General features: G+C 39.4%; 2 protein-coding genes across 3 annotated transcripts; both read right to left on the bottom strand.

Moving 5' to 3' along the window:
* Positions 1-28,675: 28,675 nt before the first annotated feature.
* Positions 28,676-49,800, bottom strand: LOC113833508 (interferon-induced protein 44-like). Its single transcript, XM_035451572.1, has 9 exons — positions 49,665-49,800; positions 49,006-49,469; positions 47,581-47,617; positions 46,261-46,456; positions 45,971-46,117; positions 38,506-38,677; positions 36,500-36,600; positions 30,113-30,286; positions 28,676-28,969 (listed from the first exon to the last, which is right to left on the bottom strand). Exons 2-9 carry the CDS (start codon positions 49,457-49,459, stop codon positions 28,895-28,897), a joined length of 1,356 nt encoding a protein of 451 aa, XP_035307463.1. The 5' UTR covers positions 49,460-49,469; positions 49,665-49,800; the 3' UTR covers positions 28,676-28,894.
* Positions 49,801-55,721: 5,921 nt separating this feature from the next.
* Positions 55,722-67,887, bottom strand: Ifi44l (interferon induced protein 44 like). 2 transcript variants are annotated; one of them, XM_027395137.2, is made up of 9 exons: positions 67,733-67,887; positions 64,076-64,557; positions 63,439-63,487; positions 62,549-62,744; positions 61,669-61,821; positions 59,931-60,102; positions 57,481-57,581; positions 56,572-56,744; positions 55,722-56,314 (listed from the first exon to the last, which is right to left on the bottom strand). In XM_027395137.2, exons 2-9 carry the CDS (start codon positions 64,545-64,547, stop codon positions 56,263-56,265), a joined length of 1,368 nt encoding a protein of 455 aa, XP_027250938.1. In that variant the 5' UTR covers positions 64,548-64,557; positions 67,733-67,887; the 3' UTR covers positions 55,722-56,262. The 2 variants fall into 2 exon arrangements, with proteins under 2 accessions (XP_027250938.1, XP_027250939.1); XM_027395138.2 differs by having other exon boundaries at positions 55,722-56,310.
* Positions 67,888-72,089: the final 4,202 nt, after the last annotated feature.

Genomic DNA, 72,089 nt, shown 5'->3' with positions numbered 1-72,089 from the left:
ACAGTCATATATGCAGGAAAAACACCCGTACGCATAAAAATAAAGTTTGAAAACGCTGCATGCTTTATAAATGTCAAAGGCAGACACCAAGGAATGAGTATGGATACCTATGGGGGAGCTGAATTGAAAGGTCCAGAAAGAGGGTGAAAACAGCACAAAAAAGGAGCTTACAAGCTTGGCATATGAGATAAAGAAGGGGAGGAGGGAGGGAGGGAGGGAGGGAGGGGCAATAGAAGCAAGAATGGAAATAGGAAAATAATGGCAGCTGTGCATGCAGTGTTTGGAGTTTAGGAATACTTGAATGTGGAATAAAATCACAGATGTAGCTTGGGGTGCTGGGATCACAGAAGCAAAGAGCATGAGCTTAAGACAGAATAGACATGAAAATAGGGAACTGCCAAATTGTTCTTTTTTTTTCTTCTCCCCACCAAGCCTCTGAGTCTATCCTGACTTATTTATGCCATCTACTGGTGTTTCAGTTACTTGTCTTCCCCAAATTCACTCACTGTTTGATTTGGACAATTTTCTAGTGGTTAGAGAACAAATACAGAGAATATGTTCACTCGGGTTCTCAGCTTCTGATGGGAGTTACAGTCTCTGAAGCAAACGGCATGGTATGTGCTGAACTGTTCCTTGTTAGTGGGACCCCACAAAAGTAACTGCTTCTTCGAAGTACTCTTGGGAAAGGAGGGGTGTGACTTCTGAAAGAGAGGAAGCACTTGAGAATTCTCTTTGAAGCACGGTGTAGGGAATTGTTCTCTGGAGTTGGAAACCTAACTTAGGATGGTGGTTCCTCTCTATCTAGAACATGCTTTATGACTTCACTGTTTAAAATTCAAACATGCCAACTCATTGGTTTGTTTCTCAGCTACCTAAGCTTTCGAACCAAACCAGAATGTTTTTTCTTCCTGAACTGCACATGACACTCATATTCCATGTGTTCTTTTTAAATTCCTCATTTATCGACATATTCTCTGGCTTGGTTCATCAAGAATAATAAACATCAGAGTTTTTATGTCATCCCAGATGCCTATGGAGTTCCTGACAATGTACTTGAACAACGTGTAGAAATCCACTCTTATGTCTAAAAGTAAGCAGGAATTGCTTATTAGTAAATGTAAAGTTTCAACAGAAACAACAATCCCATCTCATTCCACAGTCCCTTCAGGACAGGACATTGAATGATGCTGACTCTTTGTTCACTCATGTTTAGAATCGATCTCTCTTGAGGAGAAAAATCAAGCAATTTATTTATAGGGCAAAAGTAACTGAGTATAATCAACAGCCATCCTTTTGTTTCTTTATTTTTTGGTAATATAGATGTTAAGCAGTTGAAGTTAATCCCAGGCATAGACTGTCTCAGGATATTTCCACTAAAGCCCACTTGACCAGAGTACTTTTACTGCACGAAAATTTATTGACTCCCTTGAGAGCCTTCAATATCAAGAAAGACTTGATTCTTTAAGTCAGAGATCAGAAAACTATAGCCATGGGCCAAATCTGTCCTCCCATCTGCTTTTGTACAGTCTACAAGTAAGGAGTGATGGAGTTTTTTGTTGTTGTTGCATTTTCAAATTCTGAAATAAGTTAAAAAATTATTTCATGAACCATGAAAATTACATAAACTTCAACTTTCAATACTCATAAGTAAAGTAAGTTCCCTTGGAACATTGCCACATTCATTTATTTGTTTTTGTTTTTGTTTTTTTGGTCTGGCTGTCAGCATACTGTAATGACACAGCTAAGCAGTTGCATCAGAGACAAAGGAAACCAAAAACATTTACACACACGCACACACACACACACACATGCACACACACACAAGCATGTTGCACACTTGCATGTACACACACAGATGCGAGCGCACACACACACACTCCCATACACACATGAGTGCATGAACACATGAGCACACACACAAATGCTGGCCTCTACTTTCATGATTAGTGGGAGCTACAGCCAGCATTGGAGCGAGTTCCGCAGGGTGATGAGGTCAGTCCTGGAAGTCCTCTGACCTTGCTCCCTCACACAGCTCATCGCAGCAGCTTGACATGAGAATCTGGAGCAGCTTTCTTGTGATCTCCAAAGTCCACCTTGAAATTTACCACCAAGAATGGAAGGGTTTGAACTAGATACTTTCTATGCATGTCTTGGCTATTTTCTTGGGATCTCTGAAGATGAATTCTAACAGAGTGGAAAGCTTTCTAGGTACATGGGCAAAAACAGAGGTTGACTCATCTCGTAGGATCCTTATTGGAATCACAATATAAAGTAAAGGCAGAAGCCTGGCAGAGACAGTTCTTGACTTCCATGTTGCTCTGGTTCCTTTGGAGCTTTTTGCATGATAGTTCTTGGTGTCTCTGAATGCCCATTTTTACATCAGTAGTCATGACCAGCTTTACTTCTCTGCCTTGTTTTATGTTGTTTACAAGAGACATGCCTTAAACATAAACATATAGAAAAGCTAACAATAAAACACTATAGGCAGTAACCAAAGTAAAAGGAATAGCTAAACTAGAAGCAGATACAGTAAATTGTAATACATTAGATATTATAGAAATATTTCCATATTCCTATTGAATATAGGAATTAGATAAAAACTAAACACAAAAAAATTAATGACAATGGACTCAAATAAGAATCCTTGTAGTCCTAAGTTTATTTCTATTTCTAAAAGTCTCGTGTTACATGAAAAATTCAGGTAGCACTATTCTATAAATCATTTGAAGTCAACTGAGTATGTGGGAATTTTGACACACTTATGTTTGTACACTGGAAACATTCAGAAACAATAATGGTGTCTCAAAGATCCTCAGGCAAAGAAGTGGCAACAATGAAAATTAGAATCCACAAAAGAAATGGAAAAATAATAAAATTGTGGCATATTAAAAATAACTGGGATGTAGGAAACATGATATAAGGGAAAGTTACATCTTTGAGTGAAAGTTCTAAAATAGCAACATTTAAAAACCAATCTAATTGCAAACTATATGAACCTGGAAAAAATAGCAAACTATCCTTTCCAAAAAGTACAATTAGAGAAACAGGAACAATAAAAGCAAAATTCAAGAGTATAGAACACAGAACTGAGTGGAAAGAATCAAAACTAAATGTCCTTAGGGATTCTTTTTTAGAAATTATTTTAAAGACCTGCATAAACAACATGCCAAGCATCTTCCTATGTATGAAATTCTCAAAAGGACAAATTTAATGGAGTAGAGCAAATCAGTCACTGTCTTGAGCTGGGAAATTGGGAGACTATGGATTTCAGCAGAACATGAGACAATGTTATGGACTAGGTCTCAAGTCTCCCCAAGACTTTTTGTGCTGCAAGTTTGGTCCCCAGGGCAATGTTAGAGGGATGCTTAAAACCCATCAGATACGGAGCTTCCTGGCATGTTCTAGTTTACATAGGATATCCTCTCTGAAGAGATTGTGGTAGCCAGCCTTTACCTCTTTCCCTTCCCTTTCTGACAAGGAGGTGAACAGGCAAGTTTGCTTCACCACAGGGAGCCAACCAGTCAGAGACTAAAGTCACCAAAACTATGAACCCAAAACAATCTTTTCTCCTTGCAAGCTGATTTATCTCAGCTATTTTCAAGCATGACACAAAGCTAACACAAGCAGTGAGACTTACTTTGGTGTAAGTTATAGAGTAGTATGCAAATACCAAAGTTCGTCAAACTATAGAACTAACACAGGTAAATACGGTGTGTGAACTATAGCCTAACAACATTGTTAAGAAGTTAAAGTGAGAAGGATCTTGCTCCGGGGCCTATCCAGATGAGTCCACCTGATCACCACTCCACCCCCAGTAACCCTCCACCTTCTAGATCTACCCCTCAGCCCACATTCAATGCCTGGCCCACCCACACTTGCCCTGCTTCCAACCTCCAGGCTTTGTCAGTGCCCACCCTGCTCAACCCAACTTACAGGCCCCTCCAGCTGTGATCCACGCTCTGTGCCCACCCAGGTCCTATACATAGGATAGGGAGAAAACGTTACTTGATTTGCCCTCTTCAATCTCCGTATTTACCCCAGGTCCCATATCTAGTGCCCCAAGTTAGCATTGGTAGCCATGCTCACACTGACCACAACCGACAAGCCCCTCACAGACCGAATCCAGCCTTTGTAAACAAACAGGTCCTGCACATCTTGTGACACAATGTAGCCAAGTGAGTCTGCCTGGTCCTCTCCTCCACACATCCTCCTCAGCCTCCAGATCAAACTCCAGGATTCACATAACGCTTGGCAGCCTAGTCCCCTGTGTACTCCTCACCTCATTCCACCTAAGCCATATCCAACCTTCCCGTTTTACCTGGCTCATACACACTGTTCTTTCCCTCAGTCTTCTGTGTCAATATCAGTCACCAAACAAAAGAAATCCACATGCCTAGATCTCATGGCAAACATACAAATAAAATGAAAGATCAAGGCAGTATTTATGCTCTTAAATCCACCAACCTTATTGAAATGTTCACTAATGAGAATTACCTAGACCAGAGGTTCTCAACCTTCCTAATACTGCAACCTTTTAATACAGTTCCTCATGTTGTGGTGACCCCTAACAACAAAACTATTTTCATTGCTATTTCATAACAGTAATTTTGCTACTGTTATAAATCATAACTTAAATATTTTCGGAGATAGAGGAGAAAGGAGTCACGACCCACAGGTTGAAAAAAACATTCACCTAGAGGAACTCCAGGACATAATCATATAAACTTCATCAAAGAATCCAAGGACTTTAAAGAAGACACAGGAAAACATCTCAAAGAATTTAGAGAAAATTAACTTAAAGAAAACAAATGCCAAGTGATGACCAAGAAAACACAAACATGAGGCTGATGAGAATGGCAAAGACTACCCAGGATTTGAAAACTAAATTCAATAAATAGGTAGAAACATTGAAGAGATCTCAGTATGACATGAAAATGGAACTGAAAATCTCAGTAACCCAACTAGAAAACTCCTGGGGAAGCCTTAACAAGTAGAATGGATGAAGCAAAAGATAGAATGGTGGGACATAAAGACAAATTGCATTGTTGTCCTTCTTAAGGACATTTTCTTATTCATAGTAGTAAATGCATGTTTGATGTAAGAAAACAAAAAACCTTTATCATTTCTATCTAATATCATGGACCTAAAGGATACACACTGGATTAAGAGAAGAACATGGAACTGAAGCTGAAAATGGGAACCTTATTCAAGTCCTGGTTTACCAGATATGAGCTAGTTGACCCTCAAAATTATCTCTACCTTTAATTTTCACTCAGCTATTTCCCACTATTTTAATGACATACCTATGCAGACAATAAAAAAAACAGTCACAGTTTTGAAGAGCAGTAGTGTCTTTCTTTGTCTTTCATGGGGGCCTAAGATTGTCATATTATATCACATAAGTTAATAAATAAAAATCAAGAGAATGAATGGATTATATTAGCCCCTGTGAGTATTTAGTCTTATAATCCTGTATATTGTTCCAAAATTCTGCAATGGACTCCTACTAACTGGTATTGAGGGACAGCAGCAGTAATAAGTGTGCTAGAAACATAGCAGAATTAATATATTGTGCGTTTATAAGCTACGGAGCTTCTGAATACAACGAATTTATTTTGTGGCTAATAGAAAACATGCAACAAATAGCTAAACAGAGCCACCTAGCCACCAAGCTTGTCATCGTTACTCATGAAACTCCACGGGCCAGGGCTAAGAGCACCCCCTAGGCAGCAACGGCCCTGTTCATCCTTCTCTTCCACCCCCACTGCTCAATCCCTCTCTCTTTAACTCTGCCCTTTCCTTCCTATTGCATCCTCCTCTCTTCTTGATCCTTCCTCTTCCTCTCCCTTCCTCTATGCCCAAATCTGATGGCCAGCTGTGACCCTCTTGCTGCTTGGTCCCCTAGGCTGAAACTGAAGAAATTCAATTCTTGTCTCTCTGCCAAACGGTCATGCCATTTGAGGCAACACATGGCAAACTGAGATACCAACTGCCTATATTTGATACATTACTCATTTTAAGTGACATATGAAAGCAGATTAAATTGTATTCTCTATTTTGATCTCGGCTACAAAATTATGGATAGGAAGCTAAAAGTTGAAATAAAAGAGAAATATGGCTCATAACTTACAGGTTGGTAATGTACTTTTAAAACATTTATTCTACCACTGGGTTATCAACGATATTTCCAAAATCCAGTTGATATTTTTGACACCATGCAAGGTGTAAAGTTTACATTAGAGATTTATACTCTATAGAGTTTTAACTGTACCTCCTATATTTGTAAAAATTAACATTGAGATTTTCACCTCATAGTATTACAGAACTTCAGACGTAGAAAATACTTTAGACCAATCTTCTGAAGTTCAAGTTCCTTATTTTAAAAATAAATAAAATTTAGAAAACTAAATCTTGAAGAAACAAAGAAAGTAATTCAAATGTCTAACTAACCAATAAAGCAAAATATCACTTGCAGGTTCTCACAACCCTGTGTTAATTCCCCCTTACTCAGCCTGGAGATTCTAGGAAGAGGGGATGCCCTACCTGGCAGAGAATCTTATAAATAGTTATTATCGGATGAAACTGATTGATTTTGTTAAATACAAGCAGAAGTTCATTCTTGCAAATTACTGTTTGGGTGATTTTTCAAGATAAGCATTTTCTATGCCTATGGAATGCAAAGAAAATATGGCCCAAATGAGCTCTGAGTGTTGTATAAATGAATCAAGACCGGAGAAAAAGTAAAAATGGCACAGTCAGGAGTAAGTCTGAGGACCTAATCCTGAGATGCTCAGGTTTAACAGAGACCACAGAGAAACTGTGGCTTTCTAGATACAGGTTTATGGTAGGATGGACAGAAATCTATGTTCAGCTAGATACATGTTGATGACAGAAGGACAGACAGAAGCCTGTGTGCTGATAGAATACAGGTTGATGGTGAAATGATGGACAGAAGCCTGTGTTCCAGCTTACATGTCTTTGGCACAGCTTTAATGTAATTAGCCTTGACTGTCTAAAACAAACTGAGCCTCTAGTAGCTCCTTAGGCTTGATCCCTGTGGTTTGCTCAGCCTGCTTTCTTATAGAAACCAGGACAATCAACCCAGGGGTGGCACCGCACACAGTGAGCCGGGCCTTCCCACATGAATCATCAAAAAAATGCACCACAGATTTGCCCACAAAGCAGTCTGGTGGGGTCATTTTCTCAAATGAGATTCTCTTTGGAAATTCTTCTGTCAAGTTGATGTAAAAGTACACAGTACAGGTAGAGAGATCTTCTGTGGATACCTGTGGGGAAAGAACACAGATGTTCCCAGAGGACTGAATGAGAATTTTTAAAGACTTCTATGGATCTGAAGAAATTCCCTATGGAGGGAAACTCTCCCGGCCTAGGTACAGCAGGGAGGCCTCAGTCCTGCCCCAAATGATGTGACTCTGACGACCCCCATGGGAGGCCTCACCCTCTCTGAGAAGTGGATGGGGGATGGGATGGGGGTCGATGGGGGAAATGGAAGGATGGGAGGGAGAGGGAACTGGGATTGGTATGTAAAATAAGGTTGGTTTTAGTTTAAATAAAAAATTAATAATAAATAATTTTTAAGGAAAGTTTCCACTTAATTGCATATAAATGTAGTCAAAGATGGCATGCGTGGATCTGTTCATGCGTGCATGTGTGTGTGTGTGCATGTTGTGTGTGTATGTGTCTATGTGCACGTGCGTGTTTGTGTGTGTGCGCATGTGTGTGAGTGTGTGTGTGTGTGCATGTGTGTGTGTGTGAGTGTGTATGCTAGAGTGTGCGCGCGTGTGTGTGCATTTGTATGTGTGTGTGACAATACTGTTCTGAAAATCCATATTGCTTGCTTCCTTACCCACCCAAGCTAGCAAAGCCTGGAGAAATACCATAATACTCAGATTAACTGAAAAAACATCTGCTAATTCATAGCATGTTGCTAACCTAGCCAATAAATCACAAATGCTTTAATAGACATTTTCTGTGTGGAGAGAACATCTTTCTTTTTTTCCATTTTTTATTTGAATTAAAAACAAGATTGTTTTACCTGTCAATCCCAGTTCCCTCTCCCACCCCTCCTCCCTTGCCCCCCCCCCCAACTAACACCCTACCTATCACATACCCTTTCTGCTCCCCAGGGAGGGTGAGGCCTTCCATAGGGGGTCTTCAGAGTCTGTCATATCCTTTGGGACAGGGCCTAGGCCCACCCCATGTGTCTAGGCTCAGGGAGTATCCCTCCATCTGGAATAGGCTCCCAAGGACCATACCTATGGTAGTGATAAGTACTGATCCCGTAGATTTCTGAGGTCTCCTCACTGCACCCAGGTCCCTGGGGTCTGGATCAGTCCCATGCTGGTTTCCCAGCTACCAGTCTGGGGACCAAGAGGAGAACATCTTTCTTATTAGTCTTGGATGGAACAAAACATCTTTTAGTTTATGTACTATATTTAGATCTACTCCCAAGGACTCCCAACCATGTTCAAAGTCCTACTGTTTTTTAAATAATCTTAATAAATATTTCTCAGATTTCATTTCAAAATCAAAGATGAAAAAGCAAGAATCCCTTAAAAGTCAGGCTGGCTCTTGTAAAGGGGACTTGGACAAACAAAACCTTTCTCCTGTAAAGTGCTGCTGTTTGGGAAGCAAATGATGCCCATGCTTCAAGCGCCTTAGTGAAGAAGAACTCAAACAACAGCAAAGCTTTTGCTTTGGGAAATGGAGCAGAGCCAAGTCCAGCTCCATTGATGTTTTCATTCGTTCTCACAATGCCCACATTTCTGTCGGTGACACAAGAGTCCACACTTGGAGGCATTAAACATAGTGTTTGATCCGTGGGAATTTCTAGTCAAAGCAATAGCCATTCCTTTTTACATCATCAGAAAGAGGACATGCCCGTAACTCACAATACTATAAAAATTATTGTCACAAGAGAAGGGTCATGCAAGAACTGGCAAGAGAAGCAGTTCAGATGGTAGTTTAAATGGTGAAGCGTGGTAAGGAGCCCGCTTTTGAAATTGCATTCGAACAATTCGGTGAGGTTTAGTAAGAATGACATCAGCCCTGCCTTTTAGGCTCCTGGAGCAATCTAGGAAATTCTTCAGAGCCACGGACATGCTTCTTGGGTTTAATGGAGAGGGTCAGGAAGGTTGGAATGAAAGACTTAGGAAAGGCAAGGATGTGTTCTCAGTGGTGAAGTGTGACTTCCTGACACAGGTCCTTCACCTTCCATCCAATGCCATCTGTACCACCAGAGTCCCCAACAGGACACTGTCCCTGTTTTATTTTCCCTGCCTTTGGTCAGAGAAGGGAGAGATGACTAGAGAGTGTGGAGAGCAGGAGGGCATATCCAGGACCCTCTCACTCCCTGGAGCATAAGGGCTGCAGCTTGAGCTGCCACAGCTGTAGTTCTGTGGGAACGAGCCCCTCTGTACACACTTCTCACCAGGAAGCAGCGTGACAGCTCCCTCCAAGGAAGTTCAAGTGACTTGTCTTGGAACACCACCTCCTCATATTGCCCACTAAACCCTAAGGTGATTGCTAATTGGCTGAGCCATGTCTTCAGTCTGTCATTTACCTTCTCACTCTTCTCCTGGTTTAGTAGTTCAATGCCTCTAGCTTCCTCGCATGAGTGACTAAGGTTGCTCCTCAGCGTCATTTTTGTTGCCTTTTCCTACATTGCTAAATGGTTGCTTTTGCTATCCTTGATTTGATTTTATTTTCTCCTCAAGGTCACATCCTATCAGCCTCATATCTTCTTCTAATCATGTTATCTCTTCAAAATATTATTGAACATCAATTTGTGTGGAAACTCCACTGATAAAACCCTGACAGTGAAAACGTTACAACACATTATGTGCCTTGTGCTAAATAGCTGACATATAATGTAATCATTTAAAGACATGGCTACTAAAGACAGCACATAGAGCACCACAAGGTGACTGAGTAAAGACACATGCCACTCATGGCGCTACAGGAAAAGCATGGTGGCAGGAGAAGAAAACTGCCTACTCACGTTGCCTATACACCCAGGAGGTTGAGAAGGAATAAGTGAGCCCAGGATAATAGAATCCTCAAAGGGCAACCCTTACAGCCTTCAGAACTGCACCTAGCACTGCCCAGTGACATACGGTAAAGCCTCAATTCCCAAGGCCACAGCCTTTCCAAATAGCACCATGAGCAAGGGACCAAGTGTTGAAACATGTAAGCCCATAGGGTCTGCAGCTTCCTGAGTTCACAGGCCTTGGCCTTCAGAATGAGAGTTACACCCAACATTTACCATTCCTGAGATGTCGAGACCACCTCGACCAGGAAGGAAGACGCAATGCTGAGACTCTTCCTTAAGCAGTTTACTCAGAAACCTTGAACAATCTTCTGACCCCGGGGAAAGCCCACCCACAGCTTAAAAGCACTCTTGCCAGCCAACCCCAGAACACCACGTGGCTAAAGCAGATAGGCTCACATTTGCTGATGCAAGTTTGAATCTTAGACCAAGCCAAATAAGGAGTTGTTTATTCCAGAGAGCGCTCACCCTCGGGATGGTGGAAGGCGGAAACCAGCGCCATCTTTAAGGCACGGTGCATTGCATCTCTCTACACTGAGACACAGGGTAAAGGCCAGTGCCCAGTCGTCTATTTTACAGAGGCCCCGTGAGGACTGCACCTTCATAATTATATGCACAATTCATATAATGTACTCTCTCAATGTCTCTCTCTCTGTCTCTCTCTCTTTCTCTCAATACATATCAATCAATCCGTCTACTTACCTGCCAATCTCTATTTTTTTTTTCTATTTATCTGAAGAACCCTGACAAGTAGCCCATTATAGGAAGTCTAGACTTAAGCCAGTATAACTGAAAAGAATCCATTACAAACCTTTATGGTTCAAGTGTTGGCAGGAAACAAGGGTATACTACCATTTTTAGAGAAAATTGTTCTGGTAGCTAATTTTCAAACTGGAGTCCTATTTTCTTTCTTAGTGTTATGTACATTTTTACAAAAACCTCAGAAACAGCTAGTCTGTATCTCTCCGCATTGCACAGCAAAGGCCACTAGGGGGCAGATATGACCAAGACATTTAATGTTTCTAACAATGCTTTAAATTTTAACCTTTTGAAATAGTGCCTTTTTGTAGTTAAATGTATATATTAAATTTCATGCCAAATAAAGCCCTGACATTTATTTGATAATTCAGCTTTTAGTCTTTCATTTTTATAAGCTATCAAATTTTATCTTTGTTCCCAATTATTATCAAGTTAAATTTACAACAAAGGAACAAAACACATTGTGAGTTTGTTATTATACAAGACTGGTGGTAGCACCTTAGCCTGTATTTTTGAGTGCAGGTATTGACAGTCTTGTGTAGTATATTTATTAATCACTTCATTTTAGAACAAATCTTTTAAAAGTACTGCCAGATGGGTGGCTTAGTTATGGTGTCTGTGGCTGTGAGGAGACTCCATGACCATGGCAACTCCTGTAGAGGAAATCATTTAATTGGGGCTGATTTACAGGCTCAGTGGTTTAGTCTGTCATGTTCATGGTGGGGAGCATGGCAGTGAGCAAGCTCTACATCTGGATTCACAAGCAGCAGGAAGAGACATTGGGCCTATCTTGATCACTTAAATCCTCAAAGCCAACCCCCCAGTGGCAAGCTTCTTCTAACAGTGCCATGCTTCCTAATAGTGCCACTCCCTGTGAGCCCACGGGGGCCATTTCCATTGAAACCACCATCATGGGGAAATTCACATTGTATAATTTTATTTACTTGTTTTCCTGCAGGGGTCCAGCCTCACCTTAGGTTTAGGTCCTGAGTTGAGGAAGGGACGTCATGCAAGGAAGAAGTCTGACCACCAGTTGGATTTCACTCAAGTGGCCCTGAATATCTCAAGCTGTCATTATTTATACTATAACAGAGGTTTTTTTTTTTTTTCTACCAGGTTTATATGAACAGCTTTATTGTTAGTTCCTATTTTTGACTTTTAAGAAATATGTCATATCTTAAGAAATGCATAGTAATCATTATTAAAGTCCCAATCGTTCCCCTTTATTCTTGCCTACATATACTTTCCCACCCCTAAGCACTCTTATACTAGACAAAGAGTTCAGAGTTTTTGCAGGCTTAGCTAAACATCAAGTCGGACCCATGCCGGTTTTGCAGCACTCATGTCAGCTAGCAGCTACTTGCGTTTACAAAAATAAAAAGTAATAGACATGTGTAGAATGCTTTAAGGACAACAAAATCCAAACTCAAACAATTCTTTAATGTCTGCAAAATTAGAGGGTCCCATGTCTCAATTTCTCTGAACTATGCAGCCTTTGATAAGGTACTCTTTCTCACCCCGCTATACCATGCTTCTTCTACCAACACAAGCTCCTGTGTGTGGTAAAGATGGATCTATCCATTGCATATTTTACATTGCATTTTTTTCCATTAGATCATACCAGATCCTACCATTGATTTTATATGTTTGTTGTCCAGAGAACTTCATCTCAACAGTAGGCATGACACATTCCTGAGGCTTTTTCCCTGTTCTGTGTCTACATGCCCTACTCTCCTTTCCAGAACTGTGATACATGGTTAATGTTCCAAGGGTTGTTTTCTTACATGTAGCTGTCGCTATTGAGTCAGAAAAGTTCCCAGGATTAGGAGTTGTTATTGATTCCAGATAAGAAATTTGAGAAGCATTAGCCTCCTGCTGAATCTTAGGGGGAAATATTCAAGAAAGAATAAAACTTCCAGGGAAAATTACATCTGTTGCATGTGTGACTGGTAAAATAAAACTAAAAACTTCCCAAACAATCAACATTATAATGAGAGAAAAAAAGAGCCTGCAAGCTGCATGAATTTTACAAACTCCTGTGCTGTCCTGTGGTTTACTGGTCTTTGCCAAGTGAGAATCCATTTGCGTTGGTGCCTTGCCATGGGTATGCCTGTTGGACAGGTAGTCATGTGTTGATCAGACTAGGCTATATGTCCTGACATGTTCCTCTGACAATTTCATAAATATATGTACTGCATTCTGAGTATGAATATCATGTTTAAATTACACTTTTTCTTTTCATACAAATCCTTCGGGAATTTCTGCTCTCCTTCTATGCTCTAAAGAGCCTCCTTGTCCAGTGACTAACTCTAATTCCTCACCCTATCCTCTTCCACAGTCTCTTATTAACCAAAAGTTTGGGACACCACCTCTCCTTCAGTGGCTTTTCATAATATACCTCTCACCAGAGGTATTACAATCTCACCAGAGACCATGCTTGTACACAAAACCACAAGTAAGCCTATGCCTGCAGATTGCCCACAATTCCTTAGAGCCAACCCAGCTTTTCCTTCAAAAGCCTCCCCTCCCCTTGTCACCATTTCCCACTCCTCAACTGGGTAGAAGCCCTCTTCTTTACCAGAGGACATGTCAGATAACTGCAGATAACCCCCACAGAAGACTGAAACACTTCCAAAGAGCCTGGACAGCCCTCCTCCAACAGTCACCCCTCCCATCATCACAATATCCTGCTCATACAAGTTCCCAGAACTCCAGAAGTCTCTCAAGCCACCAGAACCCTAGAGAAGGCCCCCTACTGGACCAGAGGATTTACTGGCCATGAGAAATGCAAGCCGCTCAGGCCAGAAGACCAGAGAGAAAACAAACCAAGGGGGGAAACGCCCATTCAACAAGGATAAACTCAGAAATCGGCACCTAAGCCTTTGATTACCTAAAACCCTAAAAACCAGATGCCTAGAGGTCGGTATAATAAAAACACAGTCAATAACAGCCAGGGCAACACATCGCCAACAGAGCCCAGCAATCTCACTACAGCAAGCCCTGAATATTCCAGTACAGCTGAAGCACAAGAAAATGACCTTAAATTCAATTTTATGAAGATGACAGAGGTCTTTAAAGAGGAAATGAGTAAGTCTCTCAAAGAAAGCTAGAAAAAGCTGGCCAGGATACCTCAGGCCCTGTCTGGCAAGACAATAGCAACCTGGAGTCCTCCATGCCCCAGCTGGTGGGAAAAAATCCAGGGCCTGGCATTTGTACCTTATTGCAATAAGAAAGTATGTAGTGGAGAATTGGTGAATACCCCAATTATTCTAACTTTTTAAATTTTATTTTATATTCCAACCAATATTCTCCTTCCCATCCCTCCACTTGCACCACCACCCCCATCCCCACTCCTCCCACTCCCCCCACCCCCCCACCCCCTTCCTTCCCTCAAGCTCACCCCCATCCACTCCTCCCAGCATGTAAGGGCTCTCACAGGAAGTAAGGCCATATCCCCAAATTATCCCACAAAATGAAAACAGAAGGAATATTGCCCAATTCCTTTATGAAGCCAGTTACCCTGATACCTAAATCACATAAAGACTCATCTAAGAAAGAGAATTACAGACCAATTTCCCACATGAACATAGTGCATGAATGCATGAATACTCAATAAAATATTTACAACCAAAACCAAGAGCGCATCATAAAAATCATCCACCATGATCAAGAAGGCTTCATCCCAGAGATGTAGAATGGTTCAATTTTAAAAATATCTGTCAATGTAGCCCACCATATAAACAAATTGTAAGAAAAATAATCGCATGGTTATCTCATTAGATGGAGAAAATAGCTTTGACAAAATCCAACATCAACTCATGTTAAAAGTCTTGGAGAGATTAGAGATACAATGAGCATACCTAAAAATAATAAAGGTAATGTACAGCTAGCCAACAACCAACATCAAATTAAATGGAGAGAAACTCAAAGAAATTTCACTAAAATTGGTAACATGAAAAGGTTGTTCATTCTCTCCATGTTTAAGCACAATATTACACTTTAGGTTTTAGCTACAGCAATAAGACAACTGAAGGAGATCATGGGATCCAAACTGGAAAGGAAGAAGTCTAAGTGTTGTTATTTGCTGATCATAGGGTACTACACATAAATGATTCTTAAATCCCAATAGCAAATTAACTGGATACAAGTTTGACTAAAAATAAATCAGTAGCTCTTTTATATACAGATGCCAAATAGACTGAGAAAGAAACCAGGGAAACAACATCTTTAAAAACAGTCTCAAATATTATAATATAGCTAAGGGAATCTATAGACAAACAAGTGAAATACTTGTATGAAAAAAAAAACGAAAGTGAAGAATATTTCAGAAGATGGAAAGATCCCCCATGCTCATGGATCAGTAGGTTTAACATAATAAAAAGTGATATCCTACCAAACGCAATCTACAGATACAACAAAATTCCAATTAAAATTCTAACACTTTTCTTTTTTACAGAAAAAGCAATTCTGAACTTCATATGGGAAAAAAATCCAGGATAGCTAAAACAATAAAAGAACATCTGGAGGTATCACCATCCCTGATTTCTAGCTCTACTATAGAACTATAGTAATAAAAACCAAATGGTTTTGCCATAAAAATAGACACACTGATCAAAGGGACTAAATTAAAGACTCAGACATAAATCTATGCATTCATGGGCACTTAATTTTTGATAAAAGGACCTCGAAATAAAACCAGATACACTGAACCTAGTAGAAGAGAAAGTGAGCAATAGCTTTGAATGTATTGCCACAGGGGATGACTTCCTGAACAGATCACTGATAACACAGGCACTAAATCAGGTCTCATGGAACTGGAAAGCTTCTGCAAGGAAAGGACACAATCAGGGGAGTGGCAGCCTACAGAATGAGAGAAGATTTTTGCCACCTCACACCCAGTAGAGGACTGATACCCAAAATAGATAAAGAACTCAAGAAACTAGATATCACAAAAGCCAAGTAATTCAGTTTAAAAATGGGGTAAGTTCTAAACAGAGAATTATCAACAGAGAAATCTCAAATGGTTGAGAAAAATTTAAAGAAATGTTCAGTATCCTTAGCCATCAGGGAGATGCAAATCAAAACTTCTTGGAGATTTATCTTAACACCTGTCAGATTGGCTAAGATCAGCAATGCAAGAGACAGCTCATGCTGGAGAGGATGTGGAGCAGGAGGAACGTTTCCCCACTGCTGGTGGGAGTGCAAACTTGTACAGCCGCTGTGGAAATCAATATGACAGTTTCTCAGAAAGGTGAAAATCAATCTACCTCAAGATCAAGCTGCACCGCTATTGGGCATATACCCAAAAGCATGTTCCATCCTACCACAAGGACTCTTGCTCAACCATGTTCACTGTAGATTTATTCATAATTTCCAGAAACTAGAAACAATCTATCTGTTCCTCAACAGAAGAATAGGTAAAGAAAATGTGATATATTCACACAATGGAGTATAAGTCAGCTGTTAAGAAAAAAATGCCATCATGATATTTGTAGGCAAATGGATGGAATTAGAAAAAATTGTCCTGAGTGAGGTAACCCAGATACAAAAAGGCAAACACGGTATGTACTCATCCACAACTGGATGTTAACTGTTGCTGTTGCTATTGCTGTTCAGTAAATGGTATCAAAGCTCCAATCCACAGACTCAGAGAGGTTGGGTAAAGAGGAGGGGTCCAGGAGGGGGTTAGATCTCCCTAGGAAGGGGAAGTAGAATAGATTTTACAGACAAACTGCGGGCGGGGGAGGATTTGGTGGAGGAAATATGGACTTGTTTGGGGGTAGTGTAGGGGAAACAACTGGAATTGGGGGACATTTGAGGGTTGTTGTGGAAACCTAGTACAGTAGAAACTTCCTGGAATTTCTCACAGGAAGACTTAACTATGACCTTGAAGAACACCTATTCCAGTCTTTAATTTAACTGCTGTTCTCTAAAAGGCATAGTAATGGTGAGCCGCAACCATCCTTGATAAACTTTAGAGTCACATGATAACTGTGCCTCTGGGCATGCCTGTGAGGGATATCTTAGTTAGGTTAATTGAGGTGGGAAGACCTGCCCATTTTCTGTGATGGCATACTAGAGTGTATAAGGAGAAAGTGAGCTGAGAACAACTTCCTTCTTACTACCAGTGTCTGGAAAAATACAGCAAATATGCACACAGACAGTGTATACATTCTGTACTATCTATTGGATGTCAGCTATGACATCACTCCAAATTTTCCCTCAACCATGAGTGAATTAAATCCCAGCATCCCTTTCTCCATTGGCTCTCTTTGCTGATGAGGGAATTACTTGTGCAGTATAATGAACTAACTTAATTTTGATAATGATTGAGCATAAGTCTTACCTTATTAGAGCCTATTAAAATGAGAGTATATAAGATACCTTTTAGAAAGTATAGAAAATGGTTTGGTTTGGTTTTTACTCTTTGCTCTTTGAGGATCTGCCCCACAGCTCCCAAATAAGTACAAGGAGACTTTTTCTTATTTATAAATGCCCAACCTTAGATTGGCTTATTTCTAGTCAGCTTTTCTTAACTTACATTACCCTGTCTAGCTTTTGCCTCTGGGCTTTTTGCTTTCTCTATTTTATATACTTTATTTACTTACTCAGGTACCTGGCTGTGTGGCTTGATGACCGGCCCCTATCATCCTCCTCCACTCCTCCTTTTTACATTGTTTTCCTTCTGTTTATTTTCTCTTCCTGGAAGTATTACCATTCCTTTCCTGCCTAGCTATTGACTATCCAGCTCTTTATTAGACCAACCAGGTGCTTTTGGTTCACAAAGTTAAACAATTGTAGCATAAAAGAATTCAATATATCTTTGCAAATTTAAATAAATATTCCACAGACTAAATGAATGTAACAGCTTAAAATAATATTCTGCAACAACAAAAAATGTATATTGCTGGATCTTGAGGTAGACTGGTTCCCATTTTCCAAAGAAACCACCATACTGATTTTCAAAGTGGCTGTACAAGTTTGCACTCCCACCACCAATGGAGGAGTGTTCCCATTTCTCTGCATTTTCTCCAGCATAAACTGTCATTGGTGTTTTTGATGGGTGTAACATGATATTTCAGAGTTGTTTTGATTTTCATTTCCATGATAGCTAAGGATGTTAAGCAATTTCTTAAGTGTCTTTCAGCCATTTTAGATTCCTCTATTGAGAATTCTCTGTTTAGTTCTGTACCCCACCTTTTAGTTGGATTATTTGGTGTTTTTGTGACTAGCTTCTAGATTTCTTTGTATATTTTGGAAATCATCCCTCTGTCAGATGTGAGGTTGGTGAATATCTTTTCCCAGTCTGTGGGCTGCCGTTTTGTCTTGTTGACTGTGCCTTACAGAAGCTTCTCAGTTTCAGGAGGTTCCATTTATTAATCATCAATCTCAGTGTCTGTGTTACTGGTGTGACGTTCAAGAAGTGGTCTCCTGTGCCAATTTGTTCAAGGGTACCTCCCACTTTCTCTTCTAAGAGGTCAGTGTGGCTGGATTTATGTTGAGGTCTTTTATTCATTTGGACTTAAGTTTTGTGCATGGCGATAGATATGAATCTTTATGCAGTTTTCTACATGCCAGCATCCAGTTATGCCAGCACCACTTGTTAAAGATGTTTTTTTTCTGTTGTATAGTTTTAGCTTCTTTGTCAAAAATCAGGTGTTCATAAGTGTGTGTGTTAATATCAGGGTCTTCAGTTCAATTCCATTGGTCTACCTGTCTGTTTTTGCCAATAACAAGCTGTTTTCATCACTATAGCTCTACAGTAGAACTTGAAGTCAGGGATGGTTATGCCTCCTGAAGTTCCTTTAGGTTGTTTTGGCTATCCTGGGTCTTTTGTTTTTCCATATGAAGTTGTGTATTGTCCTTTCAAGGTTTGGAAATAATTGTGCTGGGATGTTGATGGGGATTGCATTGAATCTGTAGATTGCTTTTTGTAAGATTGCCATTTTTACTATGTTCATCCTACCTACCCAAGAGCATGGAAGATCTTTCAATTTTTCTGGTATCTTCTTTCATTTCTTTCTTTACTGACTCAAAGTTCTTGTCATACAGCTCTTTCTCCTGCTTGGTTAGTGTTATCCCAAGATATTTTATGTTGTTTGTGGCTATTGAGGATATACATTCATACAAGGACATTTGTTCAACGATGTTCATAGCAGCATTATTTGTAACAGCCAGAACCTTGAAACAACCTAAATGCCCCTCAACTGAAGAATGGATAGAGAAAATGTGGTACATTTACACAATGGAGTACTACTCAGCAGAAAAAAAAAAAAACAATGGAATCTTGAAATTCACAGGCAAATGGATGGAAATAGAAGAAACCATCCTGAGTGAGGTAACCCAGTCACAGAAAGACAAACATGGTATCTACTCACTCATATATGGATTTTGGACATAGAGAAAAGTATTGACAGCCTACAATCCACACCTCTAGAGAAGCTAGGAAACATGGAGGACAGTAAGAGAGACATACAGGGTCCCCCAGTGAAGCAGAAGGGGACAAGAGTCCCTGAACAAATTGGTAGCATGGAGGATGGAGGGAGGCGAAAGAAAGGGGAGAAGAAGAGGGGGGAGGAGAACGTGAGGGATCAGGAAGATTGAGTGGGGAGAGGAATAGAGGAGAGCAAGAAAAGAGACATCAATAGAGGGAGCCACTGTAGGTTTAAAGAGAAACCTAACACTAGGAAATTATACAGAGATCCACAAGGATGACTCTAACTAGGACCCTAAGCAATAGTGGAGAGGCTCCCTTAAATGTCCTTCCTTTATAGTGAGAACGATAACTACCTAGAGCCTTCATCCGATAGCTGACAGAAGCAGAAGCAGAGATCCACAGCGAAGCACTGAGCCAAACGCCTGGAATCCAGTTTCAGAGAGGGAGGAGTGACAAGCAAAGGAGTCAAGACCGTGCTGGGAAAATGCACAGAAACAGATTACTTGAGCAAGTGGGAACTCATGGACCCCAGTCTGACAGCTGGGAAACCAACATAGGACCAAACCAGGCCCCCCTAAAAGTGGGTGTCTGCTAGGAGCACTGGGCATTCACTCTATGGGGCCTCTGGCAATGGAACCAGGATGTATCCCTAGTGCAGGAATGGACTCCAGGAGCCCATTGCCCATGGAGGGATACTCTCTTAGCCTAGATACACAGGGGAGGGTTAGGCCTTGCCCCAAATGACTTGACAGATTTTTATGATCCCTCATGGAAGGCCTCACCCTCCCTGGGGAGTGGGTGGGGGATGGGATGGGGGTGGTTGGTGGGGGGCATGGGAGGATGGAAGGGAGAGGGAACTGGGATTGATATGTAAAATAAGATTCTTTCTAATTTAAATAAAATTTATTAAAAATGGGGTACAGATCTAAAAGACACAAAGAAAATATATGTATTACTTTTCCCTCTGAGAAGGTAAGTTAAGTCTAAATTTTCTTTGACATTGAAAGGAAAATAAAGAATAAGAAAGGAAGTGCACAATCCCGCTCTCTATCACACACTCACATGAGCACACATAATCTAGTTTGTATGTATCCGTGTTCAAACATGCATGTGTGGGCATAATAAACATGTAAATTAACTATTGATAACTCTTTTCCTACACCCTACATTCACATACAGTTTGACCTCATTTAGAATGGATTGAATCTTTAAACTCTTGGGTTGGGTTTCACCATATGACTTACTTTTGTCTATAGCAGATCAACAGAAATAATACTTTGTTTGTGGTAAGCCTAGGATTTGAGAGGCCTTGAACATTTCTCTGTAGTTCCCTGTAATTCTTCAAGGAAAGAATTCCTTAAGAATCTACTGTCTTCAGAATGCAGACATATATACAGAGTGGCACAGTCACTCTAGACACAGTCTAAATAGGAGCTCTGTGTTGAGCCTTTGAAGAATCAACAGACCTACAGCTAATGTCCAACTCAGGTACCAATAACTTCTGACTTAACTACTACATGTCATCGTGGTTTCTTAGGCAGCAATGCTTAATAAATTCAGTGTACTAGTTATCATTTCTCTTTTGTTTTTGTATAGTAAGAAATTACCAATACGGAGTCAGGTAGAAATATAAGGGTATTTAATAGGGAAAAGCCTTACTTACAGAGCGAACCAGCCAGCCGGTGGTAGTCTGTACAGCAAGAAGCAAAGAGAAACCGAAACCGAAAACGCAGTCCCCCTACTCACTCTGACCACGCCCTCACAAGCCCTCAGGTACTCTTGTAGCCAGCCCCTAAGAAGGCGTGGCTACAGCTTCCCCTACAATTCCCCTTTTAGTCTAAAAGAGGATTAAAACTTAAGAAGATAACTATCTATTTTAACTAAACCCTAAAGTCATAAACAATAGGAAGCTATTCCTAACTAGGTATATACACTATCCTAACTGACAACAATGGGGAAAGGGGGCGTAGCATTTTCCAAGTTACTTCCTGCTGAAATGGGACGATGATAGTCATGTGGGGTCCTGTAGAAAGAAAATGTTAGTATCCAGTCCATGTTAGATGGGATTCACTTGATTGAAGATCTCGCTTGAAATCCTCAACTTGATTGAAGTCAGTACCCGAACCTCTGGCCGGAGTGTCAGCTGAAATGGAGCAAGTTGGATCCAGTGCAGTCGAGGAGATGTGGCCCATTTTCTTTCCAGGGTGTCCAGGGATTGCTGTCAGGCAGGTCTTCATTGGCTGTGTGGGACTCAAACATAAACAGTTAGCAGAGAAATGTTTGCTTGTGTATGTACACATGCTAGGGAATGCAACCATGAGAGCATAACAATTATGAAAGGGTGTACACCTTGAGAGAAAGATCCAAGAAAAGACAAAGACAGTCCCCAAATTCTTCTTTTATTCTGTATTACATCAATTGGCTTCTTGATACAATACAGAAACACTAAAGCTTAGTTAAATAATGTGCTTGGATTTTAGAGGAGGAAAGCCAAATCCACCTCTAAGTCCAGCATTGGTTTAATTGAATAGGGACTAGGAAATAAAGAGAAATAGAGTTTTTTGAGAGACAGCTGTAAAGTTTACCGTATGGCACATTCCTTCTATTTGATGGTTATAGCTACCTTTTCTTCTTAAGTATCTACCCATGCAGTGTCTTTTGCCTTCTGAAGATGAGTTTTCCTGTGAAGATAAAAGCAAAACACTTCCCTTTCCTTTGGGAGGCTTCTATTTAGTTTATAAGATATACCTTAGTAGAATACCTGTCATTTGTCCTTGTCGAGAGGTTTTTCCTTTTCCAGTCGAATCTTGATCAACTTTGATGGTATCCAAAGTGTTTCTTCTCCTGTAGAAACCAATGCAAAACCCCTACCCCAACGTAATACATGTCCTGGTTTCCATGCAGAGGTTAGTACATCTTTGAAGTATACTGGCTGATTGAGTTCAGCAGTTTTTTCCGTAGTCCAGTGTCTTTCTGCAGCTGTTTGTCCTTTTTCATTGGCATTAAGAAAGTTTAGTGTTAATAAAGCATTATGCAACCTATGTTTGGGGGGTTTAGTCTTCCAAGCTTGTTTGTTGAGCATCTCCTTAAGTGTTCTATTAGATCGCTCAACCACTGCTTGTCCTGTAGGATTGTGTGGTATACCAGTAACATGCTTTATGTTATAATATTTGAAAAATTGTTCCAATTTCGTAGAGACATATGCTGGAGCATTGTCAGTTTTTATTTGTGCAGGTATACCCATAACTGCCATCACCTCTAGCAGGTGTATAATAACAGAATCAGCTTTTTCAGAGTTAAGAGCAGTAGCCCATTGGAACCCTGAGAATGTGTCTATGGTATGATGCACATATTTCAAATTTCCAAACTCTGCAAAGTGAAAGACATCCATCTGCCAAACCTCATTTCTCCGAATGCCCTTAGGATTACAACCTGCTGGCAATGGAGTTTGATTATAAAAGGAACAAGTAGGACAGTTTTTCACTATCTCCTTGGCTTGTTGCCAAGTGATAGAGAAGTCCTTTTTCAAACCTTTGCTATTTACATGATGTTTCTTATGAAATTCTGAGGCTTCTAGCACACTTCCAATTAATAAACGATCAATCTCATCATTGCCTTGTGCTAGTGGGCCAGGCAGACCCGTATGGGATCTGATATGTGTAATATACATAGGATTACTTCTGTTTCTGATAGTTTCCTGTAATTGTAAAAACAGAGAAGTTAATTCTGTATTATCAGGAACAAATTCTGCAGTCTCAATATGTAACACGACTCTCTCTGCATACTGAGAATCAGTAACTATATTAAGAGGTTCTGTAAAATCCTTAAGTACCATGAGAATTGCATATAATTCTGCCTTCTGTACAGATGTATATGGACTTTGAACTACTTTACTTACCTCACCTGCTTTATAACCTGCCTTACCTGATTTGTTGGCATCAGTGTAGAAGGTAAGAACTCCAGAAATGGGAGTTTGTCTTACAATACGTGGAAGAATCCAGACTGTCTTTTTTATGAATTTAATTCTGTCAGTTTTGGGATAGTTGTTGCTAATTGTTCCCAAAAAGTCAGTAAGAGCTATTTGCCAATATTCATTATCTTTCCATAAGGAAGAAATTTCTTCATTAGTTAAAGGTACTATAATTTCTGCTGGATCTTTTCCAGTCAGCTGGCGAAGTCTTAATTTACCCTTTAAAATCAAATCAGAAATCTTTTCTATATATGTCTTTAACTTTTTATTCTGTTTATGTGGCAGAAATATCCATTCCAATATAGTGTCTTCCCTCTGCATCAGAATTCCAGAAGGGTATTCTCTGGATGGCAAGATAACCAGAATACAGTCTAAATTAAGGTTTATCCGATCTACATGTGCATTCAATATTCTGTTTTCTACCCATTGTAACTCTTTTTCTGCCTCATCAGATAATATTCTAGGACTGTTTAGGTCCTTATCACCTTTAAGGGCCATTTTTAAATGCTTTAAGTCATGTCCTTCTACACCAATAATTGTCTGTAATTGAGAAATTTCCCCTAATAATTTCTGAAGAGAATTAAGAGTTTGATACCGATCTCTCCTAATTTGTACCTTTTGAGGTCTGATTCTCTGTAAGTCTATCTTGTAACCTAAATAGTTAATAGAATTTCCTCTTTGTATCTTTTCTGGTGCAATCTGTAATCCCCAACGAGGCAGAACTTCCTTCACCATTTCAAACATACGTTCCAAAGTTTCCTTATTAGAATCTGATAAAAGAATATCATCCATGTAATGATAAACAAGAGATTGTGGAAATTTCTTACGAATTATTCCCAAAGGTTGCTGTACAAAGTGTTGACACAAAGTAGGGCTATTTAGCATTCCTTGTGGCAAAACCCTCCATTGATATCTCCTAACTGGCTGTGAATTATTAAGAGTTGGTACAGTAAATGCAAATTTTTCTCTATCATTTTCCTGTAACGGTATTGTGAAAAAACAGTCTTTTAGATCAATGACTATGATAGGCCATCCTTTAGGTATTAAGGAAGGTAATGGCATTCCAGGTTGCAGAGAGCCCATTGGTTGAATTACCTTATTTATAGCTCTCAGGTCTGTCAGCATTCTCCACTTACCTGACTTCTTTTTGATGACAAAGACAGGAGAATTCCAAGGACTGGTAGATTCCTCTATGTGTCCAGCATCTAGCTGTTCCTGTACTAACTTTTCTAAAGCCTCTAGCTTCTCAGAGGTCATAGGCCATTGTCCTACCCAAACTGGTTCATCTGTAAGCCACTTCAATGGCAGGGCCTTTGGCTCCTCTGAAGGTCCATCATTTGTACCTAGTTTCTGTACAGCATGGATGGTTGGTAACCGTTTTCCATAGCGTCTTACCAGATCTTTTTCATAATTTGTATCTGACACTGGAGGAATATTAATCTGAGTATTCCATTGCTGTAAGAGATCACGACCCCAGAGATTTATAGCTATATCTGCCACGTATGGTTTCAGTATCCCTTTCTGTCCTTCCGGTCCAATGCAGACCACTGAGTTAACACTCTGTCGAACTCTAGATAGAGTTCCAATTCCTAAAAATTGTACATTTGCCTCTCTAAGAGGCCATTTCTGAGGCCAAGACTTTTGAGTAATAATAGTTACATCCGCCCCAGTGTCCACTAAGCCAGAAATAACTTTATTATTAATTTTAACTTTTAACTGAGGCCTTTTATCATTAATAGAAGCTTGCCAAAATATGCGTTTCTCATTTTGTCCATTCACACTTGATTCTTCATCACTATTCAAACTACCATCTAGAGCAATATCTTTTTTCACAATATGCAAAGAACTGTCTATTGTTCCTGTGAGAGATTGTCTTCCACTGCTATTGGAAATGACCTGACCTTTCTCGATGTGGGGGACTTCTTGAGGCCCCCCTCGAGGTTTCCCGACCTTAAGGGGTTTCCTTGTATGTCCCTGGTCGATCTACATTCATTGGTCCAGTGTCTGCCCTTACCACATCTTCTACACAATCCAGAAGGCAGTGGCCTTCCATATGAGGCATTGTTAGAATTCATTTGTCTACAATTTCTCTTAGTATGTCCCATTTTACCACAGTTGAAACATCTAGGTTCCTGGAGCCTTCGTGGTCTCCAGGGGAAGGCTCTTCCTACCCAAGGTTCTGGTTCATAGTAGTAGTAACCTCTAGCCTCTTGGTACCTATGTTGACCTCTGTAAGGTGCTTCTCCTTGCCAAGCCCTTACATCCTCACCTCTAGAACTTTTAATTTCCTGTTGCCGTTTTAAACCTTTGGAGATGGCTTCTCCTACCCAAGCTCCAGTATCTTGCACATTATAGTCAATGTTGGCTGCATACAAAACCCATTCTTCTAACGGAGCTGATCTGATCTTTAAAGGCAAAAGTATTCTTTTGCATATAGGGTTTGCATTTTCATAAGCTATTGTATATATAATTGATTGTCTTGTTTCTGGATCTGTTACCTGTAATTCTACTGCCCTAGTTAACCTTTGTAAGAAGTCCTGGAACTGTTCTGTAGGTCCCTGTTCTATTCTGGTATAAGCTTCTAGACATTCTCCTGGCTCACGAACCTTATCCCAGGCATTTAATGCTGCTTTCCTGCAAAGAGACAGTATATCGTCATCATATTCAGCCTGAACCTGTGGGTCAGCATAAATACCCTGACCAAGAAGCTTATCTAGAGGCGCTTCAAAACCTTCCTTTATGCCCTGACGTTCAAGGAGCTTTGCCTCTTCCCTTACCAATGCCTTCCACTGGATTTGGCATGAATTCTCAAGTACAGCTGCTACCAATCGTTCCCAATCTGTGGGTGTCACCCTGTTAAAGGTTGCCCATGAATGTAATAGCTGTTTTACGTATGGGCTATGGAGACCATATGAGACAACTGATTCTTTAATATTCTTAAGATCCTTCGGCTGTATAGGTTGCCATTCATAAACCATTCGTCCATGAGGGTGTTTCTTAGAAGCTGGCTTTTCTACCATGGTAGCTGGGTACACTAATGGTGTACGAGTAACAACCTTAGAAGAATAGTCACAATACCTGGGTGGAGTAGGTGCCTGGGATTGGAGTGATTCTGCTTCTGAGGCATCCCACTGATCTTTAAGCCTAGCAATGATATCCTTTTGAAAAGTTTCAATCTCCTTAATCATAAAAGATTCTAAGCACGTTAGTGAATCTGTAAATTGCTCTAACTGCTCATCTACACGTTTTTCTAGGTCTTTCATACGATCATCCTTAGACAGCATCTGGATGGCATGGAAACTGCCTTCTAGGTATTGGAGTCTAGATTCCAGGTCATGATTTGCTGATTTTGAGTCCTCAGCAATCGACCGTATGGACCTATGTAATCTGTCAGCCCTGTACTGTAAATTATCTTCCAAACATTCAAATCTAGACTCAAACTTCTGATCTGCTACCTTGGATGCTTCAATGACTGATTGAATGGCATTGTCCAATTCTTCAACCCTATGCTGGGTATTTTGCACCGTTGCATCTAGTTGATGAGTAACATTGCCTATCTGAGTTTCTAGCTGGCTACAGATATTCTTTAGCTGGTCATGGTCTTCTGACAGCCTAGCCTCTAAGGCCTCAGACATGGAGGATCTCTCAGTGTTTATCTTATCATAAGTACGCTGTATCTCATCAGACAGCTCTGTCTTTAGTGTATTGGACACAGAGCCAAGCTTATCATCCAATTTCTGTTCCACTTGCTGCACAATTGTGGTCTGACCTAATCGTAAAGCTGTTATTTCCTGCAAGCAGGTGGTGAGGTTATCCTTATCCCTATTCCTGTGTCCTCTGGCTAGTAATACTATTTGTACCAGCAAGCTAACTGCCATTATGGCATATAGGCCAGTAATTGGCACATTAACATCCTCCTCAAACAGTGAATTCACGTAATAAGCAAAAATATTACCAATTTTAGCAAATGATAAATATTCCGCCATAATTTTACCTGATTTCTACTCCAGATGCAGTAAATATATTTGATCAGCAGGTAGCACAGGCGTTCAGTTATTCCGAGGCGTTTGGCAGCAGTCGGTCAGCGGTGGAGAGAGGTCACAAAAGCGGCTGCGCTTATCTTAGAGAGTATACGGCCTTGCGGCTACAACCACTGAAACAGATTCGGGCTTTCCCGCAGGCCAGGGGAAGCCACAGCTGAAAGCAGAGGCCTACCTGGACTCTAGGCAGCTAGAAACTGTCTCTGAGCTGGGTGGATGGTTCTGAGCAGCTCAGCAGCAGTGGGTCGGCTGCTAGCCAGGAACGCCTGTGGAAAGAGGGTGCTTTCCGGGCCTAGGCAGCGGGCCCGATGGAACCCACAGCCTGTCCCAAATGGGGTGTGGGTTTCCAATATCCCGCTTCTGACACCAGATATAGTAAGAAATTACCAATACGGAGTCAGGTAGAAATATAAGGGTATTTAATAGGGAAAAGCCTTACTTACAGAGCGAACCAGCCAGCCGGTGGTAGTCTGTACAGCAAGAAGCAAAGAGAAACCGAAACCGAAAACGCAGTCCCCCTACTCACTCTGACCACGCCCTCACAAGCCCTCAGGTACTCTTGTAGCCAGCCCCTAAGAAGGCGTGGCTACAGCTTCCCCTACATTTTTGTTTTCCTTTTTTCTTTTTATTTGTTCTTCTCTAACACAATACATCCCAACCACAGTTCCCATTCCATTCACTACACCAAGAACCTCCCCACCTCCCAACTCCCCTCTCCCCCAAATCCGCTCTTCCTGTTTCCCTTCAGAAAAGAGCAGGCATATCTACTAAACATGGCATTAAAAGATACAGCAAGACTAGGCACAAACACTCTTCTCAGGCCTGGGCAAGGCAACCCAATAGGAAGGAAAAGGTCCCAGCGGCAGGTGAAAGATTCTGAGACATCCTCACTCACACTGCTAGAGGAGTCCCACAGAACACCAAGCTAACAAGCATTGATTATTTGCAGAGGAGCCAGTGCAAACCCATGCAGGCTCTCTGGTCGCCTTGACCTCTGTCTCTGTGAACCCCACTGAGCCAGGCTTCCATGTTCTTCTGGTGTCCCCAACTCCTCTGGCATCTACAGTTCTTCCACCCCCTCTTCTGCAGAGATCCCCAAGCTCCAAGATGAGGGGCCCAGTGGAGATCTCTAATTTGGGCTCTTTCTTTACCTAGTGTTGGCTGTGGATCTCTTCATCTGCTTCCATCAGCAGCCTGGGGAAGCCTTTCTGATGATGACTGGGCTAGGCAACAACTTATGAATACAGAAGAAGGTCATTGTGAATTATTTTATTGATTTTTTTTCTATCACAGGTCTCTGTTATAGTCATCTTTTTATTAACATTGTCTAGGTTGAGGTTTATCACTTGTAACTCATAGTCACAATAGTAGAATTTGAAAATGAATGACACATCCTTGAGTTAGATTTGGGTTTTATAACGACAAACTTTATTTTTTATAGGTACAGAATATAAATCCAACAGGAATTATGGTTGATTCTCATAACTGATTAATTTTATCTTGTTCTCCTGTTTATCAAAGGACTGTTATCTTGCACATGTACTTCTCCCTGGCACAGTTAAGATGCATTCTAGTTTCAGCTCCTTTCTTCCCTGTTTTCTCATTGTTCTGTTGATGAGTTAATTGTTACTATATGATGAATTCTCTTGTTTTTTGTTCTTTCTGAGCACTTGAGAATATGTCCTTTCTGATACCTAAGAAAAGAGAAACAAAATGTTCTTAGTGGGTTTATAGTGAGAAGCAACCAGAAGGTTGCTAGCAAACTAAGCGCACCCTGGCTAGGAGCCTGCACACCATAAGAAACTGGAGAAGCCCAGGTGAGTCAGACAGCCAGCAGTATGATATGTTCCCAATTCTTTCAGAATTAACAGTCAATAAAGATGATATAGTACTCTAATTCGATGAAATAAGATTTGAATAAAACACAGCAAAACTTCCATTTAATCTCTTATGGTAGCAGTGCAACACATTCCAGTCACAGATTAGTAACAGAACATACTGAAAGACAAGATGAGTCTACAATCACAAAGGACAAATATTTCACTAGAAGGAGCCACACAAAATGAAGCAGAAATAAGTGAGACTGGGGGAATCAAAAACCCAAGTTAAAAATGTCACAAAAAATATTTCCACACTTGTATATTATAGCATTATTTACAATAGCTAAGGATGGAAGCCAACTAGGTGCACAACAATGAGGAATGAATATAGAAAATGTGTAGTTTACACACATGGAATTTCTTTCAACTACAAAACAAAAAGTTAAATTATTCTCAGGAAAATAGATGCAACTAAAGATGCTCTATTGAGCAAATTAGGCCAGTCTCAAAAGACAATATTTTCCCCATTTTTGGTTCCTAGATCTTTAGACAATTGTGTGTGTGTGTGTGTGTGTGTGTGTGTGTGTGTGTGTGTATGTGTGTGTGTGTGTGTAACTCGAGTGCATGCGTGCGCATGTAGGACCAGATACATTTGGTCCTAAGGAAGGGACAGATCCTCTAAGATCACATCTGATGAGAGACAGTGTTGATCCAATCCAGGTCTAGGTCCCAAGCAAAGCAGCCCAGTGTGAAAGAAGAGGACAGAGGTGAGCACATTATTTTCAGTCAGTGAAAGGGATATATCATTTTGTAATTTTCATTTTAAAACAAGAGTGAAGTTACGCAGATCTTCCAAAAAGGAGGAAGAATGCAGGAAGGAAATGTACAGGCTAAAGGTTAAAGGTCAGAGCTACTCATATGCCAATAGCCCAGAGACAGACCTACCAGGTAAGCAACAAACTCAAATAAAACTTAGCCAAGTTGATGATACTTCAAGCTCTGAGATCACCAGTCTACCTGGTTGTCCAATGGCAAGTCTTCTAAGAAGTCGTTGGCAGTATTCAGGATCTGTCTCAGTGCCAAGAGGATTAGCCTGTCCTTCACAGGGTCCAGATGCCATTCCGAGACATAATTACTAACCACCAAGATGTCAGAAAAAGCAAAACCAAAGTCTCTGTGGACTGCTTCTAGCTGAAATACAAAATTTAAAAACCAGAGTTGTGTAAAAATGAGAACAGAGTTTGATCCATGAGAATACATATTAAAACAAATATCAGTACTAGGAAAGAGAAAAGAGGATGCCAGGGGCTTGCTAGTCTACCAGTCATGTCAAATAAATGTGCTATAAGGTCAGTGAGAGACTTTATCGAAAAAAGTAAAGTGGAGATCAGTTAAGAAGACACCTAACTGAATCATGACTTCATACATATGTGTAATTATACACATATAAGCATGAGCACACATACAAACTCACACAGATACATACACACAACCTCTCAGATGTCTCAAAGTAGTAAAAAGTCTGATTCCAATGTAAATTATCAGAGAAGTAATAAAAAGCAAGAGCTTGGTTATCATTTTCCTATATTTTAAAAAAAAGATCAGACCTTCTGCAGCACGTTCTTGAGCAACTTCACATCGAGTTCCAATATCACCATTATTTTTTTATTTAAAATGTCTTGATATAGTAGACATGACTTAAAAACAAATGGTGTGCTCATTGGTCATTAGGATTAATACTGTGAAAATGACCATCCTACCAAAACCGAACCACAGATTCAATGAAATCCCCATCACAATTCCAACATAATTGTTCAGAGAAAGTGAGCAAACATCTCTGACTTCATATAGAAACACACATACAAAAACAAAGAGAAACAAGATGCCAAGACAAACCTGAATAACAAAAGGACAGAAAGACTGGTGGGGGTATCGCCATCCTGTATCTGATATTGTATTACTGAGCTACGGTAATAAAATCAGCATGGTGTTGGCATAAAACAGGCATGTGAATCTATGGAATCAAAGTGAAGACCCAAACATAAGCTCACACATCTATAGACATATGATTATTGGCAAAGAACATAGAAATACACACTGGAAAAAAAAAGAAAGCACCTTCAACAAATGGTGCTGGCCAAACTGGGTGGCTACATGTAGAAAAAAGATATAGATCTATACTTACAACCCTGCAAAAAAACTCAACTCTAAATGGAGTTTTACAAATCAGTTTAGGACCAGATATACTAAATCTAATAGAAGAGAACGTGGGGTATAGCCTTGAACTTATTGGCACGGGAGAAGACTTTCTGAATAAAACACCATTCGCACAGCCACTAAGACCAACAACTAATAAATGGACCTCATGAAACTGAAAAGCTTCTGTATGGCAAAGGACACCATCATTTGGGCAAACCAGCAACCTACAGAATATAAAAAATCTTTGACGATTATACATCTGATAGAGTGTTAGTATCTAAAACATATAAAGAACAACAAAATAATAAGGACATAAAAATAAGCAACCCAATTAAAAAGATGGGGTACAGAAACTAAGCCAAGAGTTCTCAAAGATGAAAGACAAAAGACTAGGAAAAGTTTATAGAAATAGTAAACATCTTTAGTCATTACAGAATGCAAATCAAGACTACTTTGAAAACTTCGTCATATCCACAGTCATAATGGCCAAAATTAATAAAACAAATGACAGCTCACACTGGTGAGCACATGTCGAAGAGAAACACTTACTAATTGGTGCTGGGGGTGGGGGATGACAAACTGGGGTGCAGCCACTATGAAAGCTGGGGTGGTGGTTCCTTAGGAAGCTGAAAATGGACCTACCTCAAGATCCAGCTACACTACACTTAAGCAAATCCCCAAAGGATTCCTAATACAGAGACACTTTCTCATCCATGTTCTTTGTACTCTATTCGTGATAGTCAGAAATTGGAAACAGCCTAGGTGTCCAGCAACTGACTCATGGATAATAAAAAATGTGGTAGATTTACACAATGAAATATTATTCAGCTGCTAAGAAAACTACATTCTGAAATTCATAGGTGGATCTAGGGGAAAAAATCCTTAGTGCAGTAATCTAGACCCCAAAACACTAATTCTTTGTATGTTTACTCTTGTATGTGGATGCTACCTTTAAGGTTTTGTTATGTGTGCTACAATCTGAATAACCATGTAGATTGGGTACTTAGTAAGGGACTGCTGGGGAGAGGAGTGGGGGAATTTAAGGGAGAAATTTCCCAAGGAATGGAAAATCTAATCCAGTGTTTCAGAGAGATAAGGGGGAAACTAGAATAGGAAGATTAAATAGAAAGGAGGATGGGAGAAATGGGTAAAGGAGGAAGGACAATTAACACTGAAGGCAATTTGAAAAACAGTAATGAAACCTACTAAGGTATAAGATTCCTAAAATAAATACATAACATAAAAGGAATATGGATGGAGTCATCAAATAATAGTGGCAACAATGCCCCAACTAAACATCATATACTAAGTAAAACCTTCTGTGCCAGAGATGAGTTACATCTTTTTGAGTCATTGGCAAAAAGGATCTCATGGATTCCCCCCGACGCCCAAGAAACATCACATTCTATTGCCAAGTTACTAATTTCTCTCCACAACATGATAGTAATGCCTTATTGCTTAAGATACCTATTTACATCGTAGAACACAGAGAAATTGAGGCAGTATCTCACTAAAAGCCTCACCCCTATAACCTAGTATTCACAGTACTAGATGATGCTTTGCAGAAGGAGAAAGATAATATCTGTACCTTCCATCTACTACCCCTGTGAGCTACAACAGTGACCTTCCTGAAAGATATATACTGGTGCAATATTGGGGCAAATGTTATGGGAGCAGCCATCCCCCTTTAGACTGGATTTAAGGCACACTCCAGGAGCAGAAAATCATCCTTGGCGCTACTGAAGTGACCAAGAACCTGAGACCAGGGGCCTAGGAGAAAACCTAATATTATTATTGTGCTGAAGGAGCAAAGCAAAAAAGTGACTCACAATGTCACTGTGCTAGACACATGGATAAATGCCTTATTCAGCCCACAGCAGAGAAGCTTCTCATAGTAGGAGAGACTTAACACAACCAACCAAAACTATACAATGTACAGAGAGTGAAGGACTTTGGAGCACTCAGCCCTAAATGGGGTGTCCTCATCAGACTTCTCCCATCAGGGCGGTGGATCTATGCAGAAGAAGAGGCAGAAAGGTTTTAAGAGTAAGGAGGCAGAAGTGGTGTGTGACTACAATAACACTGTGTCTTTTAGACACAACAGGACTTGACACACACACAAACTCGCAGAGAATGTGACAGAATGCATAGAGCTTGCAAAGGATCAAACAGAGAGGGGAAGTGAACACAGGCTCCCACCCCTAAATTGGAAATATCTGGTATTGGTACCCACTGGCAAAAGGAAAATCAGTGGGAGTGTCACTAAATATGTTAACCTTTGGGCAGGCCCTATACCCAGGAACAGTTGGCCAACACAAAATGAAATTCGTGGGTTGTTTTTGTTTGTTTGTGGGAGGTTTGTTTTATTTTGTTTTGGCTTTTTCATTGGTTTGTTTGATTATTGTTTTGTGGGGTTTGTGATTCCTTGGGGTTTATTATTATTTTTTTGTTTTGTTTTGAAAGTGAGAGGACACACAGTTTGATGGGTATGGAGGTAGGGAGTAACTGTGACAAACCAGAGGAAGGAAAAACATGATCAAATTTATTGTAAGGAAAAACTGAGAACTCTTAAAAAACAAAATTGGAATGGGCAGAGAAGTGAGGCAAAACTTGAGATAAAGAGGAGAAATAAAGAGGAGGAAAAGGAGGAAGGGGAAAGATAGAAGGAGAGAGGGAAATAAAAAGAAGGAATGGGATTTCTTGGAGCACTGATAAGGAAAGGAAGTGTTGCCAAGAGAGAAGAGAGAGTGACATAATAAAGGTCAGTAAATCGAGGGCAAATAATGGACACTGGTGGAGAAGGGATGCCATTTTTTACATGAGCATGGACTGTGAGGCCAGATGGTATTAAGTGGTTTCTGTACTTGTGTAGAGTACCAACAGAGGTACATTAGGAAGACAGCAATTCGAAACAAACAAACAAAATGAATAGCCACTCCCTGTTCTATAGCGATTCTTATGAAACTGAAGCAATTTTAACACGCATGAACTATTGTCCACAAATTCCAGTTTCCTTTTATAAGACATGCCCAGGATAAATCAATTTTATTAGACTTGTTTAACACTTAATTCTTGCTTAGACTAGGTCATCCTGAACATAGACCACCTAGGCTGTCAACATAGCTCAGTCATTTCTTAGCACTATTATTAAACATTGGCAAAAGCTTGCTTCTGGTTCATTTGGTCTCCTCATCTGTAACACAGCGTTAACTGTCCCCATCTCCGAGGATTGTTACCATGATTGAATAAGAAAAATCTATCACGCATGCTCACAACTAGTGCTCCCTCATCTGCATGTTTCTGCCTCCCATCTACTCTTCAGCTGTGTTAATTTTTAGAGATCTTAATGGTGGATAAATGGAGACTGTCTGAAGTCCATGGCTTCTGCATTTCTGTCCACTTCAAGTACCCAGCCGACCATTACACTGAGAACTCCAGGTATCTCAAACATTCTACATTTTTGCCCTCTAATACATCCTTGCTTAAATTCTTTTTCACTTTTTTGTCTCTTCTCTTACGAAAATCCTTAAACAGTATCTCCCAGTGTAAACTTTGCAGTTAAATAATCCCCTGTGATTTTTTTTCTCCTTCAAATCACCAAAACATGTTACCTTCTCCATTTTCTTACATGGTGTTTATCGTATGTAATCATGTCATACATCTGTCTACTTCCTCTTCTTCCACTTCCCTATGTGCTCACTTCTGCCTATAAAATTACAATCACTTTAGTGCAATGATTGTCCTTGACATCTGTGTATCAGATTAGAGGTTATTGTATTGGTTTGATCATAAAGAAATCAACAAATATTTGCTGAATTAAATTAAATCGTAGCAAATATAAATAAACAAAGTTCAACACAAAGATAAGTTGCATGTGGTACAGAACTAAATAGACAATTCTCAATAGAGGAATCTCAAATGGCAGAAAGACACATAAGAAAGTGTTCAACATACTTAGTCATCAAGGAAATGCAAATCAAAACAACTCTGAGATACCATCTTACTCCTGTCCGAATGGCTAAAATCAAAAACACCAATGGCAGTTTATGCTGGAGAGGGTGTGGAGAAAGGGGAACACTTCTCCACTGCTGGTGGGAGTGCCAACTTGTACAGCCACTTTGGAAATCAGTATGGCGACTCCTCAAGAAAATGGGAATGAGTCTACCACAAGATCCAGCAATTCCACTCTTAGGCATATACCCAAAAGAAGCACATTCATACAACAAGGACATATGTTCAACTATGTTCATAGCAGCACTATTTGTAATAGCCAGAAACTGGAAGCAGCCTAGATGCCCCTCAACTGAAGAATGGATAGAGAAAATGTGGTACATTTACACAATGGAGTACTACTCAGCGGGAAAAAACAATGGAATCTTGAAATTCTTAGGAAAATGGATGGAACTCGAAGAAACCATTCTGAGCAAGGTACCCAATCACAAAAAGACAAACATGATATGTACTCACTCATATGTGGACCTGCTTTATGATACATAGTAGTGACCGTGCTTTATCAGAGCTGTTTTTAATGATGTTGCTCAGAATGGTTTCCTTCCAGATTATGATTGAGAAGCTAAGTTTTAAAAAATGGTGCCAGGTACCACAAGAGTAACAGAACTGTGATGTTTTCTGGGATTTTGTTTTTTACTTTTTTGTTGTTGTTTTGTTTTTTAAATGGAGTGTTCTGGAGTGTACAATTTTGTTCAAATGACTGCAGAACCTGGAAAAGCTGTTGCTACTATTGATGCATAAGATACTGCTATTATTGGTCTTTTTTGAATTTTAATTTTAAAAGAATTCATATATATATATATAATATATAATATATATATATATAATTTGAATTTTTGGAAACTTTAGCTGTGCTGTCAACTTTGGAAAAAAGTATCCCAGTTTACTGTGTTGAGTTGGCATTGTACAAAAATTAACAGCCATATTGGTCTAGAAATGTTGAACTTAATTTTTTCCATTTGTACAAGGGTAACACACTGTATTAAATATGTAAGGTCTTATCTACGTGGGTTTGATTACAAAAACTAATTAAAGTATTCTCTATATAACAAAAAGATAAGTTGCATGGATATTCAATCTTCTAAGCCTGGGAAATGTCCCTAACTATCCTAGCAATTATTTTACTTCATCTTCAGTTTAGTAGTTATATACTATGTATATAAATGACATTCCTCATGAATGTCCACTCATTACCTTGAGCTTCAGAGGCTTACAGCTGTATATGTCTATAAGGTCTCCTTTTGTAATCAGATCCAGGCTATCCGCGTGTGTAAGCAAAGCCACATGCAGAACACCTGTGTCAAAGAAACACATAGGATTTTATCCTTTCAGATATCAATGGCATTTCTAAATTAATAAATTATTAGTTTTGCTACAGGCAAGCAATGCAGCAACTTAAGATTTAGGGAGTTCTCAACCTCCAGTGACCCCTCCATCTATAACACACACACACACACACACACACACACACACACACCTCCATCTATAACACACACACACACACACCTCCATCTATAACACACACACACACACCCTGGAATTTCTTCTGGATGGGATGTCTCCTTTGTTCCAAGCTAAGAAGTAAAGCTCACAAGTAACCACTTAGAAGAACTAACTAGAATTTACACCATATTATTGTCAATTGATATTCAGTCCTAAATGTGTTGTCTTAATGGAAACTAGAGAAAATGCCAGAGAAGATAGGGGAAGACACTCCAAGAGAGAAAAATCACCATGACCTCATGAATAAGCTACTCCTACTTTATAGTTTTGGCAAACAAATCCCTACACAAGATTTTAAAACCTTTCTATTTCAGTGAGCAGGTAAGTCAGTCATTCCTTGCTTCTCAGTCAAATTTGTGATAGGCTCTTTCACACTCCAGTGGATAAGACCAAGAAAGGCAGAGTTGGGATCCTGAATCACCAGCTTGTGTTCTTCTGCCTTTCTGCTGCCTTTATCTACCAGGCATTTTGTATGTCTACTCTTTTTCTTGCTAGAATATTTCTTTCTATTTTCTAATCCTGTAAGGACCAAAAGGAAAGATGTAGCATGTAGGCAGAAGTTTCTTCCCTGACTGGTTCTACAGCCCTTTAGTCCCAAATAAACACACTGAGGCTTATAATAATTATAAACTGTTTGGACAATAACTCAGGCTTCTTACTGGCTAGCACTCTCTTAGTTATTAACCCATTTCTTTTTTAGATTAATTTTTATTTAAATTAAAAACAATCTTATTTTACATACCAATCCCAGTTCCCTCTCCCTGATGATGGGGGAAGTCCTTCTGTGTATATGTTTGTCTTATTGGTTGATAAATAAAGCACTGTTGGCCAATAAGAAAGTAACTTAAGCAAGACTAGGAGAGAAGGAGGATTCTGGGAAATGTGTGATCCCAAGGAAGAGAGGATGCATGCCGCTGGAGTCCATGATAAGATAAGTCTTTATAAAATATATAGATTAATGGTTATAGTTGATACTTAAGATAGAGCTAGCAAATAAGAAATCCTAGTCATTGGCCAGCAGCATTGCAACTAATATTAATCTCTGTGTGTTATTTGGGGGCTCTATTGTGGCCGCAGAACGCAGGCAGCTGGTGGAAAGAGTTATTGTTACACCCTAGCCCATTTCTATCAATCTATGTATTTCCATGTGGTTTTGGATTACTGGAGACTACTCAGACTGCTTTCTTCCTTGGCAGCTACATGCTGTCTCTCTGGCAACTCACCCTCTGCATTCCTCCTCCCAGCATTCTCCGAGTCTGGAAGCCCTTACTATTCTTCTTGCATGGCTACATCCTTCCTGTCCATTGGCCAAAACAGCTTTATTCATCAACCAATAAGAGAAACATATTTTCACAGAATACAAAAGGACATCCCCCATCAGGAGCAATTGGTCAAAAACTATGTGACAAAGTATCAAGTTGGTATTTGGTTGCAGTTGGCTACTCTTCAACTTGTGTAAAATTTACAAACAAAATAGTCAGAGGGAGTTCCTATAATTTTAGCAATTTTAACATATTGAGGGAAATTGAGGTTAAGTCACATGTGAGTAGTCATACAGCTGTTGAGATCTCAATTGGATGTAACCATGTTGATGAGCTAGAAAGACTCACATTTGTGATCACTGTAATCTCATTCACTCCCCAAATTTCTGTTGTAAAGTTTAGTTACTTTCAGTAGCAAAATGAAAGGACGCTTACCACATCTTATCAATGTCCTTCGAATCCTTTTTATCTTTGTGACCAGTCCATAAGAGAGCTGTTCAACAGAATTGATATCAAACACAAACACCACACAATGAATTTTGTCCTTCAGCAGGGAGTCATGAATGTAGTTTGGATGGTTTGATGTGATTGGCTTCATGGAATTGAACTGTAAAGTAGATAAGAAGACAGAAGTCAGAGCACTCATAAAGGAAGTTGGAATCTTTAGACAGAGTGTGTTTGTTCATAAACTATACTCCAGTCCTATGCATTTGAACAAATTCCCAGATCTCTGATATTAAGAGGCTGACCATTAGGATTGCTACACCAGCTTGTTTCTTGGGTTTATTTGATTGGAAAGTCTTTTCCCAATCCTTTACTCTGAGGAAATATCTGTCTTTGACAGTGAGATGTGTTTCTTGTTTGCAGCAGAAGGATGGATTCTGTCTTTGTATCCATTCTGTTAGTCTGTATCTTTTTATAGGCAAATTAGGACCATTGACATTGAGGGATATTAATTATCATTGATTGTTGATTCTTATTTGTTTTAGATTTGGTGGTGGTGGTGTTAGGATTTCCCCACTTTTTTGATGTTTGGTAAAGTGGGATTATCTATGACTTCAAACTAAAATCAATCAAAAGAAAGAAGAAGGGCACTTTATACTTATCACAGAAAAAGTCCATCAAGATGAAGTCTCAATCCTGAATATCTATGCTCCAAATACAAAGACAACCACATTCATAAAAGAAACATTACTAAAGCTGAAATCACACATAAAGTGTCACAGACTTATAATAGGAGACTTCAACACCCCTCTCTCACCACTAGATAGGACCACCAGACAGAAACTTAACAAAGAAACAAAAGAACTAACAGAAGTTACGACCCAATTGGGTTTAACAGATATCTATAGAACATTCTATCTGAACACAAAAGAATATACCTTCTTCTTAGCACCACATGGAACCTTCTCTAAAATTGACTATATACTCAGCAATGTAGCAAACCTCAACAGATACAAAATATTGGAATAACCCCCTGTGTTTATCAGACCACCATGCCTTAAAGTTAGAATTCAACAACAACACAAATTGCAGAAACCCTGCAAACTCATGGAAATTGAATAATGTGCAATTGCACCATTCCTATGTCAAGGAAGAAATAAAAAAAAGAAATTAAAGACTTCCTAGAATTTAATAAGAATGAAGACACAACATACCCCAACTTATGGGACACTTTGAAAGCAGTGCTAAGAGGAAAGTTCATAGCACTAAGTGCCCACATGAAGAAATTGGAGAATAGTCACACTAGAGAATTAACAGTGCAACTGAAAGCTCTATAACAAAAGGAAGCAAACTCTCCCCAGAGGAGTAGATGCCAGGAAATAATCAAACTGAGGGCTGAAATCAATAAAGTAGAAACTGGGAAAACACTACAAAGACTCAATGAAACAAAGAGTTGGTTCTTCAAGAAAGTCAAGAAGATAGACAAACCTTTATTCAAACTTATCAAAAGACACAGAGATAATATGCTAATTAACAAAATCAGAAATGAAAAGGGGAACATAACAATGGATACTGAGGAGATACACAGAATCATCAGGTCATACTTTGAAAACCTGTACTCCACAAAATTTGAAAATCTAAAGGAAATGGACAATTTTCTGGATAGATATCACTTACTAAAGTTAAATCAAGAACAGACAAGTGATTTAAACAGTCCTATAACCCCTAATGAAATAGAAGCAGTCATCAAAAGTCTACCCACCAACAAAAGCTCAGGGCCAAAAGGTTTCAGTGCAGAATTCTACCAGAAATTCAAAGAAGGGCTAATAACAGGACTCCTCAAATTGTTCCACATAATAGCAGCAGAAGGGACATTGACAAGCTCTTTCTATGAGGCTACAATTACCTTTGTACCCAAGCCACACAAAGACACAACAAAAAAAGAGAATTGCAAGCCAATATCCCTCATGAACATTGATGCAAAAATATTCAACAAAATAATGGCAAATTGGATCCAAAAACACATCAGTGAAATCATCCACCATGATCAAGTTGGCTTTATCCCAGAAATGCAGGGATGGTTCAACAAATGAAAATCCATCAATGTGATCCACCATATAAACAAACTGAAAAAGAAAAACCACATGATCATCTTGCTAGATGCTGAAAAAGCCTTTGACAAAATCCAACATCCCTTCATGATAAAGGTCTTGGAGAGATCAGGAATAACAGGAACATATCTAAACATGATAAAAGCAATATACTGCCAACAGCCACCATTAAACTAAATGGAGAGAAACCCAAAGCGATTCCTCTAAAATCAGGAACAAGACAAAGCTGTCCACTCTCTCCATATCTCTTCAATATTATACTTGAAGTTCTAGCTAGAGCAATAAGACAAGAAAAGGATATCAAAGGGAAACAAATTAGAAAGGAAGAATCAAATTTTCACTATTTGCAGATGGTATGATAGTCTACTTAAGTTACCTGAAAAATTCTACCAGGGAACTCCTACAGCTGATAAACACATTCAGCAAAGTAGCAGGATATAAAAGTAATTCAAATAAAAGTCAATAGCCCTACCATATATAGATGATAAATGCAATGAGAAAGAAATCACAGAAACATCACCCTTCACAATAGACACAAACAACATAAAATATCTTGGGGTAATGCTAACCAAAAAAGTGAAAGACCTGTACAGTAAGAACTTTGAGTCTTTAAAGAAAGAAACTAAAGAATATGCCAGAAAATGGAAAGATCTCCCATGCTCTTGGATAGGTAGGATCAAAATAGTAAAAATGACAATCTTGCCAAAAGCAATGTACAGATTCAATTCAATTCCCATCAAAATCCCAAAACAATTCTTCACAGACCTTGAAAGAACAGTACTCAACTTCATATGGAAAAACAAAAAACCCAGGATAGCCCAAAAAACCCTGTACAATAAAGGAACTTCCAGAGGCATCACCATCCCTGACTTCAAGCTCTATTATAGAGCCATAGTTCTGAAAACAGCTTGGTATTGGCACAAAAATAAACAGGTTGACCAATGGAATTGATTGAAAACACTGATATTAACCCGCACACCTATGAACACATGATTTTTAACAAAGAAGCTAAAGTTATACAATGGAAAAAAGAAAACATCTTCAACAAATAGTGTTGGTATAACTGGATTCGGACATGTAGAAGATTGCAGATAGATCCATATCTATCACCATGCACAAAACTTAAGCCCAAATTCATCAAAGACCTCAACATAATTTCAGCCACACTGAACTTCCTAGAAGAGAAGATAGGTGGTACCCTCGAACAAATTGGTACAGGAGACGTTTTCTGAACATAACACCCTTAGCACAAACTTTGAGATGGACATTTAATAAAAGGGACCTCCTGAAAATGAGAAGTTTCTGTAAGGCAAAGGATACTGTCAGCAAGATAAAACGCCAGCCCACAGAATGGGAAAAGATATTCACCAACCCCACATCTGACAGAAAGCTGATCACCAAAATATACAATGAACTCAAGAAGCTAGCCACCAAAACATCAAACAATGCAATTACAAAGTGGAGTGCAGAACTAAATAGAGAATTCTTAACAGAGGAATCTAAAATGGCTGAAAGACACTTAAGAAAGTTTCAACATCCTTAGCCATCTGGAAATGTAGCTCAAAACCACTCTAAGATACCATCTTACTCCTATCAGAATGGCTAAAATCAATAACACCAATGACAGTCTATCTGGAGAGGATGTGGAGAAAGTGAAACACTCCTTCATTGCTGGTGGGAGTGCAAACTTGTACAACCACTCTGGAAATCAGTATGGCAGTTTCTCAGGAAAATGGGAATCAGTCTACCTCAAGATCCAGCAATCCGTCTCTTGGGTATATACCCAAGGAATGCACACTCATACAATAAGGACATCTGTTCAACTATGTTCATAGCAGCATTATTTGTAATAGCCAGAACTTGTGAACAACCTAGATGCCCCTCTACTTAAGAATGGTTGAAGAAAATGTGGTACATTTACACAATGGAGTACTACTCAGCAGGAAAAAAAAACAGTGGAATCTTGAAATTCACAGGCAAATGGATAGAACTAGAAGAAACCATCCTGAGTGTGGTAACCCAGTCACAAAAAGACAAACACGGTATGCACTAATTCATATATGATTTTTAGACATAGAGCAAAGGATTACCAGCCTACAATCCACACCACCAGAGAAGCCAGGAAACAAGGGGGACCCCAAGAGAAGATTGTATAGTCCTTAGAAGAAGGGGAGGGGCACAAGGACCCTTGGAGAAAGTAGAAGCATGGGCGGGGTGGAGAGGAAGGAGGTGGGAAGGGAAGAAGGGGAGGAGGGGAGAGAACAAAAGGACTGAGACAGGGGAGGAATAGAGGAGAGCAAGAAAGGAGATGCCTTGATAGACGGAAACTGTACAGGTATGGAGAGAGGTCTGGCACAGGGGAAGTGTTAGAGGGATCCACAGGGATGACCTCAACTAAGAATCCAAGCAGTGGTAGACAAAATGCCATTAATTCCCTTTCTCTAGAATGAGATTGGTGTCTACCTTGGTTACCATTCCTAGAGCCTTCATCCAGTAGCTGTTTGAAGCAGAAACAGGTACCCACAGGTAAGTACTGAACCATATTACTGCAATCCAATTGTGGAGAGGGAGGAAGGATAAGCAACAGAGCCAAGATGGTGCTGCAGAAACCCACAGAAACAGTTAACATGACCTAGTGAGGGCATGGATACCCTAGTCATAAAGCTGGCGAAACAGCATTGGACCGAACCAAGTACTCTGAATGTGAGTGCCAGCTAGGAGGCCAAGACAGTCTATGGGACCTCTAACAGAATGATACCAATATCCTTGAACTAACAATCACTCTGCCAGGTTCTGTCTCACAGAGATATTGGCATAAAGACAAAATGAGATCTGCACAATGTCTTGATTCTAGGTCTATTCATGCAACAAAAACGTGGTATAGCAGTAAGCCATAGGATATTATAACTCCTCTAAAAATGAGGAAAACAAATATGTATGTATATTCTTTGATATTGCAAAGGGAAAGCAAGTCAAAAATTATTATGGTTTCCTATATAAAAAACAAAGGCATTTGTGTTAATAAACAGAGAAAGAAGATCAATTCTTTAAATATTTTTATTCTACAAATTTGACGTTATGTATATAAATAATAATAAGTTATAAAATAAAACAAAATCAAATGTTAAAACAAATTCATAAATCAAATTAAACGTTGTACTTAGTTGGGATAACTAGAGTCAAACTATTACTGACTGACTGTAAAACAGTATAACTTGTGTGCCCCATAGCTACATATGAGTGCATGCTCAACATCGCGTAAGAACCTGCTAGAATTGATCTATTGTCTCCAGTTTTGATTCTTATTTTACTAAATAGTATTAAATATGATTAGGCAACTTACACTAGTAATGGAGTCTGTTCTGAAGCTACCATGTGACATGAAAAAATTAGTTGCGATACAATATTTAATCTATACACTCTACCATCCTAGAGAACAAAAACTCTCAATTGGGGAGAAATTCAACAAAAATATAATTAGAAAAGGTTAAATAAAATGTCTCTGGTCTTTAATTTGAATACATATATATGAATTTATAGGATAGCTTATCAGAGAAACATGTGCTTCCCTGAAAAGTGAAAGAAAAAACACCCAACAAAGTAGCAACAAGTTTTCTAATGCTACAAGCCAGGGCTTTGTAAAGAAGAAACTGACTCCCAATACAGGAAGGGAAACAAAAAGCTCTGGCAGGGGATCCAGTTCCACCACAGAGAAAAAAAAAAAACACACACAGAAAAGACTTGTGTTTCTGTCAAAAGACCTGTGGTTTAACTTACAGAGGTACTACTGGTCCCAGCATTTGGAGATAGAAAAAGTACAGTATATCAAAATGCATCAAGTATATTCAGTTTAAATTGAGTTCACAATGATAATAAAATAGTATCTTATTATTAATGGCAAACTCTCAGAAAACAACCAAGAGCCCATTTCTTTTATTTCCAAGTCAGATTTAATTTTTCTGTCAGTATACTACAGAAATAATAGTTTAATCAAATGAAAATCAACCAGCCCCAGAAATAAGGTTTAACTATTTGTAGACATAAATAAACAGAGTAGCAGAAATGTGAAATCTCAAACAAGGGAAGTCTTCGTGTTAATCTAACATTTGCTCATTGTCAGACACAAATCACTTTTTTAAAAGTGATACTATTATTAATTATATCCGGACTGTATTTTCCCTTCCCTCCTCTCCTCGATGTCTCCCCAGCCCAGACCCCGCATCTACTCCTCCTTTGCGGCTTTCAGAATAGGTCAGGCCTCCCACGGATAATCAACCAAACATAGTATATCAGGTTTGCAGTAAGACTAGGTACCTCCCCTCATATTAAGGCTGGACAAGATAATCAAGGTGCCAGAAAAGTTTGTCTATTGAGGTTTTTCAGACATCCATTTTTAACCAATACCATCAAATGGCAAAAAGGGATCAGCTGTCACGTGGTTTCTGAGCACAGTGATTCCACAGCTTAAGGGCTCCACCCTCACAACATAACTACTTCCCAAAGCCTCCACCTACCAGAGCTATCACACTGATGGCTGGGACTTCAGCATAGGAAACCTGGGGGAAACAAATATTCAGTCCCTGATCCTGTACTGGCTGGTTTTGTGTCAACTTGATACAAGCTAGGGTCGTCAGAGAGGAGGGAGCCTCAATTCAGGAAATGTCACTATAAGATCCAGCTATAGCGCATTTTCAAAAATTTGTGCTTATGGGGGAGGGCCAGCCCATTGTGGGTGGTGCCATCCCTGAACAACTGATCCCGGGGTTTGTAAGAAAGCAGGCTGAGCAAGCCAATAAACAGCACTCTTTCATCAGCTCCTGCCTCCAACATCCTGCCCTGTTTGAGTTCCTATCCTGACTTCCTTTGAGGATGAACCATGACGTGGAAGCATAAACTAAATAAACCCTCCCCAACTTACTTTTGGTCATGGTGTTTCATTAAAGCGATACTAACCCTGACTAAGACAATGGCCATGCTGCGATGCTCAAAAATGGAAACTTCTGAAATTAATAGCCCCAGGAAAGTTCTCACATTCCCAAGCTTCTGCCTTCAGGTCTCCTGCTAGCAAAGGTGGTTATTTATGTAATTCATACAGATGGGTGTCTGTTTCACAGAAAGCAGTCTAAACAACTGATGGCTGTTACAGTGGGTGTAACGGAAGAATATTCTGAATTTTTTTAATTCCTTGTGAAATGTCTATCAAAAAGGAACAAAGGAATTTGAAATGAGTGCCCTTTAACATGCTGAAGCGATTATCTTAGTCCAGTGTACACCAACTGGAAGGTGGGCAAAAGCAGACATTTTAAAAATCAACCCATGATTTTTAAGAATCGGTAAAATCTTACCTGGTATCTGTCAGGAATGTGGCCTTTTAATATGAAGTCTATGTCATCTACATGCAAGCCAGCTTTCTGACTCAGCCCCATTGAGTCACACAGAACAAACGGCAGGGGGAAACCATCACTCCCATATGTGACGGGATATGTCCTAAACTGAAAAGTGAAGGACAACAATTTGAAAAGGACATTTCCTTATTTATAAATTTAAATAAAGTCTCATGAAATTGAGTGTCAACATGGTTTCCAATAGAGCTTATTTGAACCAAAGAAGCCTGGGTAGCCTAAAATATATTTACCTTGTCAGATACCCCATTTACGTCACAGCCCACCAAGGCCTGGTGTGTGATGCTGCCTCTGAAAACGGACTTGACTGAGTTGACAAAGCTAGACTTTCCGGCTCCAGTCGGACCCAGGAGCAGAATCCGTGCTTGCGGAACCAGGTCTCCATAAGGCTTATATGTTCTCAGGGTTTGCAATAAATTATTCTGTATCCTATTAAAACTCAACACATTTCAAGAATTAGCTGGTCAGCTCACATGACCTCACCATACATCTCCTAAGAATTTACTTATCTTCCTTATATTATTTATAATTAGCAGCTTGCCTTCTTCCCTGGACACACAAGACTGTTGCATAGGGTGGTTTCAATGAAAATGTCCCTTGTAAGCTTACGTTTCTGAACACTGTCTTATGTTGGTGTTTGGGAAGAGTACAGGATCTTGAGAAGGTGGAGCCTTGCTGGAGGAAGTGCACCAATGAGCACAGCGTTAGGGCTTGTAACCTCACCCACTTCCTCTTCTTTCTCCCTGTGTGTCTGACACCAGCTTCCTGGTCCTGGTACCATATTTTTGGGGACTTTTGCTATGCCTCCCCTCCCATGACGGCCTCTATCCCTCTAGAACCCGAAGCTGAAGTAAACCCTTTCTTCCTTGAGTTAATTTGGTTGTGGTATTTTGTCAGAACAACTGAACCATAGCTAATACACTACCCTAAGTCATATTGTAAAAGAAATAAAAACAAAAATAATACTTGCAACTAAAACTGCTAACTTACATTACTAGACCTTGCAAATTCAGCAATAAATATCAACCGTGCCAAGTGTGAAGATCAATATATGATATGCATTTGAAGTTTATCGAAGTAGACCATTTCTAACATGTTCTCAAAAGTCATTAATAGATTCTCTGAGCACATTCTAAAGAAAAAAATTTACTATAAGAACTCTAGCCGGATGGTGGTGGTTCATGACTTTAATCCCAGTACTTGAGAGGCAGAGGCAGGCAGATCTCTGTACGTTCCAGGCAAGCCTGGTCTAAAGAGTGAGTTCTAGGATAGCCAGAGCTGTTACACAGAGAAACCTTGTCTCGAAAAGTCAAAAAAAATTTCTAAAATCAATGTAAGCAAATTATTTTCCCCTAAGTATATACCATTAAAAATAGTCCCTCCGACTCAATGTTCTTTTAATGTTACTAATATCAATTGTTTTATGATTATAGACATGAGCTTTGGTTATTCTTTGATGGTCTATATATTAGCTGTAATAATTTGTGTTATCAATTTTGTTGACATACATTATCATAATCTAAAGTAATAAAGATTAAAAAATATTGACTTACACAGCAATGTCTCTCCTCTTTTTCTCATCCAAAAACTCTAAGGAAAATAACAAATAATAGAGATTATAAATTCTTAAATGTATGTCTGGTCAAATGAATGGGAGCAAATCCACTAGAGACAAATATGTAAGTAGTATTTTCACAGGAAAAAGCAAGGGGGGAGGGGAATTGCCTGTTTTGGAAACACAAGAGCTCAGGAGGAGTGTCTGCACATGAGCTCTGCCCTCTGCTCAGTGGCCGTGTGGACCTCTTTGCCTGATCAGGAACTGGATTAGGAGTGTCTTCTGAATTAGAGAAGCAGAACTTAGAAATATAGACAAACCAAGGAAAGACTAATATTAATTGATACTTTCCCTAAAAATGGTAATAGGTCTGAAAGATACAAGTGCAGAAATGCATAAAGATAATTTGTTTTAAAAATAGGCACATGTTTTTGTCAAAGCCAGCTATTGGTAGGAACTCCCATTTAGTCAAAGCAGTCCTGGGTCAAAATAGAAGATAAAAGTAGATAAAAATAAATTCTAGCCGCTGGAAAGATAATGGTTGTGCAGCAAAGGCAGAGGACTAGAGACAGGACAGTTGTTCAGGTTCAGGGTGCTTTGCTTTTTCTTCCTTTTTTTAAGAAAAATACTTTTGAGGGGGTAGATTTAAAACTGAAACCATTAGCCTAACAATGCTATCAAATCTGTGATAACTCTCACTATTGGGCCATATGTAGAGAAAGCAAGGAAATACCATTAAATTACCAAAAGCAGATAGAATTAAAACTGTATGAAAGTAAAAGAAAATCTTTGAGACTTTATAAAGCATTTCTGAAGTAGCTTCAAAGTCTGAAAGGCAACTTAAAACCACAATTATGTGTAAACTTACTGTGAATACTGTCCAGCAACTTTGTGATAAAATTGAGCTATATCCTGACAGGAAATAAGGAATATTTGAAAGCAGAAACAAAACAAAAAGTGTAGGAACTCTCAAGAAAATGAGTAATCAATAAAATTAGGGATGTAAGTTGTAAAAGCATAACCAAGTACAAATGAATGTAGCAGCTGATTCTTTTAAACTGAAATAAACTAATAACTTCCTACCCTAGCCAAGGAAAGCCCAATCTATGTGATCACAATATTATGAGATGTAACACAGCCAAACTCACAAAATAATAATGGTAATAATAATGACTACAAGCAAGTGGGGTGGAGTTAGTATGACACTTAAATATTTCATTACCCATGACAAAAGGTTAGATCTTATGTTAAGTGGTCTCATTTCATGATTGAGTTTTAGCAATTTCTGGCCAGGTGTAAGCATGGCTCATCTCTCCAGATTGAAGAACCCAAGATCGAAGGTGCCTTTTGCACAGGGGTATGCCATCTAAAAGCCACTAAATATGCAGGGGAGAACTCCGTAGGCTTGTCTAAGCAAACGTACCTTCGCATCGAAAAGTTTCACAGTCGAGAATATCCATGGGAGAACATTCGGGAGGCAGTCCGAGCTTTTCACATATCTCTGAACTTATAGTCACATTTTTCTCATCTAACACTATATAGAAACAAGGAATACAATCGAAAGCCTGTCTATCATAGAACAATAAAGCTGGCAAATATGGTCCTATTAGGCATGCTGAAACTTCAGTCTCCTGGAGTGCAAAAAGAGTGATAGACATCTCTCTTTTCTGGAAGCCTTCTTGCAAGTAGGCACCAACAACACAGTTTTCGCTGTATAGCACAACCATGGTAGGACCATTATCCCAACATTTCCAGAACAAATCCTGCTTACAGAACTTCTGCACACTCGCTTTATAAAGAAGACAAAACCGTTTTTCTCCAAAATAATTCTGCAGGCACTTTTCTTGCAACCACGTCAAACGAGTTCTCATGGCCATACTCGACAGCCTAGTGGGAAAGCCAATACAGTCCTCATTAAACACTGAAAACCAGACAGATGCACACAGAGGTCTCGTTTACTCTTGTTTTCTCACAGAACATTAGTGAACATGGGGTAAATACATAGCAAGAAAATCACTACAAAAAATGTTCACTTAAATAACTGCTTTCAAAAATTTTAAATACTCTTGTTGCCATACATACCAAATGAAGAGTCTGCACAAAGGCTAGCGCCAGGGACAGCTTCTGCCTCAGTAAACAATCCTGCAGTAAACTGGAAACCTTTCCACAGCCTGCAGCTTCCTGCTTAGGAAATGAAACTGAAATTCTGCCTGCCTAGTCATACTGGCAGTCAGCCAACTTCTGCAGTGGCAGGGCCACCTTTTTACCCAACATAATATTTTACAGATTATTTGGGAGTTTCACATAATACACCCTAACCATACATCTCAGTCTTCCCAGACCCATCCCTACCTCACCCCACTCCCACCTGTCTCCTTCCCCCAAAGGAAAGAAAGAAAAAAAAAAAATCCAAGTCTAGTTTGTGTTGCCCATATACTCACTGGGGCATGGCCAAATTCCCAGTGCCCAGCCCCTTAAAGAAAACCCATTACTTCCCCACCCCCAACCCCTGCCAGACGCTATCAACCTTGAAGAGAGACACTTCAGCATCCCTATCATGATTTTTCTGAGTTCTCTTCAGTGGCTTCCTGTCTAGACTGTATTAGGGGGGCAGGCTATCACAGACGCCTCTACGTCTCTCTCATTGTCTACCGTGAGTCTGTGGCCATCAATGTCACTGTAAAGGGACTACTTTTATACAGCAAAGTCAGCCCAGAAGTGCATTAGGAAAATTTAGGAACCACATTCCCACATGCTGCTGAGGTTTGTTTTTAAAGGTAAATGGGTATGCATGGACATACACAGCAAAATTACAACCTACTGTACCTCCAAAGCACATCTCAAAGTCATCCACTTCTCTCATTCCATGCCATCATTTTATTCTAAACCTCCATGGGCTGCTACGACAGCCTCCTCTCTGAAGAAACAATGAGATGAGCAAGCAGAAACACCCTGCCCAACAGCTGGCTACAGGGAGAATGTCACTTTGCTCCCATCAAATCTCAAGGAAAACAAAGGTGGCCAACACTGTGGACACTGTGGGAAATACACTAAGAAGAGTATAGAGAGGAATGGGGAATACCTTGCCAGCAGGTATGAGAAACAATGGCCTTGTCTTCACTTAATAATAAGAGTGCCAGAGACTCAAAGTAGCAAAAGCAAAGCACTTCATTTTCTGACTTCGAGAAGTTGGAGTCAGCTTAGAGAAAAGTCAAAAATAGAATTTGATGGAGAATACTGGGTTGTTTTTGTTGTTGTCTTCTTTTCTTTTTCTGCTCTCAAGTGCATTTCCCTATCCCCTGAATTTCTCTTTGGCAGGGTTCTTTGGGGAAGAACAGTTTCCCACTCATCTAGCATAGGCCAAACCCTCCATCCCCCTGAGGCTCAAGATCCTCCCAGCTGTCCTGATAGGTCAGCTGGACTACATAGTTAAACCCTGAGGTAAACTGAAAAGTACCCAAGTAAGCAGGAGCCAGGACTGACCAGGGAAGGCAGGAATCTAGTGTCTCCTGATTATCTGTGATACCTTGGGGAGTTCAATGAACCTCATACTGACGATTGACTGTAATGATTTAGTCCTTATACAGGTCAGAGGAGAAGGTGGTGGATGGAACAGTTGGAGGATTTATAGTGGCAAAAGCAGTGAAGAGTGCTCAGATCCAAGATGTCTTTCAAACATAACAGAAAACGGAGAAAGTTTACTGGTGGGATAGAAGCGGGCTAGCTGGGGTAGGAATGGGAATGGGAATAGAGAAAAAGATTTTTCTTACTTGAGCATGGGATGAATGGTGAGACTATTTGTCATTGATATGAGAATATTGGGAGAGTTATTAGGGGAAGACCAGGTATTCTGTCTTCTACTGGAAACTGTATGTGAAGACTTTGTTAGTGCTTGGTGTGTGAGGTCAAAGACTAGGGAATGATGGTAACCTGAGAATCATCAGCGCCACACATAGAGATACATAAGTGAAGAGAAACTTTCAGTAAGTGCAGCTCTATGCCAAACCTTGTGCCTTCCTCCCTCTTTTAGAAGTTTAAGAAAACTTGTGGGAAGCAAGAAGAGTGAGTTGTTCCCAGAGCCAAGGAAGGAAGGAAAAAGTGGTCAACCACTTTAAATACTGTTCTGTCTTTCAGAGTCTCCTCCACTGAGCACATGGAGAAGAAAGCTCCTTCTGTGGACAACCTGTATGGCTGTGAGAAGAGAGCACTTGGGTTATAATCTTGAAAAGCAGAAAAGTGTTGGATGCTGAAACAGGAATGAAATTGAAGACACAACATCTCCACAGTTGAACTGAAGAACAAACTACAAGATCTATTGACAACAAGCAATCCAATGATGGCCTCCTGCATCAGCCATGATTAATTGCTCAGAGGGATCGATCAATCAGATGTTCTCATACTCTGCTGAGAAAGCCTTGTGCCGAGTTTCTCAACCTTCTGAAAGTGTGTGCTCTTGGTTTCCTCAGCATCACTTGAAGGATGCTAGCAACAAGGAAAGCTTTTTTAAGCTGACCCCAACAGAGATGGGACAACCCCATGAAAAACTGTGTCAGAGACTGGGCAACGATAAGCTGAGAAAGTTAGATTATAAATACAAGAATTTGGGCAATCAGAAGGAGTCAGATGCAATGTCCTCACTGAAGACATGTGGTCAGGGTCTACTGATCCCTGACCTAATGGGACACATGATTGTATTGAGTTCACTGTCTGAAATCTGATGCATCCGAACACTTGGCACCAGGTGACAGTACTATTCAGGGAGCTTGTTAAACCTTTCCGATTTGGGGCCTAGCTAAAGAAAGTGAGTCACTGGGTCTGGAGCATGTAGATGTGGCTATTTGTGGTCCAGATCAACCCTGATACCTACCTGATCTTTCTGCTTTCTGATCCACCAAAACGTGAGGAGTTCCAGCCATAGTCTCCCACAGAGCTCTTCTATACTTTCTCCACCAAGATGAACTATACACTCTAAAACTGTAAGCCAAAAAACCTTCCTCTCTTAAATGCTACTATCAGGTATCTGGTCACAGCAATGAGGAAACTGACTAATACATTATCTCCATTTTTGACAACTTCTTCTAATATTAAGTTTACAACCAGGAATCAACCTGGGAATAATAGATATCTGTTTGTTCAGTGATATGTCCAGAAACCTTAGGTTTAAAAAAAAAAGTCAGTCAAACTGAAATAAATAAGATTTCTCTTCTCACTAAAAGAATAGTGATATGAAGAGAAAAATAGAAGATATTTGAGTTTGTTGGAGGTGTCCTTGTTTCCAGTGAACAATAACCCAGAGGGCTGGAGTCTTGGACACTCATATGAATAACACTGTGCAGACTGAGTAAGTTATTTCTAGAACTCTGTGTGTGTGTGTGTGTGTGTGTGTGTGTGTGTGTGTGTGTGTGTGTGTGTCTGCAGAGAATAGAAATTAATGAAAAATAAAGCCATACATTTTTTTTTAAAAAAAAAAAGCAAGAATGGGTAAATGGAAGGGCTTAGAGGGAGATTTGTATTCCCTGTTAGGCATGGTGGCACATACATCAAATCCTAACCCTGGGGAGCCCGAGGGGAAGCATAGTTAGTTCAAGGACAGTCTGGGATAAAAAGAAAGAAAACTAAAGAAGAAATTGATATTACATTTTCCCTTGAATCTGGTAAGACAAAAATGTTCCATATGAGTTTAGATTATTGATAAACTCCATCTTATTGTGGAAATTACTTTAACTATGTAAAGATGTGTTTCATTTGTTTCATCTTGCCTGCCTTAGGCACCTGATTGGTATAATAAAGAGCTTAACAGCTAATGGCTAGACAGAGAAAGGATAGGTGGGGCTGACAGGCCGAGAGAATAAGGAGGAGAAATCTAGGCTTAAGAAGAATGCAAAAAAATGAGAAGGAGAAAAGAACAAGGATAAAGAGGGGGACATGCCCAGGGACAGGGGCTAAGCAGCTACCAGACAGATAGATATAGAGAGAGCAGGAAAGTAAGTTATGTAGCCAAAGTCATTAAATTCTACAAAACAAGTCTCTATTTCATTATTTGGGAGCCTGGTACACCACATGGGTTTGAACTCCCCAACTTATATCTGTACTGATTCCCTTAGTGTGAAGCACTCACCCTATAGGTCAGTAATATATTGAATTTGCATAGAGAGAGATTAATTTCAATTGGTCAAACTATTAGCCTCATCTAAATTTCAAGACAGGAATATGTCTTCCTGTTGCATAATCTATAGATCACAGACAGGATATTATTAAGATCATTGATCAGCAGAGATCTCTAGTAGTGACTTCAGCATCAGACTGAGATGATCCTAAATGATCAAAGCTTGTCCACTCATCTCTGGAGAGTGTGGACCCAGCATGGCACCCAATGCAAGCTTTTTCCTTATAATTAATTCTAGGCCGACCTTTTACTAATGAACCAACCTGCAAAGTGATAACCCATCAAACTGTTTTTCTTAAGGACACATAGTCTCACACCGTGAAGCACATACTCTCAGCATCCTGTGGTAGATATTGGGTGAGTGCACATAGCCACACACTTCAGAAACCATCACTTGGTATTGCAAAAGTCTCACCTACCACTACTCGAAGAGCTCTGTCACCAACACTTGAGTGGTTTCCACACCACCCTTCTGCCTCATGCTGTACTCATCTTTTGTCTACTATACGATTTAACATACTGTTTTTTATCAAGGAAGAATTTAATGACTTTGGTTACATAACTTGCTGAAAGCTAAGTCATATAAAGTTCCAGAAATCCAGAATAGCCTCTAGAATGCCACAAAGTGGGAAGTCCCACTACCACTCAGTGTACCAGAGAAATATTTGGGGAATCAATAAGTCATGGGAGATCTCCTCCTAGACAGAAGTTCCAGCCTTCTTGAGTCCCTCCCTTCCCAGACTTTTCCTGTGTGGATTTCAGTTTCATATTTGATTCCATGAGACATGTGTGTGTTTTATAACATTGTTGGCCATGTTGGGTTTATTTTTCTTTTTTGGAGGGGGCTACAGTAAACTTGATCTGAAGGCTTTTACTCCTAAAGGGCATGCATATTCCCGTGGACAGTCCTTTCATGTCTAACTCCCTTGGCCTTTACACACACTCACCTTCTTTCTATGTTCTAGATCTCCTTGATAACACTACTCTGTGCTAGTTCTTTATAAAAAAGGAAAACTTGTCATTTTCTGCCCAGATAGTCTCTTCATAAAAGAGACAGCAAGGCTACAGCCTTATAGTCACCAAGGAAAATGGTGAATCGTCAACCATTTTCAGTTTCTTTCATGCCTCATTTTTCTCTATATTATATAGATAAAGGCCCACCTGTATCTGCACTTCCTACATCCAGTTGCAGCTGGTTGCTATCCAAAATTTGTTCTCCATATCTTCTCTGTCTTTCCTCATCAATTTCTATTCTATCAATGACTATTCAGAATCTAGATATTTCTTAAAACCATCTTCATGAATATTCACAAAAGTGCAGCTTCCCTTGAAACACTGCTTTAGGGAAATCCATTTCCTCATACCTACCCTGAAGGAATCCTTGTCCTCTTAGTATCAAGAAATAGCCAGAAGAAAGACTAAACTGGCTGAAGATAAGATAGACTGTCACAATGCAGGAGTCTGTTGAACCAAAACATATTTTTTAAAAGAAAACTAAGAGGCCAGAGAGACGGCTCTTCAGTACAAGAGTGCACACTGCTTGTGCAAAGGACACTTTCAGTTCCCAGCCCACAAACCAGATGGCTCCTGACCCCCTTCTGTAGTTCCATGGGGATGTGACTCCTGACCTTCATGTTCACCTGCACTCACATGCATATGTGTACATACAAACACACACATAAGCACATGTTAAAAATAATGAAATAAATATGTGCCCAAATAATAAAATGCTAAACTGAAAAAGTTGAAGAATTATTAAAATTTACAGAAAGAGTTGGAAAGAATACTATAAGGTTTGTTTTCCTTCAACAATAGTCCTGATTTTGACAGCTGCCTGGAGGACTTCATAACCACCCGAAGGACTTGCATGTCAACCTTCCATGCGGACTAGCATGACTTCATCTCTCAGTAGTTCCTCTTTGGAGACACAGCTATGATGCTTTGGGATTCAGTCCATTAAAATCAAGCATGGGAATATTACAGGAAGAAACTTTATTTCATGAAATTAAAACTTTAATGTAGTTATCAAAGTTGCTAACAAATAGTGGCTCGTTTTAATTAATTTAAGTTTGTTTAGAGGCATTCATATTTTCAAGCAAAGATAAGTAAGACCCTCTCTGTCCTTATTTTCTCATTCTCTTTCCAGCATCTTACTCTTTGTGTCTTTTCATCCATAATGAGTAGATGCCAAAGTAAATATCATCTATCTAGAGAAAGTGGTACAGGAGAGCCATTGTGAGTATTCTGATTGCATACCAGACCTTGTGCTGAGCTCTGTGACTACAAAGGCAAACCCAAAGCCTATTTTCCCCAAGAACTTACACTCTCTTTAGAATAGCAGATATCTATATAATTTTGTAACCATTGTGTGATTGATAGGATGCATAGAATTGCATAATGTGCTCGATAAGTAAAAGCAAAGGCATCAAGATATGAAACGGCAGTGGGTACAAGTGTTTGGAAGCAGATTTGTGTTAGGTCATTTCCTTCCTCTCCACTTCTCAGGCTTCATCTTCATTTTTTTGATGCATGACTGGCTGCTGAGGGAGCCATTAGCTGATCCTGTCTTAAAAAAAAAAAAAAAAAGAACATTAACAAAGGCAGAGTCTCAAAGAGGCTCTCTTTAGGGCAATTCAGGTATGGGCCAAAAAGGGTAACTAATGTCCCAGAAGATTGTGCCATTCCTCACACTCCTCCAAAAACAAGGCAAACAAAAGCAGGAATGAACACACATTACAGTACAGTCAAGGTCCCAACCACCCCACTGAAGGACAGCTGGGGCTTTTCTGAGAGACACGGTGCTTTAGCAAGGAGCCACATTACCTGTTCTCAAGAGGAAGGTCTTCTAAGGAGTCATCTGCAGCCCGCAACATCTGCCTGAGTGCAGCAAAGATCAGAATATCCCTTATAGGGTGCATTGATTGCTCTGAAGTGTAATTACTGACCATCAGGATATTAGATACAGGAATAGTGAGCATGTTTTGGACTTTCTTTACCTGTGGAAAATATAATTTAAATTATATATATAATTTAAATATAATTTAAGTATAATTTAAAATGCATTTTATGTAAAAATATGTAAGTAGATCATACTAGAAATTTGACTTAATATTAAGTACAATTAAGGACAGAAACTGAAAAGGTAATGGTTTGCTAAATCCTCTTTAGAATACAATTATACTTATGTAAATTATGGATAATGATAGCTCGAAAATGAAACATAAACCACAGCAAACTGAGAAACCAATCCAGTTATTTGTACCAACAGGGACTGAAGCCAATGCCTCACATTTTCTCAGAAAGTGCTCTCTCATTGAGCAATATCTACAGCCCCTCTTTACTTTTTAGTTAGAGACAAGGACTTGACTTCACTCTGTAGTCCAAACAGGCCTTAAACTTGCAATCTTCTTACATCACCTTCCTGAGTATCTGACATTACAGGCCTGCAGAAGCAAACCCACCTTGATATAATTCTCAATTCACCTATGACTAAACACACACATGCACATGCTCACACACACTTATGGACACACACATTCGCATGCATATACACACAGTCTTGTGTGTGTGTGTGTGAGAGAGAGAGAGAGAGAGAGAGAGAGAGAGAGAGAGAGAGAGAGGGAGAGGGAGAGAGAGAGAGAGAGAGAGAGAGAGAGAGAGAGAGAGAGAGAGAGAGAGCATGTGGCTGTGATTCTGTTCCTATATCACCTGATTCTAAATATCACTCTTTACCTGGCTTTGAGAAGTCGTACTTTCTGTCATGTTTGTAAAATTGTCGTCAAGAACTTCATCACAGTTATCCACATTAGTAAGCAAGACTACTTGTCCTATACCTGTATCAAACAGACACCGTTATGATAGAATATGTCAAGATAGTTTTTAAACGTATGTTTGAACACTGATTTCTGTAAGATGATTTATTTGGAGAGTTGGATGTGAAATATCCCCAGTAAAACTTAGCCTGATCTTCTTCCAAAGGTGATTTCCTCCCAAAAGAAGAGCTTACTTTGAGACATACCTAAATTCACAGTAAGTTTAAAAACTTGGTATGCTTTAAAGTGAGAAACATGGCTTACTGCACGATTGAACTAAAGATAAATGCCAGAAGAGGCAAAGTGAGGAAGAGTGTACGCCACCGAGCTACACTGACCTCAGAGTTCATCTGGGATCTTGCTATCTTCTCCCTCAAGCATGCAGATATGCAATCTTCAAAATTCGCACTCCACCCTCTTCCTCTTCCCTCTCTCTTGGACATTGTGATTTGATTACAACATTCTCTCTTCCCTTTCCTCACTGGAAACCCTTCCATGTAACCCTCTTGCTCTCCTTCAAATCCATAGCTTCATTTTAATTTTTTACTGGTATCGCATGCATATATGTATATACACATATATTCCTAAATATCAACTGTTCAGTCCATATAAGTCTACCTGCATGTATGTTTTCAGTTGTGAACCTTTGGAAATGGACAACCAATTTTTTTCCATGAGAAGGGATCTTCTTAGAGTTGGTTTCATTAAACATCACTTCATACCATGGTGGTGTAATGCCATATATCCTTAAAAACTAACTTCAGATCTTAGCACTTCTCTAACTCAGTTATTTCCCAAACCCACCAGTGTTTTAAACACATTTCCATATACAGTTACATTAAGTGCATATAATGTCCATTAGATATTATATATAATATATATATATATATATATTATATATATATATTCAGTGTATGGTAAAAGACCTAGTAGTCATGCTGAAAGAGTTGCTGGAGGAAAGAGAGATGGCCGAACCAAATTTAATGATAATGAAAAACAAAACAAAAATATAAACACTGACATGGAGGAACTATCAGCAAACCATGTATCTGACAGTGACTCAGATTTAGGGATATGGTTATTTAAATAAAAGTGGCCATGTAGGCTGGTATATATGAATGCTCAGAGTCCCTAAGGAGTGACACTGTTTGGAAGGATTAGGAGGTGTGGCCATCTTGGAGGACAGATGGCTCTAGGGGTGGGCTTTGAGGTTTCAAGAGTCCAAGTCCAGCCCAGAGTCTCTCTCTTCCTGCTGCCTGAGATGTAGAAGTCTCAGATACTTCTCTAGCACCATGTCTACCCGCCTGCTGCCATGCTGTCCACCATGACAACAGTGGCCCAAACCTCCGAAGCCAGCCCCAGTTAAATGTCTTCCTTTGTAAGAGTTGCCATGGTCATGATGTCTCTTCACAGCAACTGAACACTGACTAAGACAAGGGGTCTCTTAAGATTCAACATAAAAGAAAACATACATATAAATTAATCAGAAAAAAATGGTTAAAGATATGAAAGAAAGCATTTTACTGGAGATATATGGGAGACCAGAGATTATGTGACAAGATATTTAATGCTATGGATCATTAGGTAAAGCAAGTTAAGGCAATAATGACGTATTTGTACATATCTATTACAGAAGTTAATTTTCAATAGTGACAGCAATAATAGCAAATATTAGAAAGGATGCAGAAAACTTGGATTGGCCGTGTAGTGCTAGCTGGAATGTTGTCTTATTCCTGGGGAAATATTCCCCCACAAAATGAAAACACCTATGTTTGGTAGCATTTTATTTATAATACCTAAAACTAGGCAATGGTTAAACACATCCTGATATAACTATACCAAAGAATATTACTCAACAGCCATTGAGGCAATCACTACATAAAGCGTGTGACAGGGACTTAAAAGGGTGCCAGGCCAAGTTAAAACAGTCATTCTCAAAAGATGGCATAATGAATGATTCTATTTACATAATATTCTCAAATGAAGACTTATTACCATAGAGAAGTAGCTACAAGCAGTTAAGCTACAAGGGCCAGTGTATTGTCTTTGTAGTGATGATAATAGAGGTAATTCTGTGTCCTCAGTTGTAGATATAATTTCATGAGTTTCTACACATGACAAAACAGTGTGACAATGTCGGCAGCCTGACTTTGATACTGCTAGCTAGTTCCTGTGAGGAGGTGAGTCCATCTAAAGACCACAAGAGGGTTATACAACAGAAGACTATAGACATCATAGTCCTTCAGTTCTGAAGGCTAACAGACACTCGGGACACTTACCAAAGAGAGCAAAACATGAGACTCCTCACTACCCCCTTTGTAACTTTCTGTGAAAATGTAGTTATTTCAGAGTTTATACAATGAGACTTACCACAGTCTATTACATCTCTCTGAATTCTTTTGAGCTTTGCCACCATTTTATCAGACAGTGAGTTAACAGAGTTGATGTTTAAGACATAAGCCACACAGTGGATCCTGTCCTTCAGTGGTGGAGATGTGTTGTAGGCCAAGTGCCTGGGCTTAATTGGCTTACATGGGTCGAACTGGATAGAAACACATGTTGAGATTCACTTTTCAGAGACTTTGCTTAGTTTCCACAGCAGAAACCACAACCACTCACTCTTCTTTCCCCAGCGTCTTCCCCTGGTTTTTCATTTGTGACTTCCCTCCTGCCTGTTCTCATTGCCAAGATCTTACTATAGTGTTCTTAAAGACAAATGGCTTTTTTGTTTTGATAAAAATGATGATTAACCACAGTAATTATTGAAGGGAAATGCAAAGAATACTTTTAAAAACATGGCTTAAATATCCAATCTCCAGAAGCATATATCACTAAGATTTGCTATGAATCATTTAAGACCCTCTTTGAGAATTTTGCAAGCTTAAAAGGTCTAATGCATGGGAAGAGGCAAGCAGAGAAAAGAGAATGAGATGATATTTAAACTTAAAGGCTATGATTTCTTCTTAATTTTTTTCAAGACCAAGTAAGATGAAGTGAAACTAAAGAAATATCAACTTCCAAGTTAGCTTCTTCTTACCACAAACATGACAACAATCTTTCTGTTATTGAGAAAGTAGATTGTAAAACATGGCAAACATTTATAAGTGTGTACTCCTTCTGCTCTCTCTCTCTCTCTCTCTCTCTCTCTCTCTCTCTCTCTCTCTCTCTCTGTGTGTGTGTGTGGGGGGGGGGGGTGTATGTGTGTTTGTGTTCAATGTTGAACTGAAATGCTGGTTCTCTGCTACTAAACTGGGGATCTTAGTGATTTGACTTTCCTGTCTTTCTGCTCTCTTCCTCCCTGTAATTATGTAACTAGATTATAAGTCTCTTAAAAATAATACCTGAACTCTTAACTAACTGTGGATTTTTTCTGTTGCTCTCTTCATGTCTAGAACAAATTATGTTTCTAATAAATACTTTCAAGTGAAAAATAGCACTTTGTCAATCTTTTCAATCAGGTTCAAATGAGAGGGGAAAAAGACAAATGTTTAGAAATTGAAACTGATGCCATTATATTAGATACCTGAAAGAAAGTGGGCAAATGGGTAACTCTTCGAGAACTTAAGATCACTCACCTTATATTCTCAGATGCTCTAGGAGACAAGCAGTATTAATTCTTACATTTCACATACTTAAAATTTAAGGCTTAAAAAGAGCATTGTGTAACTTCCTTCATGGCTACACATCAAATAAGGATCCAAGCACAGAACAGCACTGCCTGGCTCTTGTGGAATACATCAGTAGACAACAGATACTGATTCTACTGTCTAGTTTGTATAATTAAACATGCACAAAGTTAAACTAGCACTGGTTTCGCTACTTAAATTGACTTCTTCATTCACAGTTGACACCATTGAAAGAATCCTGTAAGCAGAACAGTCCTATGAGTGTGTCCTGGAATTCAGAGAAGTCAAGTCCTGCTGTTTTGTTTTATGTCTCGATGGCACAGACTGTAAGGGACACCTCTTTAGCTTTTTCTCAAAAATACTGATTTATTGAAAGTAGAGTAGTGCTAATGTTGGAATCACATAAGGGCAGTTCACGTGTGCTTGTAGGATAGAGATGCAATGAAATGATTTTAAGTGTCTTGGGGTAGAAGAAATCTTACCTGATACCTGTCTGGTACAAAGCCTTTTAATATATGAAGTATGTCATCTAGGCATAGTCCTGCTTCTTCCCTCTCATCCAGTCCCATTGAATCGCACAAGATAAATGGAAGTGTTTTCCCTCCTTCTCCATTTTTAACAGAATATGTTCTGTACTGTTAAAAAATTGTTGAGTTAGACTATATTGGCTAGCATTCAAGAGAAAAGAGAAATCAGTTAATATTTTAAAATAGTGGCCTGGAACTGGCCTGATTCCTCCCTACCTCAGCCCGACAAGGGCTGAGATTATAGGCATGTACCACCACATCAAGCCTGAAAAACATCAATTTCTTCAGTATTCAAAACTGCTATGTCTTCATAGTTCTTCCATATGTGGTACAGGAGATGGTCTTATGCTGCAGTCTACTAGAAAGTACAGAATCTATCTGTGATGTCACAACAATTTGGATGCTGAAGTATTTCAGTTAATGCTTAATGAATTCACATTGTAGCATCTTGACTTCTCAAACTAAGCTGACATGATACAATAAATCCACATAAGAAACAAGATGCAATTCATGAAAGTATTAGAAACATTTTGAGTTATTAAATGTAGAACCACAGATAAACCGATGTTATAGTCTTATAATGTATTTGCAAAAGTACCATAAGATATTTTCTATAACTAATTATCAGATCTGTAAAACCAAATGCTTCTCTGGATAGTATTATTGAATAGAGATAACTCTGATGCAGTGTTTACTTCTATTTTACTTAATTATTTAGCATTTAATTGTAGATTAGGAAGAAGGTTATGTCTGAGAAAAAATTAGAAAGAAATGAGCAAATGCATTCACTATGATCTATAAATCACAATCTTCCACCAATCCTCAGGTAACTCACCTGTTTAGTAATGCTGGTTTCATCAGACCCCATGACTGCCTGGCGAGTGAAGTGGCCGTAGAAAGCAGACTTCACTGAGTTGAAAAAGCTGGACTTCCCAGAACCCACAGGGCCCACCAGGAGAATACGGACTTCCGAAACCAAGTCTCCACTGGGCCTGTAGGCTCGGAGAGCAGATAAGAATCTTCTTCGGTGCCTATAAAGAATTCAGGGATTAAATGCAGCAGCAGATCTTCCTCAAAGCAATGTAGTTAGCCTAGAGCTTCGGTTTCTCCCCATTTGGGGATGGGTTTAGCTACACACTTATTTCGATAGTAGCTCTATCATATATTACATATAGCACCCTAAACATAAACATCCTGAGTTAAATATTTTGCACTTAGATAAACCACAATTATATATATTGGAGTGAAAGGTTCCTTTTTCTTTTTTCTTTTTTGTTTTTCAAGGCAGGGTTACTCTGTGTAGCCCCAGCTGTCATAGAACTTGCTCTGTAGACCAAGCTGGCTTCAAATTCACAGAGATCTGCCTGCCTCTGCTTCTCATGTGCTATGACTAAAGGTGTGCAACACCATTAACTAAGCATGAAATCTTAACCTGTAACAAGCCATTGTTAACCTTATAACACAAATCTTTGAAAGACTCAACACTTAAAGTAAGTGATTATCGGCAATAAAATATATTAAGGAGAAATAAAAATATATTTATATCTATAAAATGGAAAAGAGAGATTTGGTTTTGACATTAACTGGAATATTGTCTGTCAGTGACAACTTTTTATAATTCCAAGCAATACGATTTTTAATCTCTGTTATTGGTTCATTGTCAGCACTTTTACCATAATTGATCAAAATAAAATGAGTAACAAGAAGGTCAAGACGCTAACTTACTGTTTGGCGGTCAGCATCTTCTTTATGAAGCCTGGATCATTCTTAACACCTACAGAAAATAAGCACAGTGTAGTAAGCTCCCTGATTTGTTTGGTCCTCCGTGGTCAAGTCTCCCTCCTAAACAGGGCTGGTCTGGCCTTCCCAACTAAGAGTTCAAGGTGGCAGCACCCTGAGAAGAAGAAGAGAAAAATGTATCTTTTTGCAAGTCAAAGTTTCTCTCTGCTTCCTCCCCCTTTCTTCTCTCCCACCCTTCCTCGCTCCCATCCCTACATCTCCATCTCTGTCTTTTAAGGGAATAAATTTATTCTTGAGTCATTTTATTGACTATGACCTGGGAACACAGATGAATGTTATCCCAAATTCCAACATTTTTATAGTTTTATAGAACAAATATAGTCATAAATCAAGGCAAGTTTACAATGTGTTGGCAGGTGCATCAGAGAGGCAGGCACGAGGCCGTCCCTATCTTTATGCATATCCATCTTAAATTTCTTTCTCACAGCAGTCTATAGTCCTTAGTCCTGCATAATAAACTAATGTTTATTCATAATTTCCCTTGTGCGTGCACACCAATGATAATTCATGAACTGCAAAGACTAGAACCAAATGTAGAGGCAGATTATCCTTTTGTACATACCATCAACTCGAAAAATTTCACATTCCAAATATTCAGAGAAACACTTAAGATTAAGTTCTAGTTCTTTTATGACTTCGCCACTTAGATGAAGTTTGTTTTTCTTTAGATTCACAGTGAGCCACATATCATCAGATGAGAAAAATTTCAGCTCTGTAGTATTGATTTCTACCTGTGCGTTCAAAAACAGAGCTGATGTTCCAGTGCTGGTATTCTCTTTAAATGCAAACAGAACACAAGTACTTGGCTTTTTAGAATGTAAAACGGGAAAGTGTTCCAGCATAAAAATACCCACAACGTCTTGCTTCAAGTGAAAGACTGTCATTGTGGAACCCTGATGAGAACATCTCTGGATCATATCAAGAGCGTGTAATCCATGAGCTCCAGACTTATAAAGAAGAGTCAATGATGTATTCCCAAGTAGTTTTCCCAGAACCCTTTCCTGTATCCATGTCAATCTGGTTGTCACTTCCATATTCCTGCAACTGATAAGAAAACAAATGGAAGTTGAGTGACTACCATAATATAGAAGTTTAAGTTACAAGTTTCTGTTTAGTTCCAGCAAGTTCTATTGTCCTCTGATGCAATTGGAAGACATTAATATTTTGAAGCCAAAAAATACAATGTAGAGATGTAGGAACAGCAACTATACATGAAAAGTAGATACTTTAGAAGTGATAAGGAGCATTAAAATTAAAATCTGGGCTGGGAATAATGGCACACTCATTTAATTCCTGCACACTGGAGACAAAGGTAAGTACATTTCTGTGAGTATAAGGCCAGCCTAGGCTACATACATAGTGAGGTCCAGTCCAGTCAGAACTACATAGGAGACTTTTCTGTAAATAAATAAATAAAATTTAATACTGGTTGACAGAGTAAATTCCAGACTAGAGAAAAATAAAACAAAATTAGTAATCAATAAATAACTTAATTATACAAATAGTAAATAATTCACCCCAAGACTCATGTGTTGGGAGCTTTGCCCTCACTGTGGTATTGACTGATAGAACAATAAAGAAAGAAATACATAGTTCAATTTGGAACATGCCTTTGCAAGAAACGAAGGTATTTCTCGGAGAACCCCAGTCCTTTTTCATGATTAAGTTACCATAAAAGCTTAACATTGCCTATGATTCTGATATCTTCTGCACATATATGATACCACTATGATACAATCTTCTTTGAGGTAATCCAACCAAGAAGACTTGTACCATATCTGGGCAACATAGCTTTAGATATCTAGAACTATGAGCTAAATCAACCTGTTTCCTTTATAAAGTTACCTTGTTCCAGATATTTTATTACAGGAACAAAACATACTAATTCTATATCTAAACAAATAAACATGACTGCATGTGGACAAAACATTTTTTACCACACATGAACTATAATTTGGCAAACCATGAATTAAAGGACAGAATGAAAATATATTCAAAAATAGTTCACACGGAAATAATAAAAATAAGAAAGGTATCAATAGGTGTATAAGTCCCACAGTGACAGCTAACCACGCAGCCATTACACTAGTTACTAGGATTTTTAAAAATGGTACAAACTGTTTTTAATGCATTAAAAATCATTAGACAATCAGTCTAATTAATAGGAAGTCTGGTAAATAATTATATTACTGGCTAAGATTTAGAAGAATTAGCACAGAACAACAAACTTGACATTTAGAATTACACTTCTCTGAGCTGTGCATGTCAGCTTCAGAGAGGTACCTTAGAGGATAAGAAATGGCTCTGTGAGAAAAGTGTTTGTCATGTAAGTACAAGGGCCAGTATTCAAATTTGCAAAACTCTTGTAACGCCAGACACAAGAGTGCTCATCTATAAAACTGGCATTCCCATCATAAAAAGGGATCTAAAATAGGAGAATCCCCTGAAGATCTGAGTGAGGTAGAAGCATGCAAGCCAGGTAAACCATATGGGCCAGGTAGACCATATGGGCCAGGTAGACCATATGGACCAGGTAGACCATATGGACCAGGTAGACCAGGTGTACCAGGTAGGAGCATGTGGACCAGGTAGAAGCATGTAAGCCAGGTAACATGCTACATGCAACAATGCACAAGAGACCTGTCTTCAAACAAAACGGACGACAAGTACAGATACAACAGGTTGGCCTCTGAACTCTACAAATGCTGTGGTACATGTGCACCTATGTACACACACACACACACACACACACACACACACACACACACACCAGTGACCTGAAATGCTGAAAAGTTAAGTAAAATCTCCAGCTAGACTAACAGAACTAAAACAGAAATTTTATTTTGGACTACAACAACAACAACAAAAGACTTTGCAGCTTTATCCAGAGATGACAGGTTGGCATTCTGAAGAGTACTAGAGAAGAAATTAATAGACTGAGGGTATGCAGAATTTGTTTTATCTTCCAATAGCTTCAGTCATGTTGCATTCAGATAAGTAGGGTTTCTGGTGTGGGTCATTGCATGGCAACTTAATTACTAGATATTTGAAATAAGACACTACAGATACAAGCTATAAAGGAAAGATAAAATTGACTTTGAAATGAATAATTGCCTTATAACAAGACACAATAAAAAACTAGTTGGTGAATTATGATGCATATTCTACAAAGGAATGAGGAAGCAATGAAGCACACAGAAGAAAAATAGCCCAGAATGTGAAGAGCAAAGTCAAAGATGTGGTGACCCAAAAGAGTAACACGCACAGAAAATGAGGTAACATTTTGTAATACAACTCTGTGCTGACTCCATTTCACATCAGAAGAAATATCCAGTGGTGCCAGCAGTTGGCCCAGATACAGAGACTCAAAAATGCGGGTGTTGGAGGCTGGAGAGATGACTAACCAACTCAAAGAACTTTCTAGAGGACCACGGTTCCATTCATGGCACTCGCCTACCACCTGAAACTCCATATGAAGGGGCCTGAGGCTCTCTTCTGTTTTCTACAGGCACTGCGTGTGTGGATACACATATGAACAATTAGACACACACACACATAAGACAAACATTCTAAACAAAAGTGTTGACAGTGTCCTGATGGCCACATAGAGTTCAGCGGAAAGTATATTCAGGCCCGCGTTGTTGAGGGAGACATGTGTAGATTAGATATACACATCTGGCACACCTCCACAATAAGGATCGACAGCAGCTGATGTCAGTGGATGAGCTAGCTCTATTTTAACAAACATGGGTAAAGGGCAAATAATTTTCTATTAGTTTAAAAAGCAAACTAAGTACAAGAAATTAAGTCTGGTGTCACTTATATAAAATGTTAGCACAAAGCAAAACCAAAGATTCCATTCATGTATTATACACATAGCAGATGCACAAAAATAAGCATGGTAATAATGTCTGGATTATGTCTCCCTCCATGAAAGAAGTAAAGAAGGGAACAGAGGACTGAGTCATAGAGTCACAGATTGCTTCTACTTTTCTTCCAAAGCATTCTGATTGAATGAAGTAAATCATAGATGAAATGGGATAGAACTATTTGGAGATTTTTTTTCTAGAGTTCACTCTCCCTAAACATAGCAATCTGTGAAACTTTCATTAAAGTAAGCACAGAACTGGATGAGAACAGTGTGGTCAGCCTGCCAACTTCACCCAAAGAGCAAAGAGAACCAAGCAAGTGGAGAGTGAGGTGACCAGGAGGTGCTTACCCACTGCTGAGCCTGGAGCAGAGTGAAACAAAGGGCAAATAGAGTAGATGTTTTTCTGAGCTGTGGAGCAGACAGAAGACAGAAAGTTGATTGGCTTTCTTAGGTTCCAGAATCACAAGCAAAGAAACAAAACTGAAACTCAAAGCAGGAAGAGCTTGTTTGGCTGCACCCAATTGCTCTTAGCTTTCATTTTCCTCACTAGGAAGAAAGAAGATGAGAAAAAGAAAGCCAGGCAAAAGAGATTATCCTTGAGTCTGTCTACATGCAGACATGCATGAAATGGTGATGACTCATGAAAAACTTAAAGTAAAAAAAAATTCCTTCTGCAAGATTGCCTATGCCTTTGGCCCTAATGCTTTCACAAATCTTCCTAGAACATCCCCATACCTGTTAGTAGCTCTGTTAGGTGGGACAGCTGGTGCTGCTCAGAACCTAGATCCCCTTTATTGGAGCATGTGCATGATGATTATGCTTTCCCTGACTCTATGTAGCACCACAGAGCTCATTTTTCTATTTACACAATTCACACACCAGCTCTAGACCCAGGAAAGAGAAGTTAAACTGGATAAAAGTAGTGGTGTTGAGAGGGATGCAGAATGCTCAGAGAAACAGTCAAATATTCGGGCACTTACCCACGTTAAACTATCCAGGACACTTACACAAATAAGAACGTAATCAGTTATGAACATGAACATATAAAAACAGTATCAGAGAAAGCATGTCTGTGAGCTTAGCAAACACAACAGACAACCCATGATGCAACCACTCCATCTGCATTGTGTGGGCTGTCCAACAACACTGGGATCTGGAGGTACCTGAATGGCCTTAGGCCATTTCTCAAAGTGCATCATGGGACTGACAAACCACAAAGCCCTGAGCTCAGTATGACCTGTCTACATGATTAGACCTACATGAAACAACCATTCATCTGGCCCAATTGCAACTGAGCCAGCTCCACACTTTGCACCAGCTCTGCTTAGGCAGCTCATTGCCCTGACCCTTCCTCGACGTTATTCCTTATATAAATATCTTATCCAGCACCTGCCATGACTCTTTGCATCTGTATTGACTCTCTAGAAAGACTTTTGAGACCTCTGTCTTTAAGCCTTCCTTTGCCAACTTGTACTCTGTATGTCACTGTGTGCAGTATGTATGGTGTGTGATCTGTTAGTAATTAAGGTTGGAATCAATAGAAGAATCTGTGATAGCCAAATCAAATCAGGAGTACTCAGTGAATTAAGGCTAACAAAATTTGTGTGACTGTTGAGTTTATTGTCATTCAAAGAAATTCAAACAAACAGTAAGACACAAATATGTCATCAATCACGGTATAACAATTCACTGAAGAGAGTGAGGGCATCTGAAGTAGAATCTCCGTCTCAGAGTCCAGACCTTAAAGACTAGACGGGCCCAAGTCTTGTGGCCTGAAAAGAAATCATGCAGCTAAGTAGAGAGTCCTCTGAAAGTGGTATTTCCTATTCCTGTAGCCAAGCCAAAGGCGCTGAAACCACACTTACCGCTATGGTAGGCTATGTATAACCCTCTCTTTCTTCTTTCTCTCTTCTCCACACTTTCTGAGACACGCTTGCAGTTGTGCACAAGGGCTGCATTGACTTCTATTCTTTGAGCCCTCATCTCATGCTCTCTCTTTTGCATGCATGTTTTTACCTCCTCTACAGCTTTTCTTTGCATTTCTTCTTTCCCGTTTGTGGTTTGCCTCCACCTCTCCTTGTCAAGCCTGAAACACTTAGCTTGAGGGAACATATGATTGAGAAGACAGACCCCCGACCCCCAAGACTGCATAGTGCCTTCACATAACTCTTTTGACGTGGTCTTTTGACATGGTTGATTTTTCTAAAGAAAATGTTCCATGAAAAATCATACCATCCCAGTTTTGCTATGGCTTTTATTTATAAAAGAATTTGACCAAATAGTAAAAGGAACTCTAAAATGTCTAGAATGTGGTAAGAATAAATTGCAACACTTATGATAATTTTCTAAGACTAAAATTGTTGAAAATAACCATTAGAAAATTTCCATGTAGGTGTTTGCTCCAAAAAAATTATGGATATTTACAAGTGTTATTGCTGGGCATAGCTCATGTCATAGTTTATCATATGCAAAAATATGAATATTCATATGAGGATTCTACTAGAGCCTATGCTAATTATCATAGTTGAGAGGAGGGGTTCAGTGGAGGAACATTGGCAGGTGAGTACAAACGAAGCAGAATGATGCATGCATGCATGTATAACACGTCCCAGAAAAAACTACTGGCAGGTGAGTACGAATGAAGCATTATGGTACATATGCATGAAAATGCCAGCAAGAAATTCATGACTTTGTACATTAAATGAAAAGGATTAACAATAATGGTGATTTAAATGTCAGAAAGCCCAACCAAGTTTTGGGTAGAATATAGCAAGTCACTATTATAGTGTGTGAAAAGACGATCCGTAAGGCTAAGATTTCTTTATTCAGATAAACACCAGCCAAACGCAAGCCAGAGCAAACCCAGAGGCAGCAAGCTAGCGTGGCCGGAGAGAAGGGGTCACCACGTGTCCTCGGCCCCTTAAGAATCCACCCCCCAGTCATCCTCCACCTCCCCTGACCATGCCCTCATGGGCACACCTGTAGCAGCTACTAGGAGGCAGGGCTATAGTGTCTCCCTACACACTCTTGTTGAAGTATAAATTTATGTGATTATTTTAAACAGGCAGGCGATGTCAATGTAAGCTGAATATATGTTCACATAATGAGCCAGACATTCTAGTCCTTTTCATGCAAATCAATCTGCATGTTTATCACAGGACATGAACAAATGTCCACAGAAGCCAAGAACCTCCAACAGCTATGCATACTAGGACAAGATATACAGAATTCAGCAGTCATCTCCCAGCAGTCATCTAAGAGGGAGAAGGAGACTCCTGTGGCCATATCACACATTTCTGATCTATTGGCAACCAAGAGATTCTGGAGAGATATCCTATGGCATACAGTGCTGTATCTACTGTGAGTCCACCAGGCTCGAGGGGTTAGTTCTGAACTCAGGATCAATCAGAATGCCGTGGTTAAATGCTGAGGGACACTAAAAACCAACACTAGTAAGTAAGGGAAAGATGTTTATAACTGGGAGATGTTGGTAGGGTAGAAGGGAAATGGGAGGGAAGAGAAGGACACACAGTGCTCCTGTGGAAAAGCCTGGAAGAACTCCAAACTGAAAAACAAGCTAATTACCCATTAACCAGAAAACAAACATTTTTGTGCCCACAAAATGGAATACTGTCTAGCTGTAAGAATAAATGAACTACAGGAAATGTGTACAAATGAATCTCACAAACATGTTTAGTAAAATAAGCCAGAATTTTACAAAATACATGTGACATGTTATTATTACAGAATGGTACAAAATGCATGTGACATGTATTTTGTAACAGTCCACGCACACTCAAAGCCTGCCTCTGGGTTTAATTACAGAACCAGTAGCTGTCCTGGTGAGACAGTGACTACAAGTAGAAGTGAGAAGATATTCCAAATATCAGCAGCATTCTTACCCTTCATGTGGATTATAGTTACATCCAATTCACAGGAATTCATTGAACTAACAATCACGACTTGATTTCCTGTGTCTTATATATCGATAAACGGCTGCTCAAAAGAGAGAAAAGAAAATCATCTAGTGCTACAAACAATCAGGATCTCATCAAATTGGTGAATATGGTTAATTAACTTACAATTCATGTGTTCTGGGTGTAACTAAGATATAAAAAGGAAAAAAAAAATCTGCCCAGGTTTTACTTGAGAGGAATGTCATGCCGCCACAAGAGGGCTCCCTTGCTACACTCCAAAACCTATGACAATCACTTTTCTTTAAGGGTGTTTGGGTACATTTTGTCTGCTTATTGACAACCAATCAAGGCCACACTCTGCCCTAACTGTCATCTCTGTAACATAATCTACACACTATAAATCGTAAAACCGCCCCACAAGTGGCCATTAACAAGTACTGGAATTTGTTTCTCTGAAAACTTGATTCTTATTGCTAGATAACTTGATATTAAACCTTTCATTATAATTCCTTGCCTTTGTATTTGCTCTGACTCTTAGAATCCAATGTCTCTGTTGTTGACAGGGTGCAAACTTCAGTTCAGCAAGGGACGTATTTTCATTGTTTTCATCATACTTCAGACTATTCTTAACCTGACGGCTATGAGCACTTGCCTGTGACTTTTTTTCTAACTACTATCACAATAAACCATTTATAAAATTTGCACAACAGAGCTATGCTGATCCTTATTAACTTTCTGTTAAAGTTGGAAAATTCCTACCTATCACAACAGTTACCCTGACTCTTACT

Source organism: Cricetulus griseus, assembly GCF_003668045.3.
Source record: "Cricetulus griseus strain 17A/GY chromosome 1 unlocalized genomic scaffold, alternate assembly CriGri-PICRH-1.0 chr1_0, whole genome shotgun sequence".
Lineage (NCBI taxonomy): Eukaryota > Metazoa > Chordata > Mammalia > Rodentia > Cricetidae > Cricetulus > Cricetulus griseus.
The sequence above is the reverse complement of the archived record's forward strand: the minus strand, read 5'-3'. Positions and strand labels throughout refer to the sequence as shown.

Excerpts from the sequence above, each read along its gene's own strand:
- LOC113833508 (XM_035451572.1), bottom strand. The coding sequence starts at position 49,459 with ATGGCCATGAGAACTCGTTTGACGTGGTTGCAAGAAAAGTGCCTGCAG. Across the intron at positions 46,118-46,260 it reads TAAATGGGGTATCTGACAAG|TTTAGGACATATCCCGTCAC; the intron begins GTAAATATATTT and ends TTCACTTTTCAG. Across the intron at positions 30,287-36,499 it reads GTAAGCCTCTGAAGCTCAAG|CTAGAAGCAGTCCACAGAGA; the intron begins GTAATGAGTGGA and ends TTTGTATTTCAG.
- Ifi44l (XM_027395137.2), bottom strand. The coding sequence starts at position 64,547 with ATGGAAGTGACAACCAGATTGACATGGATACAGGAAAGGGTTCTGGGA. Across the intron at positions 61,822-62,548 it reads AAACCAGCATTACTAAACAG|TACAGAACATATTCTGTTAA; the intron begins GTGAGTTACCTG and ends ATTTTTTAACAG. Across the intron at positions 56,315-56,571 it reads GACCTTCCTCTTGAGAACAG|ACAGGATCAGCTAATGGCTC; the intron begins GTAATGTGGCTC and ends TTTTTTTTTAAG.